This window comes from Anticarsia gemmatalis, chromosome 20 (genome assembly GCF_050436995.1).
Source record: "Anticarsia gemmatalis isolate Benzon Research Colony breed Stoneville strain chromosome 20, ilAntGemm2 primary, whole genome shotgun sequence".
In the NCBI taxonomy this organism is placed as follows: Eukaryota; Metazoa; Arthropoda; class Insecta; order Lepidoptera; family Erebidae; genus Anticarsia; species Anticarsia gemmatalis.
In genome coordinates, this window is record NC_134764.1 from 8,978,881 (window position 1) to 9,050,969 (window position 72,089).

At 33.2% G+C, this 72,089-nt stretch overlaps 4 protein-coding genes across 4 annotated transcripts; 2 read left to right on the forward strand and 2 right to left on the reverse strand.

Moving 5' to 3' along the window:
* Positions 1-14,601: 14,601 nt before the first annotated feature.
* On the forward strand, positions 14,602-17,914 carry LOC142981896 (trypsin Blo t 3-like). The gene is made up of 5 exons (XM_076128035.1): positions 14,602-14,670; positions 15,164-15,362; positions 15,919-16,168; positions 16,870-17,013; positions 17,511-17,914. The coding sequence occupies exons 1-5, from the start codon at positions 14,619-14,621 to the stop codon at positions 17,667-17,669; spliced, it is 804 nt and encodes a 267-aa protein (XP_075984150.1). The 5' UTR covers positions 14,602-14,618; the 3' UTR covers positions 17,670-17,914.
* A 2,152-nt stretch (positions 17,915-20,066) lies between these two features.
* Positions 20,067-34,969, forward strand: LOC142981796 (alpha-tocopherol transfer protein-like). Its single transcript, XM_076127905.1, has 6 exons — positions 20,067-20,404; positions 20,799-20,976; positions 27,066-27,282; positions 31,027-31,210; positions 32,534-32,750; positions 33,841-34,969. Exons 1-6 carry the CDS (start codon positions 20,381-20,383, stop codon positions 33,996-33,998), a joined length of 978 nt encoding a protein of 325 aa, XP_075984020.1. The 5' UTR covers positions 20,067-20,380; the 3' UTR covers positions 33,999-34,969.
* Positions 34,970-37,891: 2,922 nt separating this feature from the next.
* LOC142981788 (alpha-tocopherol transfer protein-like) lies at positions 37,892-51,516 on the reverse strand. The gene is made up of 7 exons (XM_076127893.1): positions 51,362-51,516; positions 45,284-45,443; positions 42,984-43,143; positions 41,911-42,025; positions 40,779-40,910; positions 40,148-40,361; positions 37,892-39,022 (listed from the first exon to the last, which is right to left on the reverse strand). Exons 2-7 carry the CDS (start codon positions 45,441-45,443, stop codon positions 38,874-38,876), a joined length of 930 nt encoding a protein of 309 aa, XP_075984008.1. The 5' UTR covers positions 51,362-51,516; the 3' UTR covers positions 37,892-38,873.
* Positions 51,517-63,504: 11,988 nt separating this feature from the next.
* LOC142981636 (alpha-tocopherol transfer protein-like) lies at positions 63,505-69,867 on the reverse strand. The gene is made up of 6 exons (XM_076127673.1): positions 69,697-69,867; positions 65,784-65,940; positions 65,354-65,471; positions 64,705-64,836; positions 64,079-64,292; positions 63,505-63,900 (listed from the first exon to the last, which is right to left on the reverse strand). Exons 1-6 carry the CDS (start codon positions 69,857-69,859, stop codon positions 63,746-63,748), a joined length of 939 nt encoding a protein of 312 aa, XP_075983788.1. The 5' UTR covers positions 69,860-69,867; the 3' UTR covers positions 63,505-63,745.
* Positions 69,868-72,089: the final 2,222 nt, after the last annotated feature.

The window sequence follows — 72,089 nt, forward strand, 5'->3', positions numbered from 1 at the left end:
TAAATATCAATTGGTGCGACAACAACCAATGTTCGGTGACACAAAATACGTGTGTGTCATGTTTTTTCAAAAATAATTCTATCTCTAATTCTTTGCCGGATAAACCTTGTATATTTTGGTGTACTACGTTCAGAAAACCTGCCTGTTTATCCGTTGTCTTGTTTAAGCGTTTAAATTATTGTTGTTCTTTGTTACATTATGCGTAACAGTGTCCTTACAAACTAAATTATCAATAATACTAATCACAGTATTGTTAGTAAAGCGACTAGACAATACTGTTTCGTCCTTAAACCTAGGTTGTGTTATATTGCCTATAACTAAGTTAATATTATATGCTAACAAACTAGCAATTATATGTCGATTTTTACAAGAAAGAAACATTCTTTCTTTAGATAAATAAAAATTACTAATAAATTTATTAGTATCAAAAAATAATAGTCTATCACTATGATGACTTGTTATCAAATGTAAGATAGCATTCAACTTGTGAATTTGTCGGTTCTCATTCTCAGATAGTGAGTCAGAGTAGGGGAATGCACATATTATTATTTTTCCTGAATTAATTTCTAATAAGCTACTAATACTATGTATAATGTCCGCTTTTCTTAAACCTAAACTATTGCCAATCATTAGAATGATTGGAGTGTCTTCATCTAAATTCATTCTTTGGATTTTTTCCACTATTCTGCCTAACTTAAGGTTTTGGTAGCAGTGGTTGGTCACTTTATAGTTAATATTGTTATTCAAAAGTGATCCAAAACCAATACCTATCCTATCTGAGAACATTAATGCTCTGCTAGACTTAAAACTATTCTGGTTTGACCTAAAACTCAACGTATGTTTTAGTGTTGCACCACTAGTCATATGTTGGGACTGCTTAGTACAGGGCTGTGACTCTAAATCACTAGTAAGTGAAGTGGCCTGAGAACATTGTGAACAGCGAGAACTATTATACAATGACAAGACACGTTCTAAGTTTTCCTTGCCAACCTTTGCAATCTCATCATATTTGAGTATATAGTCCTTAGTCTCCTGTTCATAGTCTCGTGTCATTTGAGATAACCTATCCTGTAAGGTGGTGATTGATGTCTTCAAGTCCTGAGTGTGTTTATCATACAACACTTTACTTGAAATAAGTTGTTCGCTACAGGTGTCTAACTCTAATATTAAATCCCTACGTTCATTTGTCAATTCATTGTTGTTATTGATCAATGATTTGATTTTATTGTTGTACCTACTGAGATTAAATTTAATTTTCCTAATCAACCTACAGACTTTTGAGTATTTCTTTAGTTTATTATGGCTCCTAGTCTTTAAAAGAAGATTTTTTGAGCGTTTTATACCTATCAATGACTGATGACCAGTACCTATAAGCTCTGAGTAGAGATTATGAGTGGAACCACTATTGTAAGACTGAATAGTATGCTCTAACGAAACTATCTTAATGTGTGCTTCATTTAGATCCATTTCGAGTTCAGTGATGCGCCCCAGGGACCACAGATAGGTGTCATTACAGGTGCTAAAGGAGTTGACTTCCTCTTAAAGCCGGTTGCGCTGATCCAGTAGATCCATATTGTCTATATGGAGCTCAGCGAGTTCACCCTTAAGATCCACAACCTTCTGGTTGACCTTCTGTATTGCGTCCTCACAGTCAGCACGTTCCCCCAATAGTTGGCTATTCTCCTTTTTGTATGACTTTAACTCGAGCAAGGCAAGCTTTAGTTTTCCTTCAGTTTCCTTAAGTGTAGCTTTACGGGTCATCATTGTGGTGGCCATTGTGTAGAAAAATGTGTATGCAAAGCAGCAAGTCCTGAAAAGTTAAGGGAAATATCTAAGAAGATAAGCAAAGGAAGTTGAAGAGTAAGGTTTGGAATTTAATACTAGTATTAAAAGAGGGGAAAAGAAGCTAAATACTAGTAATGTAAGTTATCTATTTACAATTAGGTGAGATAAGAGGACTAAGTTACTGATATAAAATTTCAAAAGTGCAGAATATTAAAATTGGAGTATTTTTTTTTGTATAGTGGGTAGATTGACAGGTACCTATCAGAGAGACAATTATCTAGCTATAGGGTAATTAATAAGCTAAATCACCTAATTACTGCCTAACCTAATCAGTATGTTATTTTCCTTCAAATAGAATTCGAAAGCAGACTATCAATTGGAAAATAATTGTAACACTTGTTGTCAATATGTCAATGTACAGTTTTAATCAGACGTATGCTGTTAATATACGACGTATTTTGATATCAAGCAGTATATTATTGTTAATCTTATAAGAGAAAAATACAAAAAGGAACGATACTCCCTTGAGTTTGGTGATCAGCTGTTTGAATTTAGTTCGTTGAACTTCGTTGTCACTTCACACTCGACTTGAATATTCTCCGTTTGCCGGTTACAGTTATTATTCGCAGCTAAAACTTTGTACACCACATCTGGTATCACTAATTTACTATACTATGTACTAATTCTTAAAAATAAACACTTATTAATAATTAAATTAAAATTAAAATTGAGGAGCGACTGTTTTACAATGTCATCAAATAGACCATCTAACACTGAAATATTTTTTCAAATTGGACCGGTAGTTCCTGAGATTAGCGCGTTCAAACAAACAAACTCTTCAGCTTTATAATATGAGTATAGATATAATATGAGTATAGATGATTGTAAAAAAAATCTTGAATGTAGTTAGTTAGATTTTTGTAAAATAAAAATTGCATGTTATTATTTATAAAAAAGTGTTTGTAAATCTATACATATAATAAAATTATAACAACCTCATGTCTGCACATTAAAGATTTTAAAGAAAAACTAAAATGGGGGATCTTCATACAACCGATAGAAGCCAAAAATATGTTTTTTTTTGTCTGTCTGTTTGTTGTTTGCTTTTCACGCAAAAGCAACTGGATGGATTTAGATGAAACTTTTTTTGTTATATAGCTATTAGTCTTGGAAATTCGCTCTTTAGGGGGGTAGAAAGAGGGGGTAAGTTTGTATGAAACTCCGTCAGTTTTGGAGCTAATTCGATTAAAATTAATATTTGGCTACATAGTTAGAAATTAAGAATGACGCAATAAATATTTTTGGAAATTCTGCCTTAACGGGGGTGAAAAAGTTTCTATGAAACTACGTCGGTTTTGAAGCTAAATCTATAAAAATTAAAGTTGTTTAGCTAGCAAGTGGTCATGATCTCCTGGTAACTGTGAAAAGGTTTATAGAGAGGTTTTGGAGTTTATAGAGCCGTTTTTTATTTTTTTAGGCCTAATTCTAATCGGAAAATAGATCCACAGCTACCAGGAGATCATGACTAATTGGTGTTGGTATTTCCATATTCTGTTCTTCTATCATGTTCAAACACGGTCGAGCGGAATAAAAAGTATCCTATGTCCATCTCCTGGCTCTAAGCTACCTCCCTACCAATTTTCAGCCAAATCTGTTCTGCCGTTCTTGAGTTATAAGTGGTGTAACTAACACGACTTTCTTTTATATATATAGATTATTAGTAAGGAAATAAATATCGTGCAACTTGTTATCATACAGGGCCTTACAATAAAGCGGTTAACGGCTTATGGATAAGTGTCGGATGACCTATCCGATAGATACAGTGACAGCAAATGTATGTAAACAATCGTCAATAGTTACAGAAGTTATAAAACTGACCATAAATTAACATAATTATATAGATTTAAGTGGACGAACTAGGTTTTTATCAATAAATTATACTCATATATTTAAAATAGAAGTATTACCCATTATAGACAGATTCATCATCATTCATTCATCTATTTTAACAGATGGGTGACCGCATAGTGGTATTTGAGCTGGGCGCGCCGTGCTTTGGAGGGCACGTAAAAAGTCGGTCCCAGTTGTTGTCTACTAAGATAACAGTCGTTAAGCCATGTCAAAGGCCTTTGGGCGGCTTAAACAACTTTGACACTAGGTTGACCACTAACCATACGATAAGAAGTAGACCTTAGTTTGCTCTACATATGTATGAATGTGAATGAAGCAAGGGAATTTTGTAAGGATCTGTTTGTACCAAGTAGCGTTCTTTAGACTTTACCTAAACTTAGAAAGGTGTGATTTTATGTATGTATGTATGTATTCGTAGCTCGAAGAGATTTTTCAAAACATACGGTGACATATGAAACTTTCGTATTCCACAAAATCATTAAGAACATTTCAACAGACAATCAGGAACAAATTTTGAGCCGGCACGGATTTCGGAACAGAAACTTCTGCGCAGTTGCATTGCTTATTAGACATTCAAATTAAACCAAAAGTCTACTTTTTAAATTTTATTATTGCATAATGTCTTAAAACGTACAGAACGTGTATATTTTTAGGTACACTCACGTGCAAAACCGACAAAAGTCACGTGCTATCACATAGTTATTGTTACTTTTTTGTTAAGACGGACGTCAAACGGAAGACTCAGTGGTATAAAACTATTCGTAATTAGACCAATTTCAATTTGATAGATAATTTTTAGTGTTTTAGACAATGTGGTTCACATACTATAATTTTCTAGCAATCTGATTTTAGAATAATGTTGATGGCAAAATAATTAGACATTTAAGTTTTTAGCGTATTGGATTTAAATCCTAGTATTGCAGGTGCCGATCCAAAATGTTGCTTCTTAAAAAAATCTTGAAATTTATAGATATGGGTCTCTAATATGCTTAGTAAACAGCCACGTAGATCGATCTCTGAAGTAAAGCTTCCCTTGCGAGGTACCCTTTTTTAGATGGGTGACCATCTTATACATATCGAGGTCTTCCGTGTTTTGGAAGGCACGTTAAATTTCGGTCTCAGCTGTCATTTTCAAAAAACATAGCAAACATAATAGGTACTTATTGGTTTTGGAGTTCCGTATATAGGTACGTCTACTGAGACGGCATTTACTAAAGGCTAAGTAGCACCACAATACGACCATGAATGCGAGAAAATCTACAGGGCACGACAAGTCAGAAATACAGGATCTTTTAGTGTAAATATTGAAAAAGATACTCAAACAACGTGGGTAGCTGTTAGTATTAACTAAAGTATTAAAAACCAGTACAAAACAAACAAACACAGACCGTCATTGTTTCCTTGTTCAGTGCAATTACTTTAAAATGTTATATATAAGAGACACGATATCCTTGAGAATGTAGGTACCTAAACGCATGCAATAGTTTTAATACATAATACTTGTTTATGTAAATAAAAGGGGATTTTATATATATTTTCCACATACATACAAACACTTAAAATCACGCTTGTTAGTCTCATGTCATATGGGAAATTTGGCGGGCATACAACCAAACTCTGTGCTACTATTTAAAATTTTGTCATATAACTTAGAAAAGACCAATAGCTCTTTGCCCGACGCGAGAATTGATCCCGAGATCAACATCGTATACACAACCGCTTAAGTCATAGAGGCATTTAGGCAGTTAACCCCGGTTCCTGAGTGTATTTAGTGGTAGTTTATCTATTCGATAGCGTTTTTTATATGAGTTCAAGCACTATTGAATAGATAAACTACCGCTAAACTTACCTCAGAAATCGGGTAAGGCTTTCAACTTATTGTAGCTGATCTATGAATGCTGACGAAACTTATACTATACTCACAAGTAATTGGTAAGCAAGTATTTTAAATTGACATTAAAACTACGAGAAGTGTAATCGACAGCCGATTAACAGCTTTTAATCATTTTTTTTCACAATATGCCTACATAGCTTATTTGTATTTTATAAATTTTAATGACTTGTTCATATCGGCAATTCTTTCGATTTTATTATTTTGAAATAAACCTCTTTGGAAACTCAATTTGCAAAATTTTATGAGTACAGTCGATTTAGAAAATAAGTGAACCCATTTTTAAAAGTGTAATATTATTATAATTAAAATAAAAATATTTAAAATGGATAAAGGCGAACGGCAGGTTTATATGAAGAATTCGTACAGCTTATAAAATGTCATGTTTAGGTTTACTTTTTGTTTTAATTGGTAGCTAATATGATAGACAAGCTTATTTTAAAATTCCTATATTTTTAAAAGTTGGGAGGTAAAAGTTATGTTCATTTTTAAAAGCCCCAATAGTTCGCTAAATTGTTTAGATGCTGTCAAAACCACAATTCAAAACAACAGCAAATTGGCGGATGCGTAGACGTCAGACGAAAAGTGACGTCTCATGAGATTTTCTTTTTCTTTAGTTGTCAACAAATATAAGCCATGGACCAAAAATTATTATTTAAATAAACAAATACTTTCTTATTAATCCGGACTTCTAAAAATAATACTCCCAAATAAAAATAAGTGACTTAGTCCCCTCATTAAGTGGTACAAATTCTGTTACGAAACAACACAAACTTTAAGCTGTACGAAATCTGCCGATCTCCTTTAACCCATTAATATCCCATTGCTAGACATGGGTCGCCTCCCGTAATATGAGAGGGGTTAGGCCTTGGGTCCACTACGCTGGCCAATTGCGGATTGGAGACTTTGCAAGTACTTTTTCTTTTACTTACAAGAATTGTTTTAGAAAACTCTCATTCCAGGGTCTGAGGTACATTTAGAGGTAGTTTATCTATTCAATAGCGATTAAACTCTTATAAAAAAGGGGGTTAAGCATGCAAGGTAGCATCAGGTAGCAGAAACAAATAATTTATTTTTTCTAATTTTATTAATCGAATATTCAATACACCCAAAAATGTCTGTACAAATTTCACTCATTTCAACACAATAGAAGTGTGTATGAGATCAATTGCTAATCTATGGACAATGGAGAGCAGTAACTGACCTCTGGTGCGGCCATAACTCACGAGTGGCCACGCCCAACGGTCAGGGTTCGAAGCTGTGCCGCTAATGTGTATTGTTGTACGTTATTTTATTAGTTTTATTGTTCATTAGATTAATTTCGTATTTTTTTGGACAAATAATTTTTATTGTTTGAATTTCGGGACGCAAATATTGTAATACTAGAGGCCGTCCGCGACGTCGTCCGTATGAAAACCATTCCTGTGTAAATCCCGATCCCTCGGGAACTGCGGGATAAAAAGTAGCCTATGTGTTATTCTGGATCTTCAGCTACCTATGTTGTATACCAAATTTCAACGTAACTGGTTCAGTAGTAATAGCGTGAAAGAGTAACAAACATCTATACATACATTCTCACAAACTTTCGCATATTTTATAATATTAGTAGGATAGGATGGGATCAGCTGACAATAAATAATCCGTAGCGCGATTATCTACTGCTATCGTCTGCCGATAATCGGCTAGTCTATGGACTATCGACTATCTATCGAGAAATTTTATGGAAATCTGATTAGTGCCTCTAACGGACGCCGTAGGAGCTATTTTTCAGTAGGTTATGAATGTCAAACTATCGGCTATCAAAACAGAATGTCAAACTATCGGCAATCATAAAAGATTTACGCTAGTGAACGGATCGACGTTGGAACTTCATTTACTCCTTCCATATTGCTATTGTTTTATGTTACAGATGTTTCTTGTGTATAAATAATATTGTCCCACCCACATCTAACACCAAAATTTTATCGCGTCCAAAAATAACGTGACAATTATCATCAATTATCCCTTTGGCTATATTTAAACCTAACTGTGAAAAGGGTTAATTTTATTTATAAAGTTTTTAAAACAAATTTAAATAAAAGGGCCGCATTTTATGTCTGTTAAAGTAATACAAACTCAACTTTAAAAAAGAGATAGCACTATAATTTTCTCTCACTCTATTTCAGACATTTTTACTTTGTTCTTCTCTTAAATTCATCTACTTCTTTTCTCCCATAACCATCATTATTTTCTTATCGTTTTAATGATGACGTTATGATATTATTTGTGTTTTATATTACGAAGTAACACAATCCTTTTATTACCTTTGTAACAAATAACAACTGCAACAAAAGAGGTTATTACGGACTGTTTTTACCATTTTAATATGAGGGGATAATTTTGGCGGTTTAAGAGATTCTCATGTTTTAAATTACAACTAGTACTATTATTCGTAGAACTACATGACATAGCTCTATCTTTTTCTGACAGCAGAATTAGAATCACTTTTGGTTGCCAGAATACGGCCCTTACTCCGTTACCCCACAATGCGTTGGAGTCAAAATAATATTGTATAAAATGGCATAATAGATTAGCAATTTGAAGAAAGATGCTCGTGACGTCAATGTGACGCAAGTTGGAAAAAAACAGAATTAGAAATTACGGGCACAGCAAAACATTTTTGGAAAAAGGCAGTTGGTTTTTATACGAGTTCTGTATTCAAAGGTTTGTTGATGAAACCTTTAGTTCTTATATCTAATATCTACTTATATTTATATCTATTTCTGTTTAATTATTCTATTTAGGAATTGAAATGAAACTTATTTAATTCGTCTTTCTTATTAATTATATTATTCGTTTGTTGTAATAAAAATCGTTACATAATGAACCTATAGGTAATAGACCAAAAATACTTCTTAATCTGTGTATAAAATGACCACTATCTAGAAACTATAAATCAGTGGTTGAATTAATTTCCTATTAATAAAAGATATTAATCTGCTATCGTTTATTTTGGTACAACTATGCTTCATTTCAAATGAATACTTATAATTCGTTCTTGAGAACTCAAAGAAACTAAAAAGTCTTGCCAATGGAGTCCTGTTTTTAAAATGGTGTATCAACAATATTTTTAAAAGTTGTACTATTCATTGTCATGGCCAAATGACCAAATAAAGTGACGAAACTTAAAATTGCTATTGAAGCATGCTTTATTTATACAGGAAAAAAATATAAACTATATAATGAAGAACATAATATATCAATATTATCATCGTAAATGATTAATAACAGTAGGCATATATACCCAATTCTCCTTTAAGGTATTTCTCTAAATTACTAAAACGGTGCAGATATGTGTTGTATTAAAGACTCCCGGACTAAGAATTACTCTTGTGTCGCGGGGACTTTAACAAACATACAAACAACGGACACAAAGTACAAACACGCTCTCACTCACTCTTCGCCATCAATAAAAGATTGATCGCTTTAGACTACAGATGACCTCGAATCACTTTAAAAGTATAAAACCATGAACTTGAAACAGAATAGCTGTATGTTTTCGATATTTACGCATATTATCGAGATTTTAATTCCCACTTCCGATAATAGTCGAGTTTTGCCAAAGAACCCTTGACCTTGCCATCGATTATCGAATATTGTAATCGATACTTCCGATTTCGATACAATTAAGTTTAGTACAATTTTTATATAGACTGCAGTAGTGGCAATGTTTTATTTAATTAATATAAACCTTGTAAAAAGTCGTTGAACTCAGCCATTCCCCTACATAATTGTTGAGTGGAAATATTTAAAATGCAGTTTTAAATATTATTTTGTATCCGGAATACGAAGTTACTTTGTTATGACTCAACTAAGTACTGAGTAGAAGCATATTTTTTTGTTTACTGAAAGAAGTCAGATTTTTGGTAATGTTCGTTAATATAGGTTAAGATAACCACCACGCATCTTTATGTATATAAGTCGTATCGTGGGTTCAATTTTCATGTTACAATTATTTTCGGTATCAAATGCGGGTTCATGGATCTCTTTTTATAGCATTTATTTTATGTTTATAAATTTATGTCTTAATTATTTCTAGATAGTTTTACTTTTAGTGACCAAATTGTCAAATTACAAACTTTGAAGGCAACAAGGAAAGGTGTTTATTTAGCAGTAGGTCACATGAAGAAGTGCGTAAAAATTCCAGTTAATTCAAAGATTTTCCACAATCTGTGGGTCAAAGACGATTTCTCAAAATAAATTTAACGGATAATGGAAAAATTGCCGCTAAATATAACCACAAAACACCGAAATTTCCTAAACACGTTCTGACGCACGAACTAAGCGTATCAATGAAGTATTTTTTTATTTTTATAGTAATCAAGTGTTCTTGTGGTCTGTATTAAATCTTTTATCGGGTTTAGTACAAGATGTGGTTAAAATTTTAAAAAATCTATTTTAGGTATTTGTGGTACTGTGATTTGTCGAAAGAACATCTCGCTCATTGAATACAAAAGGGCCACAACTCAAAAAAAAATGAAAATCGTTTTATTGCAAAAATGACACCTGAACCACCTATATTTTATAGTAAAAAAAAAACTCCCATCATTTTTGCTTATATTATGGCTGAACTGACTTACTGCCCTTTTTGCATTAGCTCACTTTGACAGGTAATGTCAGTGCAAAACAGCCGCTTTATGAGTTACGCCCGAAAATTTTACGCAAACGCACGTCAGTTGCGTGAAAAAGTGCCTTAATCCAAAATATTATGTCTGTGTTGGATGCAAAATATCAGGTAAGTGTGATTATATTTTACAATACAAAACTGCCATATTTTGGAAAACGTCCTTTTTGCATTCAAACATTAGTATTTGTTATTTTTTATTTTGTAATACAAAATTGCCATATTTGAAATACGTCCTTTTTGCAATCCAATATTAGTTAAGTATTGTTATATTTTATAATATATCAGTAGCATATTTTGAAATACGTCCCTTTTGCATTAAATTATTGTGGAATAAATAATAATTTTTAGCGTGCTAGAATGGGAAGGCCAGAAATATGACCGTTTGGCATGATTATAATTTTAGTTTTCGTTACAATTTTAAAAATAAAATAATACATTTTGATGCAGGCAAAGGCAAGAGGCACCCTTTCCTTTCAAATTCCTCTTTCAGGGGCAAGATCCGACCAGTCCTTTTCAAATGCGTCTAGGTCATCCCGCCATCTCCATTTAAGTCTCCCGCGTCTGCTATTACCATCTTCTGGCATCCAGTTGGTAGATATGCGGGCCCACCTTTCCGAATGCATGTGGATAATGTGGCCGGCTTAGTTCCATTTCAGCCAGGCGGTCTTCTCCCCTACATCGGCTATGCGAGTTTGGGAGCGCAGTATAGAATTTCGGACGTGATTTGTTCTTTTGCCGCATAATATACTACGCTCCATCGCCCTCTGGCTCTTTCTGGTTTTCCGTAAGGGACCATGTTTGGGCAGCGTAGGTAAGGACGGGTAGTAGGTATAAACATGTCGACGAACTTTCGCTTCAGTGACAGTGGAAGGTTACCCTTCATTAGCTCTTTCCTGGACCAGGATCTCTTTCAGGCACTTGTGACACGTTTGTCCAACTCTTTGTCCCGTCGGTTGTTAAAAGAGGTTATCTGCCCCTAGCAAGCATACTCGTCGACATAGTCTATGACGTGCCCGTCTACCTCGACCCTACGTTTTGTGTTGTTGGTCATAACCTGGGTTTTTGTACGGTTCTTACTTAGTCCAATCTGAAGGCTTGCCGTGCTCAGATCTTTGAGCATTGATTCGAGTTCCGATGCCGAAAAAGAGAAGAGGACTATGTCGTCTACAAAACAAAGGTTTGTTAACTGTTTGCCACTAACAACTATGCTTTTGATTGCCATAACACCGCCAGGCTCGTGTACGCAGTGCTGGTAAATAATTTGGGAGATAGCGGGTCTCCCTGTTTCACGCTTCTTTGGATTTGGAATGATATTGTTGTCTATTGCTTTGATGAGTTTGATGAATGAAGGTTCGATTCTACATAGTATCTTTAAGTAGGACTTGGATAGAGTGATGATTCTATGGCGGAATAAGTAATGCTGTCAAAAGCTTTGGAATAATCCACGAATCTATACTTAATATTAATATTATTAATATTATTATTAATATTATAAAGCTGAAGAGTTTGTTTGTTTGTTTGATTGTTTGTTTGTTTGTTTGTTTGAACGCGCTAATCTCAGGAACTACTGGTCAGATTTGAAAAATTATTTCAGTGTTAGATAGTCTATTTATCGAGGAAGGTTATAGGCTATATATCATCACGCTACTACCAATAGGAACAGAGTATCAGTGAAAAATGTTACAAAAACGGGGAAAATTTTTACCCATTCTCTCTTATGTGACTCAAGCGAAGTTGCGCGGGTCAGCTAGTGCTAAATATAAAGGCTTATAAAACTCAAAAACCTATTCTAATATCTTATTTCTTTAATACTCCTGCTGCACTCAGTCTACTCGTCACGTTACCCATTGATTGATAATGATGATTGATGTTTAATTTAACTAAATAATAAAAGTTGCGCACAAAGTTGATCTCAATAATTTTACTTACTTAATAAAAAGTTAAGATTTTTTAATTTAGATTGTTTAATACAATGTTTTCCTGGTCCATTCAGTTATGGTTTTACTTAGTAATTATTATTAAACTTTTTGATACGGTTTTTTTACCAAAAAAGTACAATTAACCATTTTTATTTGTAAAACTGTGTTTAAATTTTGAAATATTTTTCATAATACTGGTTCAAATTTTGAATGCAAAAGGGACTTATATGCTTTTTTCTCTTAATAGGTAACATCTATTACAAAGTTTATTTTGTAGATAGATAGAGCTAAAAAATACGCATCTAATGATATATTAACATCTTACATTTAATAAATAAATATATGAAATATTATAAAAAAACAGTTTCAAAAATTTGTTTTGGCTCTCCTGTAAAATTTATAGATTTCGATTTGTGGCCCTTTTGTATTGAAGGAGCGATCTATCCACAAAAAACATTTTCATTAAAACCATATAGCTCCACTGTCAAAAAGTAATCCGATCTTATGTAGAGCAAAGTTTCTAACTCTACTTAATCGAAAATCTATAAGTCCTAATGTTGCTCTTAAGTCCCGGCGACAAAGTGACAGAAACTGTTTGAAAAGTAATGTTTAAATCTTCCTGATAAGCTATCCAATACTTAGTCAGAAGTATAGAGACTGGCCGTATTTAAAGTTATTTCCGCACATTATTTTTAGTACATAATTTTGTAAAACTAGATCATGTTTAATGACTTGTATCTCGTTGCTTCCGTTTATAAATAGATGAAACCTTTAAGGTTATATTAAAGTTTCTATTGTAGTGGTTTTTTGTTAAATTGTTTTGTTTTTAAAATATTGTCATGAACTGTTGTTAATGTCAAACTTAATACAAGTATCGTACTAATAGTACAAAGGCTCTCGGATTTACTTCGGCTCCGCTTTCAAAAGTAGTTATTAGATTTAAATATTAGGTCGGGGAAAAAGTCTTTTCGCATTATAGTATGTATGTATGAACTTGTAATAAAATCCCCGACCTAATATATAGGACATGTCATAGTTTATAATCTGGATTAACACATAGGTAGGATCCTTATTCTGTCTTATTACTGCAGGATTACTTTCCGAAATACAAAGTCGCGTGTTGAAGCAGGTAGAAAAATAAACACCCATTGTACCCCTCGCACTGCTAGTGCTGTGGGTTGTTAACAATTTCTACATGATTTGTAAAAAGTCATTTTTGCGTCACGTAAATCCTTCCTTTTGGCCTGTTATGTCTACTATAAGCTGCTACAGAAATTAGAATAATTTGAATTTCCTGACCGAGGGAGTCGAATTCAATCCCTGGTGATTGGTTTTATAGGCTATAAAGGAAAACATAAAGTTTTAACATATGTATGTAAAACATCATAATTACATGCTCATTATATGTAATTACCATTCGACAACTATTTGTCATTCATTTGAATTCTTTTGATAACAACTCATTTTAATTGTTTGAAGACCTTGCATCCTGAACAATATGAATACGAAAAAAACCTGTTTGTTTGCGACATTGCAAAAAACCACCTAATTATGGGAGTCGAATGAACGAATTTTTGACGTATATGTGTATTATGAAAAAAATGTTTTAAACTTGCTGTAATTAAATTTAGTGAGGAAACGAAAACAGTTTATTTTCCCCCTAATTAATAGAAAATGATGATGTCCAATACTAAGCTAAAACTAAAACTCCTATTCTATAACTTCGAAGAAGTAAAACTGAGAAAATAAGTAATTTACTACATTTTATTTTCGAAATTTTCGAAATGCTTTTGTTAAAGATTGGAAGCAATTAGTTGGGACACTATTTACTAAAGTTCTAAATGTTTGTAAATATATTTATGAAACACGGAGGAACCGGGAATGTATAATGGTCACATATCCACAAAACAACCTTGGCAAGCATAACTTAACCTCAATGTTCGACCCGCGCGGCTGTGTCAACTACGCCACGATGATCAAGATAAAAAGACTTCATTTCATCAACATTGAGAAAATAAAATTATCATCTGACTTCAAGTTCGGGAACTTACACACATTCTACTTTGTTTCTTGAATCGTATGGTTGGTGGTCAACCTAGTGTCAAAGTTGTTAAAGCCGCCCGAAGGCCTTTGACGTACATTGAATAATAATAAAAGGTTTATATGGACAGAGACAGTGGTAAAAGCTATACTTTCATAATTTGTCCAGTAACCTTACAAACAATGTTCCGATAACAGTTTTGTAATTAAAACATACTTGTTGCTTCAGGAAATCATATTCAGACAACGTTGTGTGAATTTATAGGGGCCTTATCGTGGCTAAGGCCTATATTACAAAAATAGATATAATTGAATCAGATTAGATTATGGTGGTATACCGTTAGTATTTAAGCATTAATTTCTGCGAAACAGCATCATAAATCATTTGTGGAACTGATAGACAGACATGGATAAGTTTACTGTTTTTATTGTGCTTTTTATGGCGTTTTACACCAAAGGTATTTCAATGTTATATATTATGTCCTAATATTATACCTTTAAACTTAACTGTGCTGATAGTCATGTAGGATGGAGCCTTACCCTCTTATTCATAAACTTATACACTCTAAAACTATTGTAGTTTTCACTTCTTTGTTTCGCTAAGGAGTGAAAGAAACAAAACTCTTTATAAGCCTTTCATAACTTCATATATTTTTATGAACAAGAGGGCTAGTCTACCAAACGCTGAAGGGCTTGTCCGATCTTGTCACCTCTAAGATTTGTTTACTTGTAAAACTTGAGGTCCTCCTAGACTATTTTTTTTCTCAGACGTGACTAGGACTGCCTTCCTTGGACTTCGTAAAGAAATAGTTGTCTGAAAGAGTTTGTAAGCGTTGGATTAGAATGTAAATCTTTCCTCAACCTGCTTGAGAGCCCCACAACTGAACAAAAACCTACCTTTCTCATTTTAAAACCTTCCATAATCGACGTCCGTCTTTTTGTATTTTCCAGATGTTTGGTGTAAAAGTCTCAATGAAACTGATGCTGGTGATGACAACAAAATCGTCGGTGGTACCGATGCAGATATTACAACGTATCCTTACCAAGCGTACCTGGTGTTGGATGATGGCAGAGATCAGTATGAGTGTGGTGGTTCTATCATCAGCGAGTTTTATGTTTTGACGGCTGCTCATTGTCTTCTCTCAGTCAGGTATGATGTTTTGTTCAAAGTACCCATTTATTTGACACTAGCTGACCCGCGTAACTTCGCTTGCGTTACATAAGAGAGAATGGGTGACATTTTTCCCCGTTTTTGTAACATTTTTTACTGGTACTCGGCTCTTATTAGTCGTAGCGTAATGATATATAACCTATAGCCTTTCCCGATAAATGGACTATCTAACACTGAAAGATTTTTTCAAATCGGACCAGTAGTTCCTGAGGTTAGCGCGTTCAAACAAACAAACAAACTCTTCAGCTTTATAATATTAGTATAGATGTTCAGTAATTTTTATATAACCAATTAAATTCTACGTTTTCATATTTTACCCAACTAATCACGCAAGCAATTATCGACATTAAAACTTTACGTACTGTGAATATTTTTTTTTTTGGCATTAAACTTTAACTGAATGCCAATCAAATTTTCTCACAATTTTTGCATTCAGCAAGTCATCATTTCTAATACACACAATACGAAAAGTCATTGATGTTTTCCTTAAAGTTTGAGCTCACCACTTGCTTAATCATTATAATTTTGTTTACAGAGTTCAAACAGTCTACGTAAGAATCGGCAGTACTAATAAAAACAGCGGAGGAACGCAATACACTTCAACTACTTTTTACACCCATCCTCAATACAATACCAGGACTTACGATTATGACGTTGCTATTATACAAATCGATGAAGGAATGGATCTAGACGGGTTTTATGCTAGAGCTATAACTCTTGTTGGATTAGGCAATGACCCGCAAGATGGGGTCAATATGATTATTACTGGATGGGGTAATACTAGTGTAAGTATCTTTATTGAATTTTTGTTTCATAGTGATTAAATTACGGCTTAAGTTTCAGTTACTACTACTACTAATCGTATGATTAATGGTCAACCTAACGTCAGTTGTTCAAGCCGCTGAAAGGCTTTTAACGTGGGTTAACGACTGTTATCTTAATTGACAACAACCAGGACCGACTTTTTAAGTGCCCCCCGAAGCACGGAGACGCCCAGTTCAAATACCACTATACGGTCACCCATCTATGGAACGACCGCGCCAGGGTTTGCTTAACCCACAGATTGTTTACCGACCGATGAGCGCAACTGACTACGGCAGCGGGACTAGTTAGCCTAGTCTTTGAGAGGACTTTTAAGTTCATAAATGTATCATTATTAAGCAATATAAATCTATTCCTTAGATTTAGCTAGTAACAAAGCAACAAAGTACTTAAACTATGATTTTCTGATAGTAGATTGGTACTGTCAATAAAATAATATAGATAACTTATAAAAAATCAAGGAGGTCATAATGGCATTGTTTAAAACAATACTATAACCAAGAAATTCATAGTTAATATCATATTCAAATAACATTATTTATTGCATTTGTATTGTGTGTTATGTCGTCACTGTATTTAAGTTTACCACAAACACATACTGTAGAACGTAATAAATTCTATGGAAAATTCTGTTATTTAAATTATTATTTATATTGCATTACAGCAAGGTGGAACATCAAGCGAGATACTGCAAGTAGCACAAGTACCGGTGGTAGACAGAGCGACCTGTGATGATCAAATCCCAGCCACTGTTACGACTAGAATGTTCTGCGCCGGATTCGACGCAGGCGGTGTTGATACCTGCCAGGTAAAATTCAGTTATAAGGGACGATGGTTGACTATGGCATGTTACATAATTATGCAGAAATTTTACTTGTTATGCAGTTTTATTAAGCATACGCAAGTAGTCGGGTTGAAACCTAGGCAAAATTACTTTCAGTAACAGTTATGGAGTATTACCTAATAGGTTTACTTTAATTTATTATCTTGACTACTTTATTTCAATAGATGATTCATTCATCGTCAGTGGTCAACCTAGTGTCAAAGTTGTTCAATCCGCCCAAAGGCCTGTGACATGGCTTAACGTGTTATCTTATTAATATCAACCGGGGTCGACTTTTTACGTGCCCTCCGAAGCACGGAGTCTCATTAGATGATGATCGTATGGAATTGAAATTTTGGACTTTCTTATGAATGTGTTACATTTTATTTAATTAAGCACAAACAATGTATTTAGGGTTCTTCGGGGATAATTATAGAGTACGCTGACTTTGACTTTAACTTGTAATTTTTTCTTATTCTTAGGGTGACTCCGGTGGCCCAGCAGTTTCAACTCGCACTGGGAGACAAGCAGGCATCACTTCCTTCGGATATGGATGTGCTCAGCCAAACAGCCCTGGAGTCTACACTCGCATCGGCAACATTAACATCAGAACATACATCATGATGATGACTGGAGTTTAAGACAATGGTGTCAAAGGCTTGAGTACAATCAATGAATTAAGCGTCGCACTGGGATAAATTTTGTGACTTTCGAATTTTTCTGTTTAACTTGTGGTGGTTAATAATGTACATAAATCTTTAAAGATCATCTGTTAAGCTCAGCGTTTATTTGAAGGTGTTCAGATAGAAATTTCTTTACAAATCTTCAGTTAGACTGATGTTTGTAAATCGAAATATTTGTCATCTAGTTTTGATATAGTACAAAATTTTACAAACAGCAGATACATTTATTTGAGGAATAATTCGTATTTTTTATGAAATTTTGTCATCACATTAAGGTAATTTTTCAAATAGTGTTATATTGGAAAATCGGTGTTAAAGTGTTGTTATATTATTCATAGTCATAGAATGTATCATCTGAATTGGTTGTATTAATTTATTTTATTGTTATTATTCTTTGTTGATGATATTGCACTTTGTTAAACTAATTTATTTTGAATTGTTAAATTATTTCACTGTTATATTTAAATTATTATACACGGTTAGTTCAATGAACTTTTGAGTTTTAATTATTATAATGCAGCTGTTTTTACCGACCGGATGTCAAAAACTTTTTCATAATTTTGCAACAGTGTCAAAAGAAAATTAAGATAAAATTAATTAACAACTAAATAACTAAAAGGTCAAGGTGAGTACCACTTTACTACCGCTTAACATAAGTTTAATTAACTAATTAATTACTTTCTTTGCAATAAACAAAAGTTCGATTAACAAACGGATCAAAATAGTATTTTTGCGAACATTACAAATATTTTTCTCAGGTCTACAACTTTGTAACTATCTGTATTTAGTGCGAGTATTGTAATTAAAATAATCTTAATAATACAGAAAAAAGTTAGTGCAATATTAATTACACAGACATGAAACAGCAAACAGAGCGTGTCTAAGCAGACAAACATCGGCTCTGTATAAAAATGACGGTTCATGTATGTTACATAGTTAGTAGAGCTACCAGACCAATTTTCTTGAAACATACAGATTTTTTGTGACGTACCTATCTTCTACTTACTTTATAATGCAGTCTCCCGCGCGGAGCATCATCTGACCCGAGTTTTAGGAATTAGATGCGAACCGATTTTTAAGACAAATGAAAAACACAATTGGTGAAAATCTAAAATAAACAATGCGTTTCCCACTGATGGGCAAAGGCCTACCTTCATTCCTTCCAAACTGTCTATCCTGTGCCATACTCCGCCTCGATGGACCCACAAATGCCGTTATATCATCATGCCACCTACCTATAGTGAAAAATCCTGATTTATCCAAAAATAAATTTAGCAGCACTGGAAAGTTACAAACGTACTACACACATTTGCCCTTTACCGATCTGTCGTACAAAGATGAATAGCTGCAAGCGATTAAAACGTTATAGTAATAAAACAATACGGTAACTAATAATAATAATCTTGTTTATTGACTTCACGCTGTAAAAACCTACACGTGACCGTTGGACGCTATGTTTGTATCCGTTATTTGTATATTATTATGTACACACATCCATTCATAGATTACTTCTAAAGTCCAATTGGAAGGACTCGGAACTGCCGCTCACGAAAAGAATAATCCAGAGTTTGCACACAATTTGCGCTGCCGGCTAGGATTAGTGAAGTGGCTCCACCATGCAATAATTTAGTCCAACTTAGAGCAGGGGCTAGATTCATGGCTAGTTAAGGTATACAAAATTCAAAATTTAGAACATGATTGAGCTGTAGACTTTTATATGCATCGGATTTTCACTGAGTTGTCGGACTATAGTTGTTGTGGAATGTTTAAAAGTATTTGACAAAAGTTAAAAGGTTATTAGGCCCTAAAATTCATGAACAATAGTATAAAGCAGGTGTGTTAAAAGTGGAAGTAATTAATGTACATAACGAAGTTGACTCATATATCTTTTGTGTTGATATTTTTCAAAAACAATATAAAAAATACTAAACTGCAGTAATGCAAAGTAAATCAAAAATACAAGGTCATTTTATTTCTTTATGTGTTTTCCACCATTCAGAAAATCATTCTAAGGCGGTAAATCATATTTTAGTTCATTTAATTTTAAGTCCCTTTTTCAAAATGATTTTAAAACTGAAGCTACTATAGGTTTCGCAGAAAGACTAAATGTGCGAGAAAGTGTTTATAATGATGATGTATATATTCCAAGGTTAAGATATTTATCTATTGTCATTTGGCAGCAGCCTGAAAAAAATCATTTGCATTCTATAAATCATTTGAAGTAAATAAAAAATCTAATATTTAAAACGAAAACTGTGGTTGTGCTGCTTTGTCTTGTCAAAAAAATTGTAAAACTAAAAATTAATTTCGACTATCGCAACATCATATAAGTTGCATCATAATTCGAATTCTGTTAGTTCAAACCAACAAAGACAAGAACTAAACGTGTGGTACTAACTACCAAAAGTTTTCGTAAAAAAAATAACAAAAAAAACATTTTTCAAAAATAAATAAAACGAAAAAATAACATTTTTGTAAAATAAATAAATTTTCGAAAGTGCATTCCCAGTTCGATGTGGTCTAAAAAAAGTATTAATTTAAAAATAAATTAAAGTGACTGAGTTTTGTGGTCGCGCTGTCGCGGATATAATAAATTGGATAGCAGCTGTGTGGTCAGAGCTTGTTTTGTGGTTGAACAGTCGTAGTGTGTGTTTGGTGGTCTGTGCAAGATGACGATCGGAGAATCAACTGAGGTATTTACCTATTTTTTCTTGGAGATTTTTTGGATTGCTTTAGTTTTATATAGGCATTTTGAAATGTGGTTATTATTTTTATTGGTTTAATTTATAGTTAATTAATTTATGGTATAGTTGTGATTTTTTTTTAAATCTGATTGTAAGTTTTAGAGTATAATGTATTGAAAAAAAATGTAATCATTCGGAATAAAGAATTAGGAGTAAAAAATATCTTTTGACAATAATAATTATCATTATTGCATAATTAATAAAATATCTGACCTCAGTTTGCGGTAGTTAAATAAAACTACAAAAATATTTTTCTCAATTAGCAAGATGTGACTGTCAAATAGAGAATACTATACAAAAAAAATAACTGCTTTTTTTCATTATTTTTTTTTGCTTCTTCCAGTTACAATACCCGGACTTCAAATATTCGCTGAACTCGAGTAAAGTGCTGAACATAAGAGATGGTGATTTGGAAAAAGTATTAAAAGCGTACAATGTCACTACCAGTGGTTTGGATGAAATGGTTGCGAGTATCAGGGAGTGGTACGAAAAACAACCCCATTTACCGCAGGGACAATTACGTGAGTACCTATTTAAATATATTTAAATAGATAGAAAAGGCTAATACTTTTGAGTATACCACTGTTAGTCAAAGCCCTTTTTTCTTATAATTATTATAGTTATTAATTATTAGTGCGGTGCTCTATCATTGAGTCGTTCGTGGGTTCGATTACGGGAAAAAGGTGGACCAATCGTAAATGTTAACTTTAATCCAATCGTATTTTCGAATTATTTGCTTCATAATTATGTCACTTTATAATGAAATAAAATACCATATCGGTAATAAAAAGAATGAAAATCTTGCTGAATATTTGAAAGAGCTAATGATAGTCATAGGCTATCATTAACTCCTTAGAATGTATAGGAAAGGTTCCGTCTCCTTTAATTATTGGGACTCCATCAAATTATATTATTGCGTATTGTCCTGTATTAATTGTGTGACTCATAGAAATTGAATAAAGACATACAAAAAACATAATAAAGAATGTACGTAAATACCAATCCTCAGACGAAGTAATTAGACCTACAAAAACCAAAGTCAATGAAACAATATTTATATAAGATACATCTGCAGTCCAACTACTTAATAGAGAGTCTTGTGTGCAAGGTTCACGCCTGAAGAATGTATACTCTAAATTCTCAATTTCGAGCATCAGTGACCCACGGGTTTATAGAGACCTGTTTGATATACATAATTATTTATTTTAGAAAAAGACCAAAATATTTATTATAACCTGGATAAATCTTTCATGCCAAGGCTCTAAGGTGTCGGACTATAAGCTAAATAACTAAAATGTATTAGACTACCTCAATAGAAATGATCATGAAATTACTTCGGTTGGCATTGCAAGAAAAAATATTGTGAAAGAAGAAAACATTGACTAGGCGACCTCCGGTTAAATAAGATAATATTAGGAAATTCTTTGTTTGATTTATTATTTCAAGGATTTATAAGCCAGGGTTTAAAGTAAGACTTAAACTAAACCTACAAAACGAACTGCTTGTGGTATGGTGTAGTATGGTCTCGAGTAGTCTTGACCTTTAGACCCTTAGAGACTAGACTCTTGGAGTTTTAAACTTGGTGCTGCTATAAGTGACCTTTATTCATGGCAAAAGTAAAAACTATATGAAAGAAGATTTTATCTTTAACCGTATTATTCCTGGACAAGATTTTTCCCCTGAAATGAAAGGAAGGATTAAGCAGGTTCCAGTCAAAAATATTTTTTGTTATTCTAAGTGCCCAAGTACAGTGTATACAGTACGCACGATTCTCTTTTTTTCTTGAAAAAAGATCTTGCACGTAGATCAATTTACAATATGGGATACCACAAGGTAAAATCTAGGGCCTATTTTATAATTCTTTAATACCCTCCGATATTAATCTATTTGACAGCAACGACAATGATTTGAGCTCATTATGGCGACAACCATTGTCTTCTATTGGACTTGGGTTGAATAATGAACGCGTAGACGCTATAAAAGGTATCGGAACTGTCAATGGTGGAGGATATTGGATGATTGAAGGTGCATCGAAAATAGCACAGGACAAATGTTACCAGTAGTATATTAGGATTTTGTAGTAAATGATTGATGTGATAGATGTAAGAAAATCTTGTTGTATTAAATTATTTGACTATAAGTCGAGATTAAGACAGCATTCAACGTAATTTTGTTATTGAATTAAATATTCTACATGTGAAGCGGCTAAATAGGTTCTATGTGGTAGGTATTATCAAACAAACTTTTAATAATTAGTATCATTAGTGAGGATAAGGATCCACTTACGCGATCGACTTGTGGAATGTTTAGCAGTTGCGTGAAAATCAGTACTTTTGAATAAAATGTAAACTGGTTTCATCACAAGGTTAAGGACGACATTTCTGTTCTGTACTTCTGGTAATTATATTCTATTTTCGTAGCTCATTATAATTAAATAAATAGTGTCGGCATTTTGTTTTGCAATAACTGTTTGTATTGTAATCGGAAATGTATTTAATATGCACTTTGAAGTTCGCTAGTTCTAGAAGGTATTACGGAGCTATTTTAATTACAATTATTTTAGTTTTGTTTTTATATCTATTTATCTACATATGACTCTGTGGTGTCGGTAGAGTATACAATTGCTGATCACGGGGTCTCGGATTCGATTCCCAAGTTGGGACAAAATAAGCTGGATTACATGGAACTAACATTGTTTATGGACTGCTTTTCCTGGGGTCTCGGGTTCGATTCCCAGATGGGGAAAAATAGGCTAAAGGCACATAGGACTAACATTTTTAAAGGTGAAATGTGGATGTATTTCACACAACTCTGTCTATATTTTAAGGATCCTTTCGGTTATAACATACTTGATATTATGTATGTATAGCTATATACTAAATCGAATCAATTACTGATCAAAAGATTATATTATTATTATGCTGAAGTTTACTAGTATCAAGATATTTTATTTTGGAAAGTCCATGACGTAGGACAAAACCGTACGAAGCCGGAACAAGTCGATAGTAGGTTATAATTCATAGCGTTCGTGACGTCAGAGGTCATGAGGAAAATATTAGAAAAAATAATAACCTTAAAATGTAAATTAAGTAACGGGTTTATGTGACGTTGCAAAGGTTTAGTTACTTATTTATTTAGTAGTAAATATTTTATTTGTTATATAAATAAATAAATATTAACGTATAAATGGATATAACGAATGACTTAGCCGACTTTGATAAAAGGAAGAGATTCTTAAAGTGATTTGTATTTTTTTGTACCTATGTACCAATTTTGTTGGTTCCTTTTTGTTTCAAAGCGGTGCTGCCTATATGGTCCTTGCTCTTATTTCACTCTTGAAAAAGCGTTATATTGATAATATGACTATTAAATAATGTGCAAGTAAACCTTGTAAATCATGGAAAGGAACTACAAAAAAGAGGAAGGAAAGTCAGTAGGCTTTGTTAACACGCGATCTAATGATTTATGAATTGTGACGTCATTTTATTGTTTACTGATTCATAATTACCATTCGTGAGAATTTTCTCCTTAGTAGTCGAGATTAAAAGGCTGAGAGAGAGACATAGTTTTGACCCGTGGGTTCACGTGTGTGTGTGTGTGTGTGTATATTTTAAGAAACTATTTCCGAGAATCCGAAATTCTATCTACAAACATTATTGGAAACTACTCATTGGAAAACTTGAAAAATTTGTCTGTTTGAGTGTCATTATATCACGAAAAAACGTCTGAATCTATTTCAATTTTTTGAGAAAGGAATCAGGAGAAGATTTAAGATATTAAAATCTATAAACTTATTTCTGCGGGCGGAACCACGTAAACCAGATAGTCAGAATAGTTAGTTTTGAAGAATTTAACATAATTTAATGTTCGTAATAATTAATATTAATTATGAAGGGCATTGACTTTAACCTACTGCAAAAAGTGTCAACGCACTTTGAAACTTCCGGTTTTTTTACAAGTTATTTTGATAATTTTGTAGGTCGGTCAGTTTTTTTAACTTGTATATAGGAACTAGTTTTATCCAGTAGCTCGATTCTCTACTACTATCGACTACCGACAACCGAACTGTCATCGAGAAAGGAGATCATCCACGCTCCATACATTTTTGGGCCTTTTTTCAAAGTGCCGGCCAACAAAAAAAAGTGGCATGTATCGATAGAGCTAGCCATTTGAAGCAATAATTAGTATGGCACGAAACCGGTAGGATCGCTTTGAACCGAGTTATACAGGTTTGAAGATTCATAATATTCAAACATTAATTAATTTCTGTAAGTGCTGTGAAACATAAAATAATGATTGATTTTGCTAGAATTAACTATCTAAAGCAAACGACCACTCTGAAGTTGATTTAAGGTCGTAAGCACACGTATCAACTCGGAAACGGGTCGTCACCGTATCAACTCGAGCTCATCAGTATTATTTGTATGTAATTCCCTACTGTAACACACTTATCGGAATCGTTATGTGATCGCCCCGGCTCACGACCATAGGAGTGGTTCGTATGCGCATTATGCATACACCAGCACCCAGGGTGGAGTGCAGGACTATGTGCAAATTCCGATAGAAGGGCGGGCATACCTTCTAAACCGCAACATGTGTCCTCATAACAAGGGCCCTCATCACAAATGGTGCCCGAAGCACAAAATATTGTTCCACATGCCGATGAGTCGGACATAACAACCCAACGGCAACACTCTAGGTGACCTCTTACCTAGACGATGGTTTGATAGTTGCACACAATCGAGGGTGCGGCCCCTTGGGTTCGCTAAGGGAGGATGCGCTGACCTTGCGCTAGTCGCCAGTGACCAGTCCAGTTGCGACGCATTGAGGCGCCGGGGGAATCAAACTCGCACCTAAGAGGCCGCACCCTCGATTGTGTGCAACTATCAAACCATCGTCTAGGTAAGAGGTCACCTAGAGTGTTGCCGTTGGGTTGTTATGTCCGACTCATCGGCATGTGGAACAATATTTTGTGCTTCGGGCACCATTTGTGATGAGGGCCCTTGTTATGAGGACACATGTTGCGGTTTAGAAGGTATGCCCGCCCTTCTATCGGAATTTGCACATAGTCCTGCACTCCACCCTGGGTGCTGGTGTATGCATAATGCGCATACGAACCACTCCTATGGTCGTGAGCCGGGGCGATCACATAACGATTCCGATAAGTGTGTTACAGTAGGGAATTACATACAAATAATACTGATGAGCTCGAGTTGATACGGTGACGACCCGTTTCCGAGTTGATACGTGTGCTTACGACCTTAAATCAACTTCAGAGTGGTCGTTTGCTTTAGATAGTTAATTCTAGCAAAATCAATCATTATTTTATGTTTCACAGCACTTACAGAAATTAATTAATGTTTGAATATTATGAATCTTCAAACCTGTATAACTCGGTTCAAAGCGATCCTACCGGTTTCGTGCCATACTAACTATTGCTTCAAATGGCTAGCTCTATCGATACATGCCACTTTTTTTTGTTGGCCGGCACTTTGAAAAAAGGCCCAAAATGGATGATCTCCTTTTGTATGAAAATCTGATCAGCGCCTCTGACGGGTGTCGTAGGAAACATTTTGGAAATACATTCTAAATGTCAAATGTCGATAGCTAGCCGGTTGTCGGTAGTCGATAGTGGCAGAGAATCGAGGTACAGTTTAAGTGTTAAGTATAGGATTAATCATAGTCTAGTCATGTTTTGTCGAATGGTTGACCGACTGACCGTAGTAGATGCTATTTCTTAGGGTATTTTTTCTGTCAAATACAGTTTTGGATAATCAGTGTCGTTTATTATTTTGATACGGGCTTGGCTTAAAATTAACATATTCAAATAGTAATAAATTTGTTTGAAGTAAAATATGGGATGTATATTTTGTGACATATGAAAATAAATCTAAAACTAAATAGTTTATTGATTTTTTATTGACTTATCTTCAAAACTTTATTTTTAACTTACGAACAAACCAACGAACAAAATCGTTTTCGTCCTTCATTATGTTTTCTCTAAACTGATATTTTGGAACCAGTAACAATGCGATCTACAAGAACACGGTAAATTGCATTAATTAAAAGTATTTCTTTGAATTTACATGAAACTCAGAAGTCCAGTGACAAACAAAAATTTTCCTCCATAGTTCTCTTGAAAGAAGTAAAAACACAAAGCAAGGAAGTAATCAATATTCACAATTATTGCACCATTTCTCAGACCTTGAAAATCACAATTAATCAGATCATGCAAAACAATTAATTCAGTGCGGAAAAACGGCCGATACTATTTACTGCCTCCCACGTTGCAATTATTTGTTCTTCTCGCAGCATTTTTACCATTGGACTACTGCATCTTTATAATAAGCCAGCTAACGTGTAATTTGGGTATAATTTGAAGTTATTGTGCGAAATGTACAAATTTCTGAACGAAATGTAAAAAAAATCGAATTCAAAATGCATTATTTTGACTTTAACTATGACCATGTAGAATTTCATTAGAACAGGTTTTTGGTTTATCCATAAAAGCGTAACACATAATAATATGTAGAGCATCACATTTCTAATATTCGTATGAAATATTTTTCCACAGTAATGTATTTTAAACCAATATTTACTTTGGTTTCAGATGATCGTATGATTATCGGCCACCTATTGACTCGTGGCTTCAGCGTTGAGCAGGCTAAAGAAAAGATCGACAACTACTTCGCTGCAAGGCATCGTATGCCAGACATCCTTGGCAACTGGGAGCCTATACCTGCTAACACTGAGAAATACCTGAAGCAAGGATACTGGATTATACCACCTTTCAGGACTCCAGAAAACCATAGGGTTGTGATTTTCAGGTAGATTTAATTCTTTTTTAACTTTTAGCAGAATCTCTTGTTAGCTTGCCTATTTCTGTGTCCTACTACTATGCAAAGCCCCATGCATTTTCAGTCCCTTTGGTCGTTTGTTGGTGTTAAAAAACAAAATACAGTAAGAGAAGACATGTCCTAGTTCCTTACGTATCTAAATGAACGTAAAATAGTTCTTAAAGGAACGATAAGGTCCTCAACCTTACAGTATTTTGAACTCAATGTATTTTATTGTAGGTAAAAATCTAGACCTACTCGAGAAACGTTTTGAGTTCGAACCTTCGAAAATTTGAGTGGGAGGCGATTACAAAGATAAAAAATATGATTACTTTATTTATTGTTAATCTGGTATTTCCATTTTTTGTTCGAACAAAATTTTATTCCCTGCGGTAGGCCCAAAAAGGTATTGAAAAACAAAAATGAGTACTAGATAAAAGGAAAAAACCACCTGGTCATATTTCTTTTTTACCAGTCACCAGTTAACCTTTGCTAATTTATGATCCAATTTTACAAGCAAAAAAACCCTTTAAAGTACCAAATAGGAAATATAAAAATGCTTTGTTCATTCAGTAATATGGTCTACAAAATGTGGTTGGTTTATTTAAATTTAAAACTAGATTTTGCTTGCGACTTTGCCGACATAATATTATTCCTCGCATCTTTTTTTAGGTTCCAAAAATAGTGATTTCTGCCATCTCTCACTATCATACCCTCTACTTGGTGACTGCTTCAAAAGCAAGGCACATCTCCTTCTTTGGGTCTAACCTCAAAAAAGTGAGGTGATCAGGAAGAGATTTTTTCTGTCTTTTTCATCAAACCACTTATATGTAGATGGCATGGTTTTTCAGTGTCAAACCACATTATCTTACCATGTGTATTTTCAAAAGGCATATCTTCTTTTTCAAAGAAAAAAACATCCTTTGAACTTGAGAACAATTAGGTGTAGTTTTATATGCTGACATGCAATCCAAAATAGTTTTGATCTTACCCTTAGATTTTGTTTTTACCGGTGGGAAAAGACGGCAAATATGATTAAGGTTAAGAAAATACGTACAAACTAACAAAATTTATTCCCCTTATAATATTTCTATAGACAAAACGGTCAGAACTTTACGATAACAGGTTTTCCCTCCACCTAAAATTGAAGCTATCACTCGTTTATTTATTCAACAATTTATCGTTTCTGGCTTATTATTCTGCTCTATTCAGAGTAAAATTTATGTTATAGGCCTTTGAGATGAGTTTAGTTGCTAGCTACAAAGTAAATTATGTAATAGACTCACTTTATTGTGCTACATTTTCTGTAGAAGATGCAAATAAAGCTGCATCAATAAACATACAATTTTTGATGCTTGAATTAGAAGCAAAATGTAGGTATTCTTTGGTTCATTTTGAAAGTTAACTTCAATTATTATTATAATATAAATATCATTATGAATTACTGACTTCATCTCACGTCTTTGTGTGTGTTAAATTTCCCGTGATAATAAGTGTTCTAAGTGTTAATCCAGGTTTTAAACAATATGGTATACTACATTTCATTAATTTTTTTGCGCGAAAGAGTACCGTACGTATTCACACAATATTAGTAGGAAATCTTTTAGATTATTATTGGTCTTTTTGTTGTTTCGGAAGATTAAAACCTACTGTATCTTAGTCACCCTTCACTTAACACCTTCCAACTACATAATTAAGCAGAGCGATTGTAATCATTAGGTACTGTACTTAACTATAAATAATTTTAATCTTGCATCGGGTATTTTTGATATTTCCCGATGTCCTTCGTATTTTCAAAAAATCCTTTCTATTCGAGCCCCTGACATTACAAGTTACATTCTAAATAACTTGATGCCTCTTGCTTTAATGACTGTAGGTAAACATAAATGTAGTTTCTTTTTTTTTGTATTTATCGTATGGTTAGTGGTCAACCTAGTGTCAAAGTTGTTCAAGCCGCCCGAAGACCTTTGACATGACTTAACGACTGTTATCTTATTGATAACAACCGGGACAGACTTTTTATTAGCACGGAGACGCTCCGTTCAAATACCACTAAGCGGCCACCCATCTATGGAATGTCCGCACCAAGGTTGCTTAACCCACTTATCCTTTACCGACCGATGAGTGCAACTAGCCACGAGCGCTTTAATTCGTATGTAGTTGTATTAACTGGAATAATTTTACGTACTTTTTTAGTTTTATTTTATTAACGGTTGAAGAACTTCGTATTATATTTTAACTGTAATACGTCTGGTTTAAGAAATAACCAATGACCTTTTCGTTCCTCGAGACATGAAGTAGTTGCAATGTTTTTTTTGTTAATAAAGATGTGCGATGAACACAATACTATTGCTTAACAATACCTTTATTGTATGAATTACTTCAATAAAATTACAAATGCGCACGTCCGTTACGCTTTTACGGAAAACCGCTGAACTGATTTTGAAGATATTGATGAACGGAGATTAAAATATAGGCTACTTATTTATGCGACCAGGAGCTCATCTATACTAATATTATAAAGCTGAAGAGTTTGTTTGTTTGAACGCGCTAATTCCAGAAACTACGGTTCCGATTTGAAAAATTCTTTCAGTGTTAGATAGCCCATTTATCGAGGAAGGCTATAGGCTATATATCATCACGCTACGGCCAATAGAAGCAGAGTAGCAGTAAAAAATGTTACAAAAACGGGGAAAATTTTGAACCATTCCCTGTTATGTGACGCAAGCGAAGTTGCGCGGGTCAGCTATAAGTCATGAAAAGAAACCCATATCTGTTCCACTGCTAGAAAAGGGTCTCCTGAATGAGAGATCGGGTTAGATCTTCAGCTGGCCACGCAAGCCGAGTGGGATTGACGACTTTGGATTGCATCAAGCGCTGTTAGGCATGCAAGGTTCAATAACGACATTTTTCTTCGCTTGTAGAGTACTAATTTTAAAATAGTGAAATAAAATATTAAACTCAGACCAATTAACAATACCATGAACATCTTATTTCATCGATATTTGACACTGGCTCGTAAGGAATTCGGTCACTTGTGAATATTTTAAAACATTTCAGAGGTTGTTTCCTCCTTGTAGAAGCTACGCTGTAATTGAAACTGCATTGTGATACGACAAGTGGTTAAACCAATAACTTAAACAATATATGAAATTTAAATAGTACCAATTAAATATGATTTAATTATCTTTATCCTATAATAAAGTGTTTTAACGCCTTTCAAATTACACAGAGCTGTGCGTTTTGATGCAACAAGCCATTCACTTTTATGGATGTTTCTTATTAGCTACAATAAAATGATGAATATTAAAATATTTTCCTCCAAGTCTGTTTGTATTGCTTTCCAGACCTATCTTACAAGAATGACTATTGAAAATAATATGATCATGACTATTTATTAAACGATTTAATATTTACTTTTTTTTAACCCTTTTATGTCCCACTGCTGGGCAATGGTTTTCTACCGTAATCAGGAATAGACCTTGAGTCCACCACGCTGGCTAATTGCGAGTTGGGGACTTTGCATACCTCCAAGAACCGTTTATTTACTTCAATGAACATATAATATTTCCTACACGTCTAAATATTAGACAGCTGCCTTTTTTTTTTTCGTCAGGAAAATGCATTACTGCATGTCCCGCTCCAGATTAGACAGCTGCCTACCAAAGATGTAGGCAGATGTCAAATACCATGCATGATTTTATAAATAATAAAAAATATCTGCCTTAATTTCAGAATTCTTAACCCCGAGATGGTTGTCCTCGACGCAGCTAGGATCGGTTTCATGATGAGTGACTACAGACTGTTCAACGAGACTTCGCAAGGCGACCACTGGATCTTCGACTTAAGCCTGGCCACTCTTAGCCATGTTATCCAGTTCAATCCGCTGTTGATTTCTAAGATCTACTATCATATTACGGTGAGTAAAAAAATCATAACGAGTTGAGCCGAATATTACTCAAATTCCGATCTTTAAAGTTTAGTCGATAGAGAGTCAATCTATTAAGAATTAAGTGTTTATCACTTTCGCATTGTCTTTAATCTTTTGTGACATTTGTATTCTTGAAACGAATAATTTTGGGGTTTTGTTAAAGTTGCAAATTAAAAAAGGTAAAGGTAGATAGGACTCGACACTGTAGTACAACAGATTAGTAGAGAATTCAAATAAATTCATTCATGAATCAAAATATTGCTAAAGGCAGTAAATTAAATTACATTATCTACAAATCAATAATTATGCAATAGCGCCAAGATAAATCGCTCCTGATCTTTGAAAAGCTTTTTCCAATATGATAACAAAAGATGGAACAATTTTTGAAGATAAAATGGCCGTTTTAAGTTTCATTAATGGGAAAAGAATAATTTATTTTAGTAAAGATCCTGTTGTATCTCTAGGCAAAAGAAATCTATAGGCACCATTAAAATAAATAGCCAGAGCAAAATTCTTAGGTAATTCTAAACAGGTTTTTTTGAAAAATGATAGAATTTTTATTGATTCTCATTTTGTCACCATATGCCCAACAATATGGTAAACCAGAAAAACTGTCAAAAACCGGTTTAACTGAAATAAAACACCAGTTCTTATTTGAATATACTTTGGACTCTAAAATAGATACATTTTGAAGTATCTTAATTAATCTTTTTAGTGGATCAATAACCAGTTAATGTTGTTAATTAGTAATCATGACACGTCAAAGGTTGATAAAATACTTTTATTTCCTCCAGGTGTGGTTTTTTGTTGGTCGGATATACTCATTGTTAATGAGTATTCATTGATTCAAATTATACTTTGCTGAATAAAATTGACTTATGTATAAACTTGGATATGATTTTTGTTATGTCAGTATTTTTAAGTAGACGAGAGAAACATATTTTATTTTGTATGTTTTTAATCTCCATGAAAAATAAAATATTTTCCTGTTGCACTATCAAGTGACTGCTAGTCACTAGGTCTTGGGTTCGGTGTCCTGGATCTGGTAAAGTCATAGAAAACATCAATGCTGTTATCTATGTTGAAGTGGTATATTGCATTTTTCTTAACAACAGTTTTAATAACTAGATCAACTAATACTTTTATTTTGTATGTATTTCAAACACCTATTCTTTAAAATTAAGGGTTTAATTTCTGTCGGGTTAAATTATGTTTCCTTCACATAAGGAATTTCTAAAGAATCACTTTCATAAAATCAATGTAAACCATACCAAAACCTCCATACTTATCAAAACCTTGTTTCTTCCACAGTCATGTTACGCGCTCAAACTGAAAGGCATACATCTAGTAAACGTGCCCAGTTTCGCTCACTCCGTCCTGGCGCTCCTCAAGAAGATCATGAAGGAGAAGCACGTGTCCCGCCTGCATCTATATGATAGTTTTGACAAGATCTTCAATGTACTGCCAAGAGATGTGTTCCCTAATGATATTGGTGGCACTTCCAACCTCACTTGCCAGGATGTTGCAGGTAAGATTATATCATAATTCTGTAGAAATAAGGAGATTTATTGTGGAATGCCTGACGTTTTGGCGTTAGTTATGTGTGGTTAACTGACTGGTAAAGAATTTCATTTGACAGTGGTACAGTTTGTATGTAGAAAATCTTTTTACGGAGGTCACAAATATCGCCCTCATGCACATTTGGCCACCGTGGTGGAGTCAAGGTATCCCTCTCTCATTACGGGAGGAAACCCTTGCCCAATAGTGGGACATTAAAGGTTTAAATTAATATTTCTATTTTTTTAAAAGTATTTGTAAATGCTCCGGGTCTCGGCTGGTGACTAAACACTTAATAACAACTGTGACGCAAAACAGAGCTCTCGTAATTTTAACTCATTATATTATTATGTACAAGTTCCGCTTCAATAAGGAGACTAGTTCGAAGGACTATAATCATATAGATCACGGATACGTGTTAACTGTTAGTTATGTCGTCAGGTTAAACCGGTACTATTATCTTTTTAGTACGTCACTAACTATGCTAGTTTTACCAGTTAACGACATTATTGTATGAATTATCTTTCGGAGATTTTTTTGAATGGTTTACGGTCATTCGGTAAAATGCCAAAAAATACAGGCAGACCTATGTTTATAATAAGAGTTTTCTAAATCATATCTGTCATTCCTAGGCTTCATTACTTTCCCAAAACGTAACTGAGTTGCATGCTTGAATAAGGCTGTGCCCTATTAGTCTGTAGTGGTATAAATAAAAGTTTCACTGGGCGGGAACTTAAAGAAAATCAGACATCGTCGCTAACTTTCCTTTTAAGAATTATATTATATTAAATCTATGTATATAAAAATGAAACCCGTTTTCCTTGGTCACGGCATCACGCGTGAATGGCTGGACCGATTTTACTAATTCTTTTTGTGTTGTATTTGTTATTATTAGGAGGAGGTTCTTATGGAAAAAAATATAAGAAATCTTTCAGAAATATAAAAAAATAGACATTTAATTTTGCCTATTTTAGGCGGTACGAAGTTCGCCGGGTCAGCTAGTATTATATATTTACTTACTTTTTAAACGACATCTTCAATAACTATTTTTTTCGTTACAGATACCTGGTACGAGACCCTTCAGTCAGACACATGGAAGGCGTTCTACAAACACCAATCTAAAACCTTCCAGACTGACGAGTCCAAAAGGATATCTTCCTCAAAGATAACTGACACATTCGGAGTAGAAGGATCTTTCAGAAAATTAGACTTAGACTAGCATATTCTTTAGTAATTAAATTAGATATTGTTTGGTAGGTTAGTTACGGTCGCAACCAGAAGCATTACTATTATGAAAACAAAGGATACTGATGAAAACACCCTAGATTCACAATTCATAATAAAAGTAGGACTGCTTGACCTGGACCCGTAGGCCCAAGGGAAACCAGTGGAGGCGGGGCAAAGATACCGATATTAAATAAATAAAAAATTAACCTTATCTAATGTGAATTAAAATGGCATGCCAAAATATAGATGCTGCTCGGCACACGCGTGTCTTTATGTTGCCATGCTTTAATACACATTTAATAGAAGTTAAAGTTTATTTTTAATTGATCTATTCTTACTTCTGGTTCTTAGTAGTTAGTTTTCGCCGCGCCTCCGCTGGTATTGCGTTAGGTTCTATGTCTTTCGGTCCTGACAAGTATTCTACCCGATAGTTGTTTACTTAACCTGGGAACTGATACTGAGATTTCGAGATCTGCAGCGTTACTTGTGTTTTTGATTGTGGCCGTTAGTATAAAAAATGACTGTAAAAATTAAAACTGTATAGTATGGGTAGGTACTGATTCAAACTGTTATCTTAAATAAGTTTATTATCCTATAGAATTACGATTTATATATGAACCTTAATAAGTTCAATCAACAAGTAACATTTTCATTTAAGTAATTTGTCAGTGCTGTAAATGAATATTTTTGTATCATGATAGAGATCTATACAACATTAAATCCTGTAATTGATTAAATTAACATAATGTTAATTTGCAATAAGCATCTTGCTATACAATGCATTAATAATAAGCTGTATCTGGTGATAATTTGCTCGTCTAAAGTTTAAAATATAGAGCAACTGTAGATTAAGTTTTAGCAATAGTTGTATATTTAACTGATTTAGTTTTAATGTAAAATTGAAGAGATTAAAAGCATGAGTGATACGTATTTTAAGATTTTGAATAAATGATCAATAAACAACTTTTTAAACTTTAACCTGTCATTTGATTTTTCGACGTTTGTCTTACCCTAGGAGTCAAGCTCGGACCCCTATAAAACAAACTGTTATGTTCTTCTACCAACACGCTAAATCTATACTAATATTATAAAGCTGAAGAGTTTGTTTGTTTGTTTGATTGTTTGTTTGTTTGTTTGTTTGTTTGTTTGTTTGTTTGAACGCGCTAATCTCGGGAACTACTGGTCCGATTTGAAAAATTCTTTCAGTGTTAGATAGCCCATTTATCGAGAAAGGCTATAGGCTACACATCATCACGCTACGACCAATAGGTGCAGAGTAACAGTGAAAAATGTTACAAAAACGGGGAAAATTATGATTATCTTAAGTGACGCAAGCGAAGTTGCGCGAGTCAGCTAGTTTCATATAAAATTGTTAAGTGGTTTAGTCGTGAAAACTTTACAGACGAACAGACAAAATTTCGAACGTTATATTCGTACATTCTTCATTTTAAGTGTGTTGTTGCTATGATTATTAAAAAGGCTCCATTTGACAGCTGAACGCTAATTTTAGATACATACATAATAATATACTTACATTATTCCTTTTCATGCAATATATTGAATTTAAAACAAACATTTCAAGACCTTTATAAAAAAAAACAATTTTACTCTAAAAGCATATGAATTTTAGTCAGATACCTGATCTTTTACGCGTATAAATTCTACAAAAATACATTTTGAAAATCATTTAATTTTACAGTCATGTTGATTCGGGTACTCAGTATTGGCTATATTGAAGAAGATTAAAACCAAAACATGCATCAAGATTGCATGTCTATGAACATTTTGAGGAGATCTTTCATGTTCTACCGAGGAAGATCTTTCATGTTCTACCGACCAACGTGTTCCCTAGAGATCTTGGTGGGACGTCTTCTCTAACATGTCAGGATATAGCTGGTGAGTATTAAAAATTATACCAATAGTATTTGATGGGCACAAAGCTTACCCTTTACAATTTTGACGCCATAGAATGTGCCTCGCGATATGATTTAGAAGAAGTTTTGTCAGTAGAGAAAAAATATTCGAGTCCCAATATTAACTTGAAAATAACTCTTTGACATAGCACAAAAAAGGATTGTTCTTTTGGCATACAGATTAATTGAACATCATATCATATCCCTTGGCAAACGCGCCTTTGACGCATTTACCCACCGTAATGGAGAGTCAGCTAGTTGCTATTTTAAAATCACCTATCTGCAAGTACGAATGTCATTCATCTATACTAATATAATAAAGCTGAAGAGTTTGTTTGTTTGTTTGTTTGTTTGTTTGTTTGTTTGTTTGTTTGTTTGTTTGAACGCGCTAATCTCAGGAACTACTGGTCCGATTTGAAAAATTCTTTCAGTGTTAGATAGCCCATTTATCGAGGAAGGCTATAGGCTATATAACATCAAGCTACGGTCATTAGGAGCGGAGTAGCAACGAAAAATGTTACAAAAACGGGGAAAATTTTGACCCATTCTCTTAGGTGACGCAAGCGAAGTTGCGCGGGTCAGCTAGTCTTACATATACCTACAATTCTCGAGTAACAATGTTCATTACCGTAATTCTCCGAAACGGCTTGGCCGATTCTCATGAAATTATGTGAGCATATTGAGTTGGTCTGAAATCGGCCATCATCTATTTTTCATACCCCGGAGAGTCACTAGTTTTTTTTTTATTTATATGGCAAAAACACGTTTACCAGGTCCGTTAGTAAATTTATACAAATTTATTTCCAGGCGCGTGGTATGAAACTCTTCAATCAGAAACCTGGAGAATATTCCTCAAACATCAAGAGAACAATTTCTTAACTGATGAGACGAAACGAACACATGCTTCGAAAATTGCTGGTGATTTTGGAGCTGATGGTTCTTTCAGAAAATTGGATATAGACTAAGATTGTTTTCCCAAGAAAATATATTATTGGATTAGCAGTGATTATTTTTTAAGTTAAGACAATATTTAATTGAGCGCATTGATATGATTTTTGTAACAGGTGTTTTTTATAAATTTATTATTATTAGAAAAATGTGCCTGACTTCAGACCTTTACAAAACTAAAAAAGTCAGATCGATAGGTTTTTTGATAGAATTGATAAGATTCTGTAGGTTTTTAGTATTTTCTAGATGCAAAATATAATGTATAGGTATATAGTTAAAATAGAAAACACCACCAATTTTGTAGCAGGTTTCCTGCTACGAAATTGTTGCTGCCGCAAATTGCTACCAAAATTCACCCAATAGTTTCGTAGAATCGATTTTCGAAGACCTATGGTATACGGTATTAGAGTAATTAATTTCAACAATAGACAACAATATGTCTATCAGAAACTCTAGATTCCAATAACTTGACTTGATTAAGAGGTTTCTATTAAATACGATAAAGCCTTTAAAAAATATTTTAGCAATATTGTTGACGTGCGTTTATCAACAATGTTTATTATTCCACGTATAATAATATATATATATATATTAGCGTAGCCTTTGTTCCAAACTATGTCGGAGTCGGCTTCCAGTCTCACCGTATGCAGCTGGATATCAGTGTTTTACATGGAGCGACTGCCTATCTGACCTCCACAACCCACTTACCTGGTTTATAACAAGATACCCTTCGGTAAGACTAGTTGTCAGACTGTCAAGCTTCTGACTACTGTTAACGACTGCCAAAGATCTTTGAAAATGACAGCCGGGACCTACAATTTAACGTGCCTTCCGGTACATGGAGGAACTCAGTATGAATAAGATGGTCACCCATCCAAAGAACAACCTCGGCAAGGGAGGCTACAAATAAATTAAAAGCGAAAAAAAAACGTCTCTTGATATCTTACACTACTTAACTGTAGCTTCGCAGCTCAACCGAGTAAGATGTAATTAATTTTCATCGGGTCACATAATAAAAAAAATATTGCGAAATAATTATTTTATTTACTTCCATTTATATAAAAATATATCAATGACCTACTTATTTTTTTAAATACATTTTAATAACCTTACAAATTCAGGAATTGATAAGAATATATCCCTTATACACTAAATAACGCCCAGCGCATTAAATAATACTATTTAAATTATTATAAAAAATACTATCGAATATTGAAAAAAAAAGAAATTGAAAAATTGGTGATTTGTAAACGCATTTTTGCTGCCACGTGAGTTCCTTTTTATATTACAATTATGTGTGTGTTCAAAAAAAATATTATTATTTACGATAATTTAAAAATTTATGAATATTTTGGTCAAAATATAATTGTTTATGATTAAAACTTACCTTATTTTTATACTTTAACAACAAAGGTAAATATAAATTCATAGAATAATTTGTTCAATATCCATGTAATAATTATTATATTTACTATCCATTATTTCATTCTCTAAAGTCTTTATAAAAATATCTTATTTTGCACTGTCGACATCAGTCACATCTAAAAAAACTTTTGTAATTAGTTGGTACAACCATGTAACCATATAAACAATTACTGGGCAGAGTTTAACGTCAAATTTTGAAGCTCCCAAGTGCAGTACCTATGTTCATATATACCAAGCGCAGCACATGACCCAGTACAATGGCGTATCTTGAAAATGCAAACGTCAAAAAATCTACGTATACTATACGTTGATTTTCTAACGCAAGTAATTAATAAGTATATCTCAATTTTTAAGCCACTTTGCCAAGCGCACGGTGTATACGTATATACTGTTATCTCACATTTGCGTTTTCCAGATACACGATTATACTCCGTTTAATATCATGGGCTAAAACCAAAATTTTCAGCAGTGGATGAGCGATCGACAGTACAAAATATCTTCTGCTAAATTCAAAATCAATATCAACTAAAGATCACAACAAAATTACTAAATGACTATTTATCAATAATATTAGTATACGTTTAATCAAAATCTAATTTTCTAAAAGATCCAGCGAGGTAGTCTTCGTTGATGTCTGAGTCGGGACGTTTCTTCTCATTTGAAACGAGCTTCATTGAGTTAATAAGGAATTGCTTTGTTTTACTGCTTCTTAGTTCTTTCTCGTACATGTCTGGAAGAAATATAATAATTTATTAGTATTGGAAAGCTGATCGGTAGGGTGTTCGTCAAGAAATGTTCTAAACAAATTGTAGGCATGCAAGGTTTCATCATGACGTTTTCTTTCAACGTTTGAGCAAGCCAATCTATCGCTATCGCATGGTTAATGGTCAACCTAGTGTCAAAGTCCGGAAGGCCTTTGACATGGCTTAGCGACTGTTATATTAATTGACAACAACCAGGACCGACTTTTTACGTGCCCTCCGAAGCACGCAGTTGCTCCGTTCAAATATCACTATGCGGTCACCCATCTATAGAATGACCGCGCCAGCGGTTGCTTAACCCACAGATCATTTACCGATTGGTGAGCATAACTGACTATTAGCGCCTCAAGAAATCATCATTGGGGCAAGTGATACTTATTTCTAATACACACAACTCCTATTATTCATTACTGTGTTGCCTCAGAATAGAACCGTCTAACACGTGGGACGCGCAAGCTTAGACCACTTGGCTATTATTGCTCTCATGTCTAAGCATTAATAGAGACACAGTTATACGTAAATTGATGGTACGTGTACGAAAGACGATGAATAAAAAATATACGATTATTTAAATTGTTATGTGTGTAGGAAAAATATCCATTGTTAGTTTATTTTAATTAATTCGTTCTGAGTGTTAAATTGCTCTCATCTCAATTTGAAGACGTATGAAACGTTTATTGTCGTTTATTCTTATGATCTTTAACGGTATACAAAATGTAGTTTAATAAACCTGCAGGTCAGGCAATTGCTTAAACAGTTATTACAGATTTGACAAGCATCTTACACTTTTCCAGATTTAATTAAACTAAAGCCTATCTTCCTACACATGCGTAAAGTCAAGATTGACAATATTAATTCAAATGACGCAAGTTCAACACGAAATTTAGTGAAGATCTATTCTCTGAACTCTCTATCTTGTGATCTTTTGTCACATACCCAACCTCTTCAATAGTTCAAGCTAAGCTTATTAACATATATTTCTTCTTATTAATAATCAAACTCTCATTGCTATCAAATAATATATTATTTTTCTCGTTTTGAATCAAATCGTCATTGTTATTAACAAACAGTACCAGTAGCTTCAATTTCCTCACCTTTGAACTCCGCCATAGGTTTCTCTTCACCACCATAATCTTTAGGCAGATATCTCTTAGGCAAGCTCATGTGTAAGTCATCAAGAGACTCGTGGATGATCACACGTTCCATGATCTTCGGACTGAAGAACTGCTTCATGAAGGTGATGACGTGCTGGATAAGGTTCGTGGCGTTCAGGACGTGGATTGAGTGTATTCTTAGACCTAGGCCCTCCTGGAATTTGAAGAAGAAAAGTTTGAATATAGGAAAAATTATTCGTTTTAACTGAATAACAAATCTTTAGACTTCGATCTGGAGAAGACGGATATCGGTTGTATAAGTTGAGAGTAGTGATTATACGCTATTTGTTTTACGGTTTGTTAAGGTCTACTCAATGCAGGTAAGCTAGCACTAAGCATTGATAAGGTCTATGAATATGATTTGTCCGACCTATTTCAGCCATGGCAACCACCTTGACTGAGATTTTAATGAAATTTCTAATGTCTAAAAGTACCCAAGAGTCAAAAAATATTTCAGCGCGAATAATGGTGCCAGATGCCTCCCCCTGTTTCAATCATATCATAAATGGTTTTACTTAATAGTCAAATAAAGAAGATCTCTGCAGTCAACAGTTTGATGAATTATACTCACATGGAATAGATTTGCTGACTTTTGCATCAATGCTGGGTTGAGCCTGAGCAAGTGCGCGAAAGATGTATTCTTCATGTCCAGAACCCAGATATCGTCCAAGAAGTAGTCATATTTCAATCTAATATCTGCCAACTGAAATATAAACAGACAATTTTAGTTATTGATAAGTAAGATTTGTAGATAATACGGAATAAATTAGGCTTAGTTGCTATATCAACTATAGTTCTGTAAGTTTGCTTATGCAGATGCCAAATATATTCCGTTTTCTCATCTAAAAATACACTGTTACAATTCTGCCTTATCTTGGCTACTTTATAAAAGAAATACATGAAAGATGACTGACGCATAATGTAGAATAAATGACTAACGAATGAACCTAGTCTTAGTAAAAAGCTTGAATTGTTTAATTGCAGTATTTTTTTAGCCACATGTGTGGCACGTTTTTATCTTGAAGACAAAAGCCTGCTTCAAACACGTGACAGTAATTAAATATTTTGAAAAACTTGACATTAATGTTTTAGCTATTTTACTAGCAAGAGTACCATATATTAACAAAAACTTAATGACGTTTTACTATATGTATACATTATTCTCGGTAGAAACTAAAATACATGATAATAAAAGATTATCTTGAAAATCTTAATGATCCACATGAATACAATTGTGGTTTTTATTCAACAAACGTAAAATAAAGATTAAAAACAATTCTAAACTGTAAAATACTAAAATGTAATGAATTGCATAGATTTTACTTATAGTTGCTGCAAAAAGTTAGGTGCATTGGACTTTAAGCTCAAATATACAAAAACTAGACTGAAGAGATAATATAAAATGCGGAATATCAGAAAAAAACATGAAGGTGAATCAAAAACAGGTGATCTAAGTGTCGTGGATGTTAAATCTAGAGTCAATCACATTAAAATAGCTTTTTAATATGACACGTTGATCCGACTAGATAACCATTCTGAAGAAGAATATATGAAAATGGTATAAACAATACGTACAAACGTAAAATAAAAAAATCTGTTGATGAATGATAGAATACTACTTATTTCTGCACATGGTTATCGAATTCTATTTAACTATGCAAGCGTTGGTATCTGCTATCCAAAAAATCCAAAATGCCTCTTACCATGAATGTATTCCTTAAGAATGTCTCACATGAGAAATTACTAGGTTCCGGGTCAACAAATTTAATGACGGCCACTCGGTGTCCTTTGTACAGCTTCGGCATTGCTATTTGTAAACTAGAAATAAAGAAAAATATATTGAATCTTACAGCTTATAATTTCTTTTGGGAGTTGACTACTATCGTATGTAATGGATGATAAAAAGTTATTGGTGAAAAATTGTTTCATATCGCCAAGGCCTCTGATAAACAAAAAAATTTTTGAAGTTAAGTAATTTATTTCATAACTTCACAGCATTCAGGACGGAATGTTAAGTCTCATAAGAGTAATAGAGTTAAAATCATAAAAATAGAGAAATTAGGTAAAAGAAGGAGAATAAAGGAAGAAAAGGAATTTTTAAAAATGCGAAAAAACTTGCATTTTAACATTGAATCAAGCAATAAAAGTCATATTACGCGCGTGCTATAATTTCCATTTAAAACCCAAGCGTATTTCAACATAATTTATTAAACAATCAAATAAGATTTTCACACAAATATTTTAATGAAAATATAATAATTGTTCTTGTCACGGTAGAATAATTTCAGGTTGACGTCACGACTATTGTTGTAGGATTTACGAAAATAATGTATTAATGTATAAATCAAGGAGATAATGGAAATCATTAAAACAAAGTTCTTAATACAATGGATAAGAAAATTTTCTAGAACGTAATAGATACTATCTCACATTATTTTACGTAATGTTACGCTTACGAGTCATCTAGATAACTCTATTTTTAGTTTGCAATTAAATCTAATAGTTTAAGTGATCATCGCGATTCACCAGTCACCAGTATTATCAGGATTACTTTTTAAATCGATAGTTCTCTTGATATTTTCTCCAAATCAGAGGGACTAAAACGATACTAGGTTATAACTTTTACTTGTTTTTTAACGAGTTAATCCCTCTGCTGGGTAAGGGTCTCCTCCCGAATGAGTCTGGGAGACTTTGACTACCACCATTACTAGATACGTTAATTATCACATATTAAGAATAAATACTATTGTTTATAAGCTTTATAGACGGTACTTACTATGACGTCCATAAGTCTTGCGAATCAGAGAGGACCTTGTCTCTGCCTTGAACAATCTCAGGAGCTAGGAGTCTGAACTTGTACCAGTTGTCAATCCGTCTCTTTGTCTTCTCAATAGATCCTTTGGCCACGATCAACATTCGCTCGACTACATCTCTGTCTGTAAAAGATACATTCATATTCAATATTTTAAAAGAAGGTAAGACAATATTATGTAATAAGATATGTAGTAAGTATGTGAGTAGAAAAAAAAATATTGATACATTTTTTGACGGCTCGCAAAGTCGTGCACGTGGTGGACCGAAAATCCCTTCCCCGTTTAGAAGCAGACCTTGGGCGGTTATGGGTTAAAAAAAATGTGAATAGAACAAGGGAAGTTTGTGAGGCTCGTAGCAAGTAGCGTTTTTCGATATTAGGCCACCCCTATTCGAAAAAAGGCATGATTTATGTACGTAAAGGAGGTACAAGTCTTTTTAAAATTATTTTTGATTGAATAGCTTCAATGGCCGACTTTGTTCAAGTGCAAATATTTCCTAGGATTAAAAGTATTTAGGCCTAAGTAAGTTATATAAGGCTACAGACTAAGTTTTTTGGCTATCTGAAGTTACTGTATTTAATTATTTTTTTAATTTAAAGACTATTGTTTATCAATTAGCCATGACAGTAAGCCGCTTTTCAAGCCCATCAGTGAGATCAAGAGGCACTAAAAGACAGGAAATATAATTTTATCGAGAGGGTTTTGGGATATAAATAACATGATAAATTTGACGAACAATAACAATGTTTTGTTTTTCAACATTTTAATGAATAAAAACAATATTTATGAGATCTGATAAACGCTGATTAATAACAATAATTATGCAGCCACTGGATTTTATGTAACTATAAACATTTTATTGTGTTTACGTTTTGGATATTTATAAACTTTTATTGTTTTACTTTAATTTGTACAAACAATAAAGCAGGTAGTCGCTAATGATAATTTAATTAGTTTTTTTACTACCCTTACAAATAACTATATACTATATTTTGTTAAAATCTAAGTTGGCTACACAAAGATTTATTTGGAGAAAGTGGCTTATAATTCGAAATGGTTCCAAGGAAAACCTCTTTTAAACACAACTTACTACACTAAGAATGATTCTTGTGTCGTGGATACTTTGACAAACATATTAAAGGTACAACGTACAACAAGACCTGAAGAACCTGATTTATTTTGAATCTCATAGTTGTGTAATCAAATCCTAATCCTAGACTGTGAGGTGCCATGGTTACCTTAACTATTACAGTGGTGTAGTCACGTTTCATAATTATGTGATAGTTTACACGTAGTGTAGAAGAAATTCGTCAGCTTAATATCTGGTATATTTTGTTTTCCAAACTAAAGTAAAATCATCATGTGAATGGTCTTGAGAATAATTATAGATTTCGATCGAGTACGATTTCTCGATCGCCCGAAGGTAACCTACGTTTCCATTGTACAGTTGAAATTAAACTGTGCACGGCTAATTAAAAACTTGTTATACCGCTTTAGTTGAGTCGATGAGAGATATCTATATTATCTATACTAATATTATAAAGCTGAAGAGTTTGTTTGTTTGAACGCGCTTATCTCAGGAACGACAATTATTTTTGTGTTGAATTGAACATTTATTGAGGAAGGATTTAGGCTATATAACATCACGCTGCAACTGGAGCGGAGTAGTAACGGAAAATGATGGGGGAAAATTATTAGCCAAGTTGCACGGGTCAGCTAGTCTATAAATAATTTGTCGAACCAATTCATAATTAGGGCATTATTTTAATATTGAATTGAATGCAAAAGTATTTAATGCACTTTCCAAAATTAATAAAATAATAACACTTGCGTATTGCACAAATATCCGATCGCTCCTCTTAAAGGATTCCATTTAGATAGCTTTTAGTTTTTGCTTAGCCATCCGGGCTAAGCAAAAACTGTGTGTATGTATAGAAATATTTAGAAAACTAATGTTATACGCAAATAATTAATTATTACGGATTTGTGTGTTTATTTTTGCGTTAAAATTACTTGTAAAAAATATTCATGCGGAATAGCTAGCTAGCTAGCTAGCTAGGGGCGCTGATCAGATTTTCATACAAAGAAATCTCTATAGTTACTTTTAGTTGTGGTTTGTTAATGAAACATTCAACACAAGATAAATCTTTATTAGACGAAATCTAATTGTCTTTACCCACAATTAGCAAATAAATTGCCGTTACTAATTCATGAAATAGTTCTGTTCAATAGAAATTCGTTCTGATTTGAAATTCGGTCTTACCAATTCCAGCTTCAACTAAATGTGGTTGTTTTTGAAACCATTCAATGATGGCGTCAACATCTTCTTGTATGGTGCTGTCTTTCAGTCCTAACTGGCCTCTGATCTCCTGAATGTCTTCCTTGTTATGTGGGTACAAAGGGCTGAAGTCTTCGTAAGACATCTGGAATAAATAAACGAAGGTTAAAAATTAAGTGATTTGTTGAAAATGCTTTCCACATTCCCAAACATTCTTGGCAACCGTGGCTTAACCTCCGAGACCGATCCGCGTTGTTAACTAAGCCACGAGCTCCTCAAAAACATCTTTCAAATAAAAATTTGAATCTTTTCTCAATCAAGGCATCATCGTTACCATTAATCATCTAGCGAGTACTAAGTAAATACCACAATCTACTGATTTCATTAATATTGAGAATCTCAAACTATGCCCAAATACATGACATGATAAGTAGGCAAGCCTTAACTCTAAAAAGCAAATATTTTTTTCTGTTTTTGTATTAAATAAATACCAAAATTCTCAGACTACGAAGTTTACCTACTTCCCATTGATAAATAAATTGGTAATTTTAAAGATATGCTCTTTACCTAATTTACCCATTTAAAGCTGTAATTAGAGTTTGACTCTACATTATAAAAACAGCCATAGGCATAATTTACGTGTTAAATGTGTCTATTTCTATATTATTATGTAATTACGATGTTTATAACAACTGATCTCACAGTGGAGAGTTTTTGTCATTTTTAAATCTATTGTAAAGTTTTTGCTGTATTCAAAAATAATTGTCATTAAAATTGCTTTAGAAATATTTTTTTCTGTCTTAGATAAATATTAGTTTTGAAGACAACTCACTGGCTGAGAATTCTTAAGTTTTATAACCTAACTTTAGGAAATGACCACAATGTATCGATATAAATAACCGAAAAAATAAAACAATATAAACGGGATATATATAAAGTTTGTGACAATGGATGTATGCACATATGCATTTTTGTTACTCTATCACGGAAAAATCTGCCACAGATAGTTTATTAACCTAGATTAACACATAGAATACATTTACCGCGTTGTCAACATAAGAATCGAACTCACTACTCTCGGGAACAGTGGTAGCGAAATTGTGGTCTCCCAAATAGTGTCTCGTTTATTTTATTATAGCGATTGTGTTTTATTATCCGCCTTTTCAATGTTAGGAGGAACATGTTGTCACTTATTTCAAAACGTTAAGGTAAAAGTAATATACCCGAAGTTCTTGAAAGGTGTGAACTCTTCAAGCCGTACTTGACCTAAAGGCCTTCATAGAATTTAACTGTTTAAGTACTGTTTCTCTACTAGAGATTTAGATAAAATGAGTGGAGTTTCTTAGAAGCTGAATATAAGATTGGTTAATTTGGATCAACTACCTCTGTTGCCTGGGCTATGGAAGTCTACACAACTGCTGGCGACGAGGTGTTGTTGTCACTTCACGGGCCGGGTAAATAGTCACGCATCATATTTCATATCAGTAAATGTTCGATCATGTGACAGATTGCACCGCATCGCCTACTAGAGGGGCTTGTGTAAATTTTGATTATTTCTGAATCGCGCTATTAAGATTCTCCAGCGGCTACTATATATGTACAAGGATCCGAACATTTTTTGAGCTCGTACATCCGATTTGATATATTTATCACGCTTATACCTTCACGTAGAATCGTATTCAATCAATTACCGTACAGTAATGTCAAAATATTAAAACGCAACATAAAAAGGTGCAGGATTTTACATTCTTGTTAGAACTGTTTTAAAATTGTCATTCATAGAAGATTATCTTTTCATTCTTAATTTTGTTTGTTTTATGACAGTGGTTGGTTTATATACTTTATATAATCTACGTAATAATAAAGATCAAAGTAAATCAATTCAAGATTTCAACATCAAATTGACAGAGTTATTTCGTTTCGTCATACGTAACTTAAATGTCATTTTAACATGTTTTAATTAGACTCAAGAGGTCATTCAATTCAATATTTTTATTGACGTGTCACATTCTTTAAAATTATATGGATACTTTTGTTTTTAAATTATTTTTACAGCAAAGCCGATAGATAAATAAATATTATTGGACAACTCACACACACGGTCATTTAATTCCAAACTAAGCAGAGCCTGTACTATGGTAAACAGATAACTAATATTAAACATTCTTTTGAAAAATAAAACATAGGAGAGTCTACAATATAATTTTTTTGTATTAATACTCGCTGAATCTATTACAGTCTCAAAACCAAGTACTTAATAGAAAGCCTGCGTGCCCAATTTCAAGCAAATATTATAATAATTTTATTAATATAAAGTACCTCTATCAAACAAGCCACCGTCAACTGCATAATCGTCTGCCTACGGTTCAAGGATGCTCTACATTTTGAACTCAGTATACCTCTGTTATCCGTGAACCTTGGATACTATAGTCGCAACACTTAATGGTGTTGTGGACTATAGTAAAGTCTTGAAAAAACAATAACAAAAACTATTTGTAAATAAACCATTTTCCAAAAGTCACGGTCTTTAGATTTTGAATTATTAATGAGCGAATGATGTATGGCCACTATACCATTATTGCATTGAACAGTCGATAGTTTAATACTCTACACGAAAACTTATGGTTGAATTTAATTTGACTGCCTCCGCGACGTAGTGGTTTAGGTCGCCACACCGTTACCATCGCGTCGGGAGGTCGTGTGTTCAATCCCCATACAAAACATTATTTGTGTGATCTACTAATAATTGTTTCGAGTCTGGTTGTACTTTGTATTCGTTGTTTATATGTTTGTAAAATAACCCTGAGGAATTCTTAGTGCGGGAGTTGTTTTATTAAAGAAGGCAAAAATATTATTCTTTTAATTTATTCAGTTTGTCTACCTTAATACGCGTCGTTTCACACTAAACTACATTTTTATTTTCTTTTTTTATTTCTTCAAAAAGATATATTATATTGGTTCGTATTTTCACGGTTTCACGTCACAAACTTGACACATATATTATGGCAGTCAGGATGGATGCAAGAACGGACATATTTCGTTACACACGAATGCGGCCCAACTACCCAGAGAATGTTGCAACCATCTATTGGTAATCACTATACTGTTAATAATACAAAGTACGAAATCTAATCGAATAAAAACTATAGAGGAAGATGATTTGTGAGGAAATTTGCAACACTGAGATCCTTTTTAGTACGATTCGATCGATCGATGAGACAATCAGTTTTCTACTATATCGAACCAGCTATCAAGAAATGAAGACATGAAAAAAAATATTACTATTATTCTCGGCATTTTGGTTTCCGTTATCATAACTGTGGTATCGATTTAAGAGAATAAAATGAATTTTCAAATTTATTACGTAAGGCCAGGGGCGCTGTATATTTTTCGGTTTAAGATTATTGATTTTCGCTTTTGGAGTATAGGACAAAAACTTCTTGTCAACGATTTTCTGTTCAAAATACTTCAATAGTAACCCAATCCTTGAAATGCCTCGCAGCTCTTCTTGCGTTTTTAAACAGCTATGCCTTTACTAATGCATAACGTGCATCGTGTTTGATTTCTAATTGAGGTAACATTGACTTACACGGCGCAGTATTCGATGTGGTCGCAACGCTGCGACAGTTACGTCAGGTTCCATTCTTATGCACACCATACTAACATAAAAGCGACCTATATTTTAGAACCCAGTATTGTCCCACTATTAGTAAGTACTAGACAATATTTCTGTCTCTAACGCTTTCATAGTTTAACAGCTTATATTTAATCGAAATGTGGTAGATTCCGACGAAGAATTAAGACTACTCAATACATAATTAAAAACTTCACGCGGGAGAAACCACAGGTAAACGTTAGTGAATGCAAAAACAACAGCTTACAATCAAAATGACCTAACCAATCACTTAAAATTTATAAATAACCGAGCGAGTCGAACAATTTGAATGAATTTAAATATATTTTAGGATATTGGGGTCAATATCAATGCCATGTGCCAAAATAATATTATACAACTATTATATTATTTATTCATTGTCGTGGATGTTACAAGGATTGTGGGCAAGGTATTTCCTGCTTAGAATGGGAGAATGCCGATTTTGATGATGATTTTGAGACAATTAGCAATGCAAGGATAACAGTTCCGATATATTAAAAGTGGGTTTTACGGTCTTCCTCGTATTTGAGGTAAACAAGAGGCATCCTTGAAAAGTAATCTTTTTTTCATCAATTATTGTTATATAATCTAGATCTGCTATCGACAAATATAAATCGTGACGATTTTAAAAACTTTTCCCTCCTTTGAAGCTGTTTTCAAATTTTGGTAAATACACACTGCATGAATCTAAACTTGTTATTGTTTTGAAGACCAGAAAATTGTTTCTATTAATTTTGATTTTATTCCTGAAACTTCTAAATCTCTTTCAATTAAATTTGGTAACGAAGCAGAATGGCAAAGATAAGGCAAAGGATGTTCGTTCAGCGATATCGATCATGTTAATTATTGTATCCAATATTTATTTGCGAAGTGTTTTGGAAGTTGCATAATACATAAAATATTTGAAAGATTATTAAGTAGATAATATTTTATCATTTGGTTGATCTTTTGTCTCGAATATATTTTAATTTAAATAGGAGCCTTCAATATCTTTAAAAGTTAATTTCTCAAATGTCAATCGGATGCAATCTGGTCATCAATGATGGCTGAATTACTTTGGTGTTTTATTCAAATTAGAGGAATTATAGCCAAGCGATATAAGCAATGTCTCTCACGCAAGTGGTTGGGGGTTCGAACCTAAGGCATAAGGTATACTAATGACTCTCCTAGTTATGTAAATATGAAAAAAACTTATTTGTAGCTCAAATTTAAAAAAAAACATTGTAATGAAACCTTGTATCTCTACAGATCCCAAAACTGCAATGTCCTTCATCTGCACTTAGTAGCGTGGTGGGCTCAAGACCTAACTTCCCTTATTCCGGGAGGAGACACTTGCCTAACAGTGGCGCAGTAACAGGGTTAATTAATATATTCTAATCAATATTAATTAATTCCATAGGAAATAAGTATTTAACATAAATATCTATTAAATTAAAGCCCAAACGGATATACTTCCTGATCTAAATGTTTTAATTAATTCTGATTATTTCGATAATAATCGATTCATTTATTCATCGTCTATCATTAGCGAAGGTCTTTGGACTTGATTTCGAAATTCAGATTGTTTGATTGACTTTTCTTGCGCAGTGGTAAATGTGATCACCGCGCCATTACTTTTGCGTGTAGGTTTATGGGTTCAATTCCTATTAGAGGCAATATTTATTCTGTCTATATTGTACGCACCGACATACATAATATATAAAAAAACTTGCCTTCTTCCTCTAGGGATAGGCAGAGACCAAAGAATATTATGTTATTTCTATATTTATTATATCTGTTTTTATTCAAAAGATGCTATTTTAGATTGTATTGTTGTGTTTATTTATGAGTAGTATGAAGAATCTCGTCATATTGTAACTCTTACTAAAAATCTTTCGGTTAAATATAATCTAAATAATATCATAGATACCTCACTATTCAGGTCTGAAACTATCATAGTTCGTAGACTACTAACTACTTATAAAAAAACTGGTCCAAATTCTGAATTCAAGATGATTTTTGTTTGATCATAAAGACAGATTCTGAAAACTTTGGATGGGTTGTTAATAAGAAATCCATATTCAATAATATTATATCTTAATTAGGTAGAGACCTTCATAGTTTGGTCCAGATAGCTTAATTTTTTAAATTATTGGTAATTATTCATTCATATCTTCTAATTATTTATTCGAAAATTTAATATCTTAATTGACGTCTTAAAAAAATATATATTATTTAATTACAATAATTTTAAAATTTATATAACAATGTAAAAAAATACATATTCAAAATTAAATATTGATTGACACAAAAATATTTCATTTAAAAACACAAAATATAATTTTATAAAATTATTAATCTGTTAATTTCTTAGTAATTTATTCAAACGTTTTTAAATGTATTATTATAAATATTGAAGCTTTACTTACATTGAAAAATTCACTGTAAACTCCAAAAAAAAAATCACTGCAATATATTTTTTACTCTAAATTAACACTCCAATAGTGAGCATTAAAATAATAAATGCTAACACAAATAATTGTGAAAACATACAGACACGACTGCCGCGCGAGAACATCGGGCTAAAATTGTAGCGTAGTCCTTAAAACACTATAAATATGTAGTTTGCGAAATCATTGTGTGACCTCTAACGTATAATAATAATAGCATTGTGTATTTAATATACCTGTCCGAAATACATTTCGCGGCAAAATGTATTTTTGTATAAAAATACGTGGAATAAATGTTAAGGGGGGTTTTGCTTTTTTTTTGACATTAAGAAAAAAAGGATTCTATTATTTTTTTGAAAAAGGATCGTGCTGGTTTTTTTTATGTAGATTTGAACTAAATATAATAAAAACCTATTACTATTTAACTAAATCAAATATTTAATATATTTTTACATTTAGAGAAAGTATTTCATTCTTTTTTAAAGAGAACTGATCAAGTATTTTTTGTGTTTTGATTTTCCGTTTTTGACAGTTTTACGTCATATAAGACATTGAATATTAATTTAAATGGATATTACAACACTAAAATTGGGTTTTTCTGTTCCTAAATTCTCTAGTCTTTTTCCTGCAATGTGCTTGCTTCAATTACATGTAAAACATTATGACAGTTTATCAGTATATTAATATTTTTGTGACTGCAAAATTCCCTAACCTCACCTTTTGGACTCAACCTCCTCTCCCCTTATTATAACAATGTCCAGCAGTGGAATAATAATCTTTTAAATACAATAATTTAAAACTTCATTCTAAATAAATATTACTCACACAAAACAAAAAAAAAACAATCCTGGTAAATGTGTCATTTCAAAAAAAAATTGTTTGTTATTTTTTTTCACTAAGCGTTTATAACGCAATGAGCTGCTGACAGGAGGTTAAGGATCAAATACTCATAGTTATAAGTCATTAGCAACATTATACATAAATATTGTGATTGTTTCTTTTAAAATAATGTGAGGTAGATAATTATTTAGTTTTGTTTACATTTAACGTCCTTACGTTTAAAAAACGAAAACAGTTTAGCTTTTTTTTATGTCATGGGCTTTATAGAGGCCCTATCTATACTAATACTATAAAGCTGAAGAGTTTGTTTGTTTGTTTGCTTATTTGAACGCGCTAATCTCAGGAACTACTGATCCGATTTAAAAAAATATTTCAGTGTTAGATAGCCTATTTATTCAGGAAGGCTATAGGCTATATATCACCACGCTACGACCAATAGGAGCGGAGTAGCAACGAGAAATGTTACAAAAACGGGGAAAATTACGACGCATTCTCTCTTATGTGACGCAAGCGCAGTTGCGCAGGTCAGCTAGTTCGTTATATTTTTTCCATGGCGATATGTTAAGGTTTTATGGCGAATTATGGAACTATTCAGAATTCGGTATTTACCTTTGTTAAATGATATTGAATTTTTACCCTATTATTCTATTACTCTATCATCCTATTATTAATTGAATATCATAACAAATTACATGTCAGTTGTTATTGCGGACCAAGTGGCGCTCATTGGTCTTGGCCCACACTTATGGAAAACTGGCGTGATTTTATTTTATTTCTGATATCTTAAGATATGTTTTATTCGGACTACTACCGCAACTGTTCATAAATAATATCAGTAATACTCTTAGCCAATGTCCAAATACACAATTTTTCAACAAAATATGTATTTTGTGGGTCTTTATTAGTATAAGCGGTATAACGACCCATCCAACGACGCGTTAATGGATGTTCCATACACATTTGAAGCAATTAATTTTGTAATTAGTCAGATATATTATTGTTTCGTAATATTTCAGCCTAAAACTGGCCCCTATTGCACAATCATCTTAAAATATTCTTTATATATATATTTTTTAATAATAGCAACTTTTGAGAGGAAGAGGAGAATATCTTAAAGAAATTGACATTCCTGAAGTTTTTGAACAGTTTCTGAGGAGAAGTCTTTATAGCATTATTTTGTTTGCAAGGTCCTATCAGGTCCATAATATAACAACACAGTAAAACAGTACTCAAAAGTGGGACAACAAATGGGTTCAATAATAATTATAATACAACAAATTGTGTTGGTATGCCGCTTTTAAAATTTAATCATCCTCAAAGGCACGTTAACTCTTCAATAAAAACATAGAACCCAAAAAAAATGCAGGAGACCCTCGCCCAGCAGTGGGACAGTAATGGGTTAAATTTATCTTGCATAAAGTACAGTGTTTTTTATTACATTCTCTATATTGTTTTACAGTGAAGTAAAACAATGGAAATTTATATTTTAAGTCGGCTACAAATTATATCGTAGAGGTAATTCAACATTTGACATACAAAGTACAACCATCGTGAATCTCAGGCATCTTTACAAACACTTAAGCAAAGGTTTCATAGTATTACCAGACTTGAAAAAACAATTTGAACATTACACATATAATTTTCTCAATTACAAATCGAGTGCACTACAACACGCGGCTACCATTATAATCTAAACAAGATTAAACTATCTATTATCGCACAATCCCTTGCAATTACCCTACTTATTTTCCCATTAAAAATCTTAGGGCGGTACCCGGCTACCTTTTATAAGAGTTATGTAACATGTACAAATAACTAATACTAGCTGACCCGCGCACCTTCGCTTGCGTCACATAAGAGAGAATGGGTGAATTTTTTCCCCGTTTTCGTAACATTTTTTACTGCTACTCTGCTCCTATTAGTTGTAGCGTGATGATATATAGCTTATAGCCTTCCTCGATAAATGGACTATCAAACACTGACAGAATTTTTCTAATCGGACCAGTAGTTCCTGAGATTAGCGCGTTCAAACAAACAAACAAACAAACTCTTCAGCTTTATAATATTAGTATAGATAGATTATGTACACGACAGTTACAACATGTATTAGGTGATACGCATACTAATGTGTGGCATAATAATTATTCAATCAATGGTAGACTGTGTAAGCAACCAAAATGTTAGAAAGGTTGTACTAATTTTAACGTGTGACGACGTTTGTAAGAATGCAAGGAGTTTATTTATTTCATTATACCAAAGTGAAACAAAATTCTGTTCATGGTGTATTTAATTCGAGATGATGATGATAATGATGATAGATAAAAGTGTATAGTAAACGATCTAGTTATTAAAATGTGTAGAATGTGTAGAAGCCATCTGTACCTAAATATAATGCTAAGAAGTTGTGGAAGTGGCCCTAAGGTACACTCAATGCTGTCGAGGACCAAATGTTTAAGATTTGAAAGTACGTAACAAAATTGTTCTTGCATTCCGTTTTTCATTATTTGTCGATAGTTACTAGGTTGATAGCAGTAGAAAACCCTTCACAGATTGACTTGACGGCAAATTGCAACACGATACGATTTATTAAATTAAATTAAATTAAATTAAATTAAATTAAATTAAATTAAATTAAATTAAATTAAATTAAATAATCATTTATTTCAGGCAAATCACCCATATTTTTGTTTACATAATATAAAGATATTACATGGATATACATAACTATTAACTAACTTATTTAAGATTATATTATTATTATGGCACATATTATTAATTAATTGGTAACATTGTATCTATTAACGTTATTATTTATATAGATAAGTATATCGAAAAAATAAAATAGTCCACATTTGTATAAAATACATGAAAAACAATAATTACAATTGATATTTGAATCTTACATCGTTTTACACAAATTATTTCCTGGCGTAAATACAATATTTTTACTGCATTTACCAAACAAATAAAAATCTCTTTTACGTTTTAAGGTTTGTTTGTTTGAATAATATATGTGGAGTTTAATTATAGCACATCACTTGAATTGTGTTTCCTTTAGAATAAAACAAAGACATTATTGTAAACATTTTTTTATTTTTCTTATATTAGGGCTCAAGCATACGAAATACTTTTTGTATTAGTTTTTGTAGCAACATCAATCCTGCATCGCATTTAAAAACGAAATCTGCATGCGGGTTGCAAGTTATTCTTTTACCTTTGTCGAATTCGTGAAAGTATCAAAATAAAAATGAACATGAAATGAATAAACAAGAGAATTAAATTTCGTTGTCTAGGTATCGAAATATTATTGTATTAAAATACAAAAATATTGTAAACAGTTTTAATTTTTTGTTAAATGGTAAAATTCATTTTATTTGGTAGGTGAACTTTCGATAAAACTTCGCTTTTCAAAATAAAATTCGAGTATGAGGTTTTCTACTTACACACATTTCAATTAAAATCACTTTATCTACTTTAGTCATAGTTGTGAAACGGGGCGTTAAACTTTTACAAAAGTGCCTAACTTCTAATATAAATGTAATCTATAAGAAATACCCGTCAAATTAACAAGGCGACTAACCTTACAAGTTAAATCAAACCATGATTTATTCGACATATTACATAAGTCTTAAGTCGTAGTTAAATTTGCATATATTTACAATTTAGTTATGCCATATGCCTATAAATACTTCAATTAATGACCTTCAGTTATTATGTTTTATAGGCTTATGTAATTAGATTTATAATAGTGGTTTTAACATGAACTTGTGAAGGTAAGTTTAATTCCCGTCGCTAAGATGATTGCACTAAAATAAGTTTTTCTTTTTCAAATCTATGACATACTTCGCAACAGCAAAATGAACTATTTTTACATACATAGACACATAAAATCACGCCTTCTTCTCATAGAGGTAGACAGAGACCAGAGCACGCCACTACAAACCTTTTTTGCTTTATTCACGCCCATTATATCTTGTCATAGAAGACCGCAGGTTACCGCGGTACTAGGTACTCACTTTTTTTGCAAGACATCACCGATATTGACCGTTTATAATTTTTGTAATTTGCAAGATATAAAAACTATTGTATTTTTTGGGTGGCTTCAACAGAGATTACTGCATTCAAATTGGGCATAGACAGACAAATTATAACACCCCTTTTATCTTCATCGCGAGATAAGAATTCGATTAACTGACAAGATAAAATGTTTATTTTTAAAGAAAACAATACCACGGCCTTAAAGTCAAAATGAAATGCTTCCATGTTATAAGAAATATGATCTTGTAAAAATTTATAACTTATTTGGACATATTTTTAAACTATGACATTGAGTCCATACTTTTGAAAATTGCAAGGACAGCCACAGAATTTTTATTGAGCCGGCTCAGTAGGTTTTGACCAAAATTGGAACTCATGGGCATACTATTTACGTATATTTTGATATACTTATAATTAGTTTTTCATGGTAATTGAGTACTTTTAAGTACCGAGAAATGTATAAGGTTGCATTACTGTATGTACTTAAAAATCAAATTTTAATTTATTTTGTGTCAAGTACTCTACCTGTCCCTTGTCGTGTTTTTCGAAGTACAAAGGTGATTTTCAAGGTACAGAGGTCGATGACCTAAACGGCGTCGAAACCGTCCAGCCCCATTAGAAATTGATAGCAACATTATAATATAATTTCTTAATCGAAGAATTAACTAAAGATCTCTACTCAACATTCGTACGCCTCATATAGACAACGTTCCACAGAGGCAGTTTCGTTACTATAGTCAAACAACTAAGTCAAGACCCTCTGTCTTGTACGCAAGGTTCGAAGCTGTCGGAGGCATACGAAATATAGAATTGAGAACATCGCAGACCCACAAACATGTCGCTCCTTGAATACAAAAGGGACACAAATCGAAAACTATAAATTTTACAGGACAGCCAAAACAAATTTTTGAAACTGTTTTTTTATAATATTTTATATATTTATTAATTAAATATAAGATGTTAATATATCATTAGATGCGTATTTTTTAGCTCTACCTATCTACAATATAAACTTTGTAATAGCTGTTACCTATTAAGAAAAAAAAGCATATAAGTCCGTTTTGCATTCAAAATTTGAACCAATATCATGAAAAATATGTCAAAAATTAAACACAGTTTTGCAAATAAAAATGGTTTATTGTACATTTTTTGGCAAAAAACCGTATCAAAAAGTTAAATCTTATTAGCAAATAAAACCATAAGTGAATAGACACCAGGAAAACATTGTATTTAACAATCTAAATTAAAAAATCTTTACTTTATGCGTAACTTTCATTTTTCAGTAAAATTAAACATCAATCATCATCATCAATCAATAGGTAACGTGACGAGTAGACTGAGTGCAGCAGGAGTATTAAAGAAATAAGACAATAGAAAAGTTTTATGAGTTTAATAAACCTTTATAAGCTTTTGGCAGCATCAGTCATTCCGCCATAGAATCATCACTCCATAACCAAGACCTTCTTAAAGATACTATGTAGAATCGAAGCTACATACATCAAACTCATCAAAGCAATATACAACAATCTCTCTAAATCCAAAGAATCTTAAAACAGGAAGACCCGCTATCTCCCAAATTACTTACCAGCACCCTCGAAGAAATTTTCAGGAGCCTGGCGGCAGTCAAAAGGCATTGTTGTTAGAAGCAAACAGTTAACAAACCTTCGTTTTGCAGACGACATTATCCTCTTCTCTTCCTTTGCATTGGAACTCGAATCAATGCTCAAAGATCTGAGCACGGCAAGCCTTCAGACTGGACTAAGTAAGAACCGTACAAAAACCCAGGTTATGACCAACAATACAAAACGTAGGGTCGAGGTAGGCGGGCACGTCATACACTATGTCGACGAGTACACTTACTTGAGCCAGATAACCTCTTTTAACAACCGACGACGGGACAAAGAGTTGGACAAACGTGTCACAAGTGCCTGGAAGAGCTCCTGGTCCCTGAAAGAGCTAATGAAAGGTAACCTTCCACTGTCACTAAAGCGGAAGCTCGTCGAAATGTTTATACTACCCGTCCTAACCTACGGTGCCCATACATGGTCCCTTACGGAAAACCCAAAGTAGAAACCGAAGGTTTGCCAGAGAGAAATGGAGCGTAGTATATCAGATGTAAAAAGAACAGATCACGTCCAAAATTCTATACTGCGCTCCCAAACTCACATAGCCGATTTAGGGAAGAAGACCGCCAGGTTGAAATGGAACTGGGCCGGCCACATTATCCGCATGCATCCGGAAAGGTGCCCAGTTGTAGGGCATATCTACCAACTGGATGCCAGAGGATGGTCATCGCAGACGCGGGAGACTTAAACGGAGATGGCGGGATAACCTAGACGCATTTGAAAAGGACTAGTCGGATCTTGCCGCTAAAAGGGCGATTTGAAAGGGAAGGGTCCCCCCTTGCCTTTCCCTGCATCAAAATGTTAAATTTTATTTCGAAAATTTTAACGAAAACTAAAATTATTATCATGCCAAACAGCCATATTTATGGCCTTCCCATTCTAGCATGCTAAAAATAATTATTTATTCCACAATAATTTAATGCAAGATTATAATATTTCAAAATATGCTACTGTTATATTACAAAATATAATAACAAATACTAGTGTTTGAATGCAAAACGGTCGTTTTCAGAAATATGGCACTTTTGTATTACAAAATATGGTAACAAATACTATAATTAGAATGCAAAAAGGACGTTTTACAAAATATGGCAGTTTGGTATTGTAAAATATAATCACATTAACTTGAAATTTTGCACCCAACACAGACGTATTTTGGATTGTGGCACTTTTTCACGCAACCGACGTGCGTTTGCGTAAAATTTTCGGGCGTAACTCATAAAGTGGCTGTTTTGCACTGACGTTACCTGTCAAAGTGAGCTAATGCAAAAAGGGCAGTAAGTCAGTGCAGCCATAATATAAGCAAAAATGATGGGGGTTTTTTTTTTACCATAAAATATAGGCGGTTCAGGTGTCATTTTTGCAATAAAACGATTTTCATTTTTTTTTGAGTTGTGGCCCTTTTGCATTGAAGGAGCGATGTATGCAGCTGACAGTGTCCTGTCTGAAATATCTACTTTATTTTGGAAATACACAGCATTAATTACAATTTCTATAATTCTATTCTCCATGCCAGGGTTCTCTACTAAGTTGTCGGACTATCACAAAATATAACAAAACTTAAGTCGTCTATTTCTGGAGCACAAAAATTGTAATTATATTTAGGAAAATACACCTCATTGTTCACATTGCTTCAAACGTTTTCAACAAAAAACGCGTCTGAGAAACTTAATAATAAACCGGTACTATTTAGTTTAAAGTATAAGGCCTCATTTTTAATTAGTTTAGCAAGTCACATTGTCTATCATGCCACTTGTTTTAGATTCAGAAAAAATGCACGACACTTCTACACGTTAAACATTAGCATTTGGCCATGTGCAAAAAGTGGGATACGACATGGTTACGCATTTTAAGAATGTCTTAAAGACTTCTTTTTACAACCCACTGCAGGACAAAAGTCTCCTCTCAAACGAAGGGGAGGGGTTAGGCCTTGAGTCCACCACGCTGGCCAAGTGCGGGTTGGGGACTTTGCATGCCCTCAATTAATGTATGAAACAAATTTTAAGCATTCCGGTTTCCTCACGACGTTTTCCTTCACCGTTAGAGCAAGTGATAATAATGTCATCATTGACATCCTCCTTCTTTTTCATGGGGACGGTTTGAAATATTGCTTTTTAAAATTGATTGTATGAGCGACTGAAATTCAAGGTAACAAATTCGAAATTGGGCTGTTTGGAATTCGGTAACTTAATTAAGAACCCATATACGGTGTAATGCACTTATACTGTCTACGTACTTTTATCAAGAAGCGTATCCATTTTGAAAAAAAATATAATTATTTATATAAATACATAACTTTAACCCCAAAAATAATAAGCGTTTTTTTCCGGTCGCTTATTTTTGCAAGAAAATTCAAGAAATTGTTTGTTTTTACACCTTTATTCTATCGTCTGGAAAACAAAAATCATTATTCATCAACTTTATTTATTTATTATCATCTGAACCGTGAAGTACCTAAAGGAAAATACAATAAAATTTGTATAAATGTTTGTTTATTTCAACCAGAATTTTCACACAAGTGTCAACGACAAATGATTGCTTATTCAAGATGATTATATTCAAATTATGGAATTGTCTTCGAGTTTTATTTTGTATAAAAACGCATCGGACTGACGCATTTGGCTCGCATGACGCAAGAAAAATACGCACACTATAGACCGACAACTTAGAACAGAGCATCTTGGCATGCACGCTTTATCAAGATTGTTAATAATAATTCTGTGTATCTATAAAATAAATTTACTGTAGCTAAAAGCCACCGTCATAGTCTTCGTTTTAATAACTCTAGTTTCATGAAATCATGGTGTAATCATTTCTATAATCACTGCCTGATATTTCCACAAAAACTACACCTCCTAAACGGTACATTGCTTATATTTATGTATATTTATGCATAATCAACCACAAACTGAAAACTCCGGACGAGCCGAAGATATAAAAAAACAGACTCACGACACACTACTGACCTTATTAAGCGATCTAGTGTAAGGTCAGGGTCATATCGTAAGGTCATTTATAGTTTATCAGTCAGACCTTGAGGTGACCTCAAAAATTGCGATGTTTCTCAATTGGCTATAACTAAACTCAGCAGTTCCGGTATTAGAAGTTTACCTCTACACTTCCTAAGTTGTTGCATAAATTTTCTTGTGGGTGTGGCTATTAGGTCAGCGGATAGTTTATACGCTTAATTAATAAATCGTATTTATTATTATTTAATCAATTTGAAACTGCTGGGCAAATACGTCGGGATCTTACCCAGGTTAGTCAAAAACATTGCCCAGAAAAACTATCAAGAATCTGGGAGTTAAATTCATGTTTTCCTGACCTTTCCAGTTGTGGTCCCACCGAGTAATGAAAGTGATTGATAAGATCGTGTAAATGCATATGTACAAACTAGTTGGCCCTATTAACAAAGTCTTAGCGAAATTTCATTCAGAAAGTCATTTTTTGGGCGCTTAAATACTGCCAAGCTGTGTAAGAGGAAGGTTTGGTTAAGTTTGATTTCACCACCCTGGTCGGTTACAAAGCCATTGCATTTCTTTAGGAGTGTTGACACTACCCAATCAAATAATTATTTATTTCAAAAACGAAATACCGCATGTTTCATAGCCCGACTAATTTTAGCGTCACTATAATCTATTAAATTGATATTATCTCTTATATTATATAAGTAGATAATAAAATGTTACGTTTTGACATAATTTTTTAACAACAGCTGTTGGAGGTTTTGCAATGATTTGGACTTGGCATTTTTTTATACCAGTATTTATGGTCATAGTTTTTTCCTGTTAGCTTATATTAGTCCACTGTAACCGGTATTTTTGAAATCAGCTGCGCACAAAGTTATTCGTAGTATTTATAGTACATATCTTTACCCTAACTTTTATAGCCCACTATTAAAGTATCCTACACGCCCGGCGAGAGGTCAGGTGTAGTACCACTGCTGTAAAATATGCCTCTCAGAATAACGGAGATCTGTAATTCGACATTGTAAATTGATTATTATTTTTAATAATAATTTATAATCTTGTCTTATTTAATTTTATCAATATTCACTAAATAAAAAAGGGAAAGGAAATACTTCATCCCACAAAATCATCTGAAACGTTGTCGTTGAATAAAAATAATAAATGGTTTTATTTTAAAAACTGCAATTTACGTATGTATTCAAATTCTCATGTAATTAAATTATAAGAGCAATTTGTCGCTAAAAATAGTTTTGCAGGCACAGAGCACTTTTTATGAAAGATCCTAATCGGTCTTTACAAACGTAAGTATTTACGTCATTTTCATTGTTAATATTTAATTTTATACCAAAACAAAGAAAGAACTTAAAACATGACGTTATTCTTAGAAATCAAGGACTTGAAGTTATCACTTTAAGATACTATGTAAAGTCTGGAAGCTCTTTTAACTCTTTTAAACGTTCCTGAATAAATGCGAAGTACCCTCGCGATCTACCATCGATGAGGATTCAAGGCTAACCCTGACCTCGAGACCTTTGCCCAGCAGTGGGTTACATTTTAATCTACTTTTACATGAAAACACTGTTATGAAATAGGCAATCAAGAAAATCATGTTAAATATGCTTCAATAGCCAAAAGCAAGGTGCTCTTTCTATCAATAAAAAAAGATAACAAACGGTTAAAAATTGTATCACTCGAATTCTAAAACCTCCCTTTAAACCCCTGTTTCTGTTTACCCTGTGTATAAACGTATTTATGAAACCTACTATGAGAGCAAAGCATATTTCTCACTTCAAGAATGCATACGTCGTATAGTCGTCGAAGTGAAGATTGCTATTAAAATAATCCTATTGATATTATTAGTGCGAAGAAAAGAATTATTATTAATAATTATATTTTAATTAAAAGCATGGTATGCAAAAATAAAAATATTTTTCTTTATTTAACAGCCCGCCGAGTATAGGCCTTCCCCTCAGTACGCCACTTGATACGGTCCTGTGCTTGACTCATTTATTGCAGCCCTACAACTTCAACGATGTCGTCCGACCATCTTATTGGGGGCCTTCCTTGTGACCTTTGCCCATTCCACTGCCACCATTCAGTTATTGCTTTGGTTCACCAATGAATTCTCCATTTTTATCAGCCTTGCTTTTCTTCCAACTATGTTGGAGTTGGCTTCCAGTCTCACCGGATGCAGCTGAATAGGTACCAGTATTTTACATTAAGCGCCTGCCCATCGGACCCCCACAGCGTACGTAAGACTGCTTAATCAAATCTATTAATTACGATAAATTATTTATTTAGAAAAAAATCTTTGAACGTTGTAACTATCAGACAAATAAAGAATATGTATTCAGGTTGAAAGAGTTGTTATCACAACTTTTTTAAAGTCTTTAACTAAACTGACCTCTACTATTACGCCTTGATGAAAAAAAAAAGGTTTTTATCTAAATTAAAATCTACATTTACATCAATCCTAAATGAAATGTTTTCATTCTACTGTCAATTTTAATGATTAATGAACTTAAATATAATTGTTCTAGACTTCATTAAAACTTACAATTTCAGTATATTTCTAAAATATTGTGTTTAGAAAATAAAATTAATTTTGCTTCACAGAGATACATATTTATGCGCCTGAAGCCGCCGAATGAGTTATAAGAAAAATTGCATTTCTTTGCAATTAATAACTTTTATTTGTACACACAAAACAATATAAAAAAAAACAAAATCTTGCATTTATTTAAAAAAATACTAAATATAATGTTATAAAAACAAAAAATCCTTCGTTTTCTTTTTACACAGTCTTGAAAAATCAAAAAACAATAACTTGCACTTATATTCAGAATACTCAATAATATAGTGTTTTAAAAACAAGAAATCCAGTGATTTTTTTAATCTACACATAAAGTCTTGAAAGATCCAGGTACTCCGGAATATTCCTCGTTGAAAGTGCAGGCCATTCTGCGCGATTCATCTGTACCTGCTTCAGACATGAACTTCACTCGCGCTATGTGCTCATCTGAACTGAACTCTTTGAAATTTAATTCTGTGGAGAAAAAAAAAAAAAGATATAGTTACTAAAACGTATTTTTTTGGTATCATTAGGTAGGTTGTAGATCTCTTCTCAACTTCAAAGCTCATTGTTGTAATAATTGGAAGAGCAGAGGACTCAGGGACTCGGACTCATTTATTATACATTCAGGTATTCATATAACTGGCTTCACCTGTCAACTCTTTCAAAGACTTCTCATCCCCTCCATAATCCTTAGGCAGCTGCTCTCTTGGTATATGCTCGTACAACGTATCAACAGTCGGATGAAAGATTATTCTTTCTTTTACTTTACTTGATAAACCTATCTTAAGAATATTGAAGACGACCTCGAATAATTTAAATGAACTGAATAGATGTATTTTCTTCATGCGCTGGCCCAGACATTCCTGAAAATATAAAAAATAGGATTAAGGTCTCTTCATTTCAGGCAGTCATTACTTGCTACGCTCACCAGTTGGTAAACGATTAGTGGATTAAGCAACCTTTAAAGCGGACAATCGCTAGATGGCTTACAGTGTACCAAAGTACCGACTTTTTCACTCCAGTCACTAGACTTTATATTCGAAATGCTTCATTACCATCTGCAGTAGTGGCAACTGAGTAGGTGCCAATTTTAAAATATGAGCCCCGTTTTCGATACAAAATGTTTGGCATGGTCAACTGACAAAGAGCTCACGTTAGACAACTGAAATAGTTGATTCAACATCATCGAAGACGCTGGAAAAGACTGTATCTATGTGTATATTTAAATCGCTAAAATCATCATACTTTCTTTACAGTAGAAAGCACAAGTCTTACCATCACCACCATGAGACCTTTGGCTATCATCACAGGTCCTAATTTCTTTATCACTCCCATGTTGATCTTCGTCATGTCAGCTACGACTTCAAAACCTTGACAATAGTCATGCATTAGCAGGTAGTGACTCATCTGAAATAATAATATGAAATACACAATAGATTATAAACTGCCTAAAAAATTAGTAGGTTTTCCTTTATTAATGTTTTTTGAGGTTTGCTGGGTGTAAATGGGTGCTATACCGCAATTTTCTACCACTATCGACTACCGACAACCGGCTATCGAAAAATGATGTATGAAAATCGGTTCAGCGCCTCTAGCGGGAGTCATAGAAACTATTTTTGCAGTATATTTCAAATGTCAAAATCTCGATACTTGAAAGTACTGACTGTGCAGAATCTGATCGCGAGGACTCCAAGACACAGACCAGATGTGTAGTTCTTGATTGAACTTTTGTTATTTTTCGTGAAAGGTTTTATCAGTAACTTTTTGCTTGGGAACATGCCTGGTATATGGCAATAAGCTTGCTGCTTTTTAAATGGGACTGATATTGACGAAACGTGAGCATATTTCGTATGCCATGGTTTAGGTACACCTTGGGAAATGAAACGCATATTGTATGAATGAAATAAATAAGGTTAATTCTCACCACAATCATATATCTGTAAAACTGTACGACTTCATAATTTTCGTCTGCTTTACCGTTATTTACAATCAGTACTATGCGATAGTTGTCGTCTGAAGGCTTTGGTAGTAAGCATATATCTCTGGAAATATTACAATAGTGTTCGTTAATAAAGTTTATAATCAGTCTTATTTTGACCTTTGAGCGAACTATTATGCAGATTGGGGGTTTTTGTGAAAATGTAAATTTTATTGTTGAACTTCAATAAATTATATAAAAAAAACATATCTAGCTCGAAAAGAAGAGTCTTGTGTGAAAAGCTAACTCTACTAAACAACTCGATCACCTCGATCCACTCTTATTAACTCTGACACTTATGTTTTGATTTTTATTATTGATGATGATAGCTGACACAGATCTACTCATTTATCTTAATAGCATTAAAAATACTTACAAAATATTAAAAGCATAAACAAATTCATTCCTTATGTCGAAATTTTGTAAAAACTCCGGCATTAAGTTTGTGCATGTCAGGAGTTTGTCGAATTTCTTCTTGGCTCTCTCAATGGATCCCTTGTTGTAGATCAGGAGACGCTCCACATATTCTCGACCTGGAAATAAACAGGTTCGATTTATTTCAAATATATAGCCAAATAAAGCTTCTGGGAACTGCACGTTTGGCGCAGTGGTTAAAGTGGTCACTTCGCCGCATTAACCGTAGCACCGCGTGTGGCGGGTTCGAATCCAGTATTGTATGGCTTACCCTTGAGATTACCCGAAAAGAACTTACCCTATGTCCCTTTTCGGGTTTGAAACTATTTTTGTACAAAATTTTATACAAATCTCTTCACTTGTTTATGCGTGATAGCGTAACAGACAGACAGGCAGAGTAACTTTCAAGTTTATAATGTTTATAATGCAGTGCTTTAATCTAAATCAAAATTATGTTGAGCATTTATAGGTCAATTAACATTTAAATATTTTTGGGGCTTGTTATCTTCGTGACTTATCCGGCGGGACAGTGGACTAGTTAAAGATCAAGGCCGCGTGACACTATACATAATATTATTATCTAATGCAGTTGAATTGTAGCACAAACTATTCATACTATTTATAAAATAAAACCGGTTATCGTAAATGTAATATGGTAAATACACTTCCCGTCAAAAAATAGAAACACCTTGCAAAAGTGTTTTTAATCCAAAATAACTTCCGTATTAACGGATTAAGTAGTTTGAAGTTGCTATGGATGATGAAAGATGTTTCAAATAAAATCTTTCTTTACAATATTATACATGCGAAAACTTGTCGAAATTTGGCACACAGGTGATATGGCGCTTTTATAGATTAACTGTCAGGCTATTTTTTAGACATTTTTTTCCAGCGGGCGAAGTCGTGGGCAGAAACTAGTTCGGTCCTTCTGCGTCGATAATTTTCGGTGCGTAAGATAGTGTTTGGATTTTTTGACTTAAAATGCAGATGCTAAAAGCTAACATTGACATTTTCGATAGAGTCGTGTCGATTATTTTTTATTACAGTTTCAAAAATGGTGTTTTTGAATATAACTTCCCAGCTGAATTATTATTTTGACAAAGATCGAGATAAGTCTGTGTTGTTATAATTTTTTGTAACCTCTTTCTCAAGACTTTTTCCGGGACGGAACTTTTGCCTAGCAGTGGGACAGTACGGCGTTTGAACAGTACTTTTATTACCTAACGTAAACTAATTTGACGCAACTCTCAGTATTTTATCTATTCACCATTCTAAGCGTATCTAATACAAAACTCTTATATCTGTTAAGCAGGGGTGTTAGTTATTCCGTGGCTATAACAGACTTAGTAACCAAAAAAATGTTAAGAATTATTTAACTTTATTATGTTGATTTAAATAATCTTATTGTAGAGCCTTAAGTTAATAACCTGTTTGTGTCGTTTAATTGCTTCTCATATTATTGAAGTGCTTGTCAAATAACTTTTATGTTTGAATATAAAATCTAAAAAGAAGAAATGGAGAGACCTTGAAGAAGGTGCAGATAATGAATCGGATAGTATGGCTTAGCCTTTCTTCCAAGCTATGTTGGAGTCGGCTTCCAGTCTCACCGGATGCAGCTGAATACCAGTGTTTTACATAAAGCGATTGCCTATCTGACCTCCACAACCCAGTTACCTGGGTTATAACACGATAATGAAACGGATAGGTGCTGCATAATACTATATTACGTGTCCATATCTTGCTATTCTTTCCTATGCTAGACACAAACGTATTTGCGTTTTGCATTTATCAGTAATGTAGAGTGTTTAAGAAACAGTTAATATACATATATTATACTAGACTATATATAATAGTACCTAAGCATGGACTTGAGAAAATATATCACTATTCAGTAAATACCTGGAATTCCAGGGAAAAAATACAGATTTTGACTACTTCACAAAAATATAAATTTTATGTGGGACTAGTTTCTGCTCCCGACATTGTTCGCGTGATAAGATTACTTACAAATTTTCGCATTTATAATAGGATTTGTGTTCATAACACAATTCTAGTAGTTGTATATTTTTTATAACGCAATTTACTTAATTATACCATTGTATACACATCAAGACTAACGATGTGAAGAAACACCTAGTTTTTATCATGCATATTTATAACACTCTAGACACTTTATACCTATTAGCTTACATTATTACTGATTGAATAAGACTTATAAACTACTTCTATAGTATAGGTGTTAATGATGAAGGCCAATGAAGGAAAAGTAGTTTGTAGGTATCATCTATACCAATATTATAAAGCTGAAGAGTTTGTTTGTTTGATTGTTTGTTTGTTTGTTTGTTTGAACGCGCTAATCTCGGGAACTAATGGTCCGATTTGAAAAATTCTTTCAGTGTTAAATAGCCCATTTATCGAGGAAGGCTATAGACTATATATCATCACGCTACGACCAATAGGAGCAGAGTACCAGTGAAAAATGTTACAAATACGGGGAAAATTATGATTCTCTTATGTGACGCAAGCGAAGTTGCGCGGATCAACTAGTATCATATACAAGGCGTTCTCTGACCTACCTCTATAGGAAAATGGTTGATCTATGTATAAAAAACTAGCTGACCCGCGCAACTTCGCTTGCGTCACATAAGAGAGAATGGGACATAATTTTCCCCGTTTTTGTAACATTTTTCGTTGCTACTCCGCTCCTAATGACCGTAGCGTGATGTTATAATATCAAAAGCCTTCCTCGATAAATGGTATATCTAGCACTAAAATAATTTTTCAAATCGGCCCAGTAGTTCCTGAGATTAGCGCGTTCAAACAAACAAACAAACAAACAAACAAACAATCAAACAAACAAACAAACAAACTCTTCAGCTTTATAATATTAAGTATAGATGGATTTTTCAAGTGTAATGTGTACTACTTAGTCAACTTTAAAACTAGCTCCTATGTTTTTGAGAGAAATTCAATTATATTTAGAAAGCAATAATAGTTAAGAAGTAATGTATCAGATTTATGGCAAAATTTATTAAGTAAACCGGTTAAGATAAAAAAAGCAATTAAATATGTTAATTCACATTGTGATTCAAAGTAAGTTTTGAAAATATGAAGTTGTTAAACGACTTTTGTAGCTGGCTATAACAAATAGTTTGAATACAACAATAAGGATGTAGAGAGGGTAATATAAATAAAATTATAATTAGTCACTTGAAAAGACAATAAAACAAAAAATAATACAAGTATCCTTGGTTTTTCAAATAAATAAAAGATGATTTAGTTAAAACGCATTAGACTTCAAAAGTAGTGGATAATAAAACAAGAAAGCTTACTGCATCGTGACGTCATGTGACTGTTTAACCTTTCGGTATATTTTTTGATCAAAAAGGAGATAAACAGGTATTCAATCAATTTAAATATTCATCCATATAGATAAAAAAGTATGAAGAAGTAAGTAAGTAAATTTATCCGTATTATTCAATTTTTTTTTACAAACTTATCGATTCAGAACTGTAGACCCATCGTTCTTGGTCGATATAATGTAATAATATAATAATCATTTATTTCGACCAAACGATCATACACATGGAAAGAAAAGAGATAAGTTTGTAAAAAAAGTATATTTAAAAAAATGTAATAAGTAATGACTTAAAAGAGGTAAGACTGGTTTTACCACTTTTAAAAAGTTCTGATAAGCTAATCTATTTATAATTTATAACATTGGATAGCTAGCTCATAAAGTTAAATTTTGTCAATTTTTTTAGGCCGGAAGAAGTAAGAAAAAATATGAATTAATACGAGGATGACTAGAAAAAATGGGGGAGGCCTTTGCCCAGCAATGGGATTAACAAAGGAAAAAAAGTAGGAATACTCACCAAACTCCTTGACCCTGAAATGATTCTGTTTCTGTATCCAGTCTTCAAACTGCTCAATGTCCTGTTTCAATCTGTTCACATCTTCATAACCGACAGCTTTACGAACATTTGCCAAATGATTTTCATTAAAGTGTAAGATACTATTTGGGTTTATCGCGTCCATAGCGCGGGCCGTATGACAAGTTTTTGACTTGATAACTTAATGACAGGCTTTTTATATAACATCATGTTGAGTTTCGAGTTTTTATGTTAACATGACACATTGGAGCACTTTGTTGCTATAAGCGTTTGGACGTGAAACTCCTGATTGATACAGTACTTTGTTTGTTAAAAAAGGAAAGGTTACACACCTTTCCTTTCTATACTAGAGTAAAAATAGAGAAACTAGTGCAAAAATAAACGAAAATGTTATAGGCTTTATAAAGTATCTACATAGGATCTTGAAATCGGTAACTTTGAAATTAAAACTCTTTAGGAAAAGTCGCAAAAGTACTGATTAAACAACCTTTTCTCTGTCAGCCAATAGATGAGTTATGGTATTGTCTCGCATGTTGAATACCTAGTCTAAAACTGTTTAAGTTGTATTTTTAACTAGCTGCCCCGCGCAACTTCGCTTGCTTCACATAAGAGAGTATGCGTCATAATTTTCCCCGTTTTTGCAACAAATCTCGTTGCTACTCCGCTCCTATTCGCCGTAGCGTGATGATATATAACCTATAGCCTTCCTCAATAAATAGGCTATCTAACACTGAAAATTTTCATATCGGATCAGTAGTTCCTGGATTAGCGCGTTCAAACAAACAAACAAACTCTTCAGCTTTATAATATTAGTATACATTTAGCTTGAGACTTAAATACGTCTACTATAAAAAGTTATAAGAAAACCCCTGCTTATAAAATAGCGGCACGCATCAATTAGATGCTTTGCCTGTCATACATTTTTTTCTATAGCGTTTTTTTTGTTGATAATCAAACAGTATGAGCCATCATAAATTGATGAATCAGTATCTATTCGTCGAGTATAGTGAGTTTGAAATATAAAGTGTATCAAAATAGTTCTTACGGCGCCTGCTACAGGCACTGATCAAATTTTCGTGCAAAATTTTGCCGACAACAAGCCGCTTGTCGGTTCTTGATAGTAGTAGATGACAGGAAAAATACTTAGCTTCATTTTATTTCTGTAAAGTCCCGATCTTTAGAAACCCTTAAACAAAAATTGAATAAAAATATCCATCTAAGTGTAGTAACGCCTTAGAAAATTTCAATCTTGCAGCAAGACACAGATTTGATTGATCTATCGATAGAATGAACTATCTTTAACACACAACGTCGTTGTGATCACCTCAAAATCAAGCTTTGTTTCATTTCTTGTCTCATTGATCCTACAAGTGTATTCGGGTTATTACCTGAATACCCCGATCTGTACCACCTGGGTTATTCCCCGAGTACCCCGATCCCTAAGGCTCCCGTCCCCGAGGACCCCGATTTATTTTAAACTTAACAAACAATTTTCAAAATAAATCGGGGTCCTCCAAGACGGGAGCCTTAGTGATCGGGGTACTCGGGGAATAACCCGTGTATTCTGGCATTTTAAATACTTCTGGTTAGGCTAAATATTAGGAGCTGTTAGCTTAAAGAAATTTTCCGTACTAGCCATTTTTAGTACTATTAGTTACTCTTGTTATTAAAATAAACTAGCAAACTGGCCAGACTTCGTCCAGGTGTAGTATAATTTTATCCCGTTGATTCAATTATCATAGGACTTTGATTCAATCGATACCATAAATCGATAAAAAATAATTATATTATTTAGTTTGTTGTAACATTTTGGTGTTTCATTTTTATTTGTATAGATTTGATTAAATCTCTTTATAAAGAGTTGTGAGTGAATGCATTTTTTCGCAGTCTACCTTATACTGTGGTGAGGCAGCGGTTAGACGAAGTAGAAATTTATATGTAAAGTTTATATATAGTTTAATTAGAAACCTTCATATTCTGAACATTGCATAATTATTATCGTTATGAGCGTCTGAACAATTGTTAGCAGCTGTAATAGAATCTATACTAATATTATAAAGCTGAAGAGTTTGTTTGAACGCACTAATCTCAAGAACTGCTGGTCCACTTGAAAAATTCTTTCAGTGTTAGATAGTCCATTTATCGACAAAGGCTATAGGCTATATATCATCACGCTACAACCAATAGGAGCAGAGTAACAGTAAGAAATGTTACAAAAACGGGGAAAATTACGACCCATTCTCTCTTATGTGACGCAAGCGAAGTTGCGCGGGTCAGCTAGTCTTAAATAAATAGTGAATTAATAAGTGTCGGAAAACAAAAATAGATAAATATATTGCATTAACCTTGATTCGTAGAAATGACTCGTCTTGTAT

What these genes read in the sequence shown, in the direction of transcription:
- LOC142981788 (XM_076127893.1), bottom strand. Translation starts at nt 45,443, where the DNA reads ATGTCTTACGAAGACTTCAGCCCTTTGTACCCACATAACAAGGAAGAC. An exon ending in CAAGACTTATGGACGTCATA is followed by an intron (nt 42,026 to 42,983) that starts GTAAGTACCGTC and finishes CTTTATTTCTAG; the next exon opens with TTTACAAATAGCAATGCCGA. An exon ending in AGTCAGCAAATCTATTCCAT is followed by an intron (nt 40,362 to 40,778) that starts GTGAGTATAATT and finishes TTCAAATTCCAG; the next exon opens with GAGGGCCTAGGTCTAAGAAT.
- LOC142981636 (XM_076127673.1), bottom strand. Translation starts at nt 69,859, where the DNA reads ATGGACGCGATAAACCCAAATAGTATCTTACACTTTAATGAAAATCAT. An exon ending in TTTCAGGGTCAAGGAGTTTG is followed by an intron (nt 65,941 to 69,696) that starts GTGAGTATTCCT and finishes GTTTATTTCCAG; the next exon opens with GTCGAGAATATGTGGAGCGT. An exon ending in GTTTATGCTTTTAATATTTT is followed by an intron (nt 65,472 to 65,783) that starts GTAAGTATTTTT and finishes TAATATTTCCAG; the next exon opens with AGATATATGCTTACTACCAA.
- LOC142981896 (XM_076128035.1), top strand. Translation starts at nt 14,619, where the DNA reads ATGGATAAGTTTACTGTTTTTATTGTGCTTTTTATGGCGTTTTACACC. An exon ending in CTGGATGGGGTAATACTAGT is followed by an intron (nt 16,169 to 16,869) that starts GTAAGTATCTTT and finishes ATTGCATTACAG; the next exon opens with CAAGGTGGAACATCAAGCGA. An exon ending in GCGGTGTTGATACCTGCCAG is followed by an intron (nt 17,014 to 17,510) that starts GTAAAATTCAGT and finishes TCTTATTCTTAG; the next exon opens with GGTGACTCCGGTGGCCCAGC.
- LOC142981796 (XM_076127905.1), top strand. Translation starts at nt 20,381, where the DNA reads ATGACGATCGGAGAATCAACTGAG. An exon ending in CGATCGGAGAATCAACTGAG is followed by an intron (nt 20,405 to 20,798) that starts GTATTTACCTAT and finishes TGCTTCTTCCAG; the next exon opens with TTACAATACCCGGACTTCAA. An exon ending in TTTACCGCAGGGACAATTAC is followed by an intron (nt 20,977 to 27,065) that starts GTGAGTACCTAT and finishes CTTTGGTTTCAG; the next exon opens with ATGATCGTATGATTATCGGC.